The sequence below is a fragment of the Cyrtonyx montezumae genome, unplaced genomic scaffold (genome assembly GCF_038088225.1).
Source record: "Cyrtonyx montezumae isolate F1298 unplaced genomic scaffold, pur_monq_1.0 scaffold_2, whole genome shotgun sequence".
Taxonomy (NCBI): Eukaryota; Metazoa; Chordata; class Aves; order Galliformes; family Odontophoridae; genus Cyrtonyx; species Cyrtonyx montezumae.
The window spans coordinates 52,103,813-52,175,901 of NW_027071936.1; positions in this window are offsets into that span (position 1 = coordinate 52,103,813).

The window sequence follows — 72,089 nt, forward strand, 5'->3', positions numbered from 1 at the left end:
GAATTTCTTGTGCCTCTGCTTGCCAATTGCACAAATCATCAGCCTCCTCTTGAATGTGCATACCAGTCTTAGTGGGTATTACTTGTACGAGGGAGTATCTGAAAGGTCAGGACCTCTGAGTTATTATTTTTACTGCAGTGCCTCAGGACACGAAAAAGGAATTAGAATACAAGGCAATGAACAGGACATTAAGCATGTAGCAAGGAAGTTCAGCAATCTGCAGTTTGCAGTAAGTAGCAGTGAGTGTGCATCAGAAAAACAAGAAGGGCCATGAAACGAGTGTGTAAAAGTGGTCAGAAGGGAGCTATGAGGATTATTTGATGAAGAACTTATTAAAAGCAGTGTCCTTTGGACATCACACATACTGTTTCAAATCTTGTGTGCAAGGCAAAAGATAGGTGCTGATAATTAGTCTGCACTTTAGGTATGGAGGGTGGGTTTCCCTGTGCAGCACAGTGACATTACAGATGTCTTCAAATTGTGTCTTACATCTAAGCTGTTCATAATGCGATCACAAACAGCGAGCGTATTGTTTCAACATGGTTAATGTTTATGAGATTCATTTCAGTTTATAGGTGCACACAGATTGCCTGGAAAAGTACCAGGCCATTGTTTTTAATTTTTTTTTAAGTTAGTGATGAAGAAAGATGAAAGTCTACATACACCCTCCCAGTGTAAAATCGCAAAGGGGAAACAGTCTGCATCTGCTTAAGTCTGAGGTTTCTGTAAATTACTTCATGCCCTCCTCATGGCCATGAGATTATCTGAGACAAAAAGCAAGGCTGTGCCAGGTCAAGAAAGGAAGAAAATTAAGACTGGGAATTCATGAGAAATCAAGACTGCAGTACTGTATATTCTCAGCATGAGCATACAATAAGACTGTTTGCAAAGGCTTTCCTCTGTCCACCACCAGAACCGGCAACAAAGTCCAGCTGGTCCCTGTGCTGCTTTGGGCTCTGTGACCCAAGTAAGCAATCTGTGAAAAGGGGGATCATGTGGTGTAAATGGATTTAATATTGCTTCAAGTCACATTAACTACACTCAGCATTTACAGCGTGCAGCTTCTTGATTTTCCAGTGGAAAATGTCATTTAGACCTGCTTTAGAAAGAGCTCTTTCTTCATTCTCTACTATGTCTTCTACTTCTCTATGACATAAGAGGTACCTGACGGTACAGTAGGAAAAAGATGTGAAAAGAAAGGAGACAGCCACCTTCAAATATTGATTGCTTGGCTTTGTTTCTTTCCCAGTTCATTAGGTAAAGTGAAAAATGAATGTCTTACGTGCTTAGATATCAGACAATAGATTCCTTATGTATTTTACAGTAGAAAAAAGGAAGGAATGCAATTAAGACAGATTCGTAAACATAATAATAATTTCGCTTTTTGTGCATGTGTGTTTTTCCTTGTATTTCTACAAACTGTGTATCTAATAAGTAATTTCAAAAATACAAAAGTAAGCAGTCATTCATAGGCAGATTGGGGATGCATAGTTTAGCACTGTTATCTGTTTTTAGTTTGTAGAAGAAGAGAGCAGTTACTGAATGGACTCTTCACATAAGCCTCCAGCTCCCTCCATCTCCCGCAGCTGTGGTGCACTGTGCAATGTTAGGTATTCTATGTATATCTCTCCCTGAGCAGTGAGAGCTGCATTACTTAAACTGCCAACTAGATTATACATTTTTACCTTTTCAGCTCTAAGAGTGAAGAGCCTGACTTTCTAGGAATGGCACTGAAAGGAGGTGTACTGGGAAGGAGCAGGACACCCCTGTTTAAAGCAGTGCATCTAGTTTCTTATGCAGGGTTGTTTTCACTCATTTTCCTGTTCTTCAGCACTTAATGATTTTTCTGTCATCAATGGAGTTTTAATTGAGTGGGATTAGGGGTGGATTAAAGGCTCTCATTAGAGCTTGTACTCTCTGCATCTACTTCCTGTTGAGTCCTCTCGTCAGAAGAGCTTTTGACATTAGAAAAGTGAAAAATACTTAAGACAGTGACATGGGGAGGGAGAGCTCAATTGAAATGTAACCAAGGAGCTGCAAGTGTAAAGGTAAGCATGTCATAAAATCTTGGAGATCATAGAAGGATGTGATTTATGTCACTTTGCCCATTTCACCTGGCTGTATACAAGAGGGGTTTAAGCTTTAGCAGACACTAAGACATCACCTCAACCCCTTCCTCAACTGCTTATGGATTTTTTAATGAAAGACATTTTTCCAGCATATAGCTGAATCAATATTAAAAATGTTGTAAAATTCACAACATGAAAAGCCAATGGATTTACATTTCATTCTGTATTTACATTGGATTTAGAATCAAAAGTACAGTAGGAGCATAAACCCTTTCTTTCTCCTTTTATGTCAGGGAGAAATAGGATATCAAAATTATGCATTTATTTGGGCTCTCTTTTTTACATATATTTTCTTGAAAATTCTTTATCTTATCTAACCTGAAGAAAAGGGTTAAGGAATAGAATCTCTGAGAATGAATCTTTTGAGTACTCAACCAGACACAGGAGAAAATCCTGACCTAGCAAAGGGAAGAAAATGGTGTCAGTGATTTCAGTGGGCATGAGCTTGTATATTACTTCCCGTATAGCACAGAACTCACTTCTGCTCTTCATATCCTACTTTGATCACCTAGAGTTGCACATGCGAATCCATGGTGGGATTGTAACTACAACATTTAAGACTAATTATATAGCTCTGGGAACAATGTCCAAATCTCAACACAAACAATTCTTTATCTTTTAGACACAGCAACAAAATTTTCCTCTCAGATATGCACAGCAAGTCTCAGCTCTGATGTGCTGCTGACATTAATGAGATATATGTGTACAGTGGAAAGGAGCATTCACAATTCAAAATTTACTATGAGGTTCTGAGACAATAATGTAACTGATATTTTCTCTTCTACACTTGAATTTGAAAGAAGTACTGCATTTTAATCTCCTGAAGGATATTTTAGTTACAGTTCTAGACACCTTAGTTAAGTCCTTGAAAGTTAAGCCTATCCAAAGAAATCCAAAACACTCTGGGCTAAAATTATTTTTAGGATGCACATTCTTGTAAAGTGTGCTATTGTAAGAATTACCTTAAGTGTTGACTTGGTGCATTCCCATTCTGCAGGTCATTGAGTTCCCTAATACCCTGCCTAACTGAAGGCAAATGAATATATCAGTACTTCAGAAGTTATTTATTTTATTTTTTTTCTGCAATTTGTTTTTATCTGTAACTGATCTTCCTGGGATATATCCTCTACCGGAAGAAAATACGCTTGCAATGGATTACAATGTATTTTTCATTTTTTACAGAATTGTTTTTACATCCAATCTATCACATCATTGTGAATATTTGTGATCAAACATATATAAGTAACATGAAAGTGATTAGTGGAAACCTTCATCTCCTTACTGGTCAGCACTTTTGCAGTGAACATTTGGGTTGTGTTGATATCTAGTAGCCTGGCTAGTTCCATGTGTATATCTGATAAATAATGACAGGACGAGAGGGAATGGCCACAAGTTGCGCCGGGGAAGATTTAGATTAGATTTGAGGAAACATTTTTTCTCTGAAAGAGTGGTCAGGCACTGGAATGGCCTGCCTAGGGAGGTGGTTGAGGCACCATCCCTAGCGCTGTTCAAGAAGCGTTTAGATGAGGTGCTAAGGGATTTGATTTAGTAGTTCAGTGGGTAGGGATGGTGATAAGAGGATGGTTGGACTAGATGATCTTGTAGGTCCTTTCCAACCTAATGAACCTATGAACCTATCTAGGAATATTCAACCTTATAGCATTACCACGTATCAGTAAAGTTGCAGAGAGGATTGCAGAGAGACTAATTGTATTTGTACTGGACGTATGCATTATGTGTATTCAATAAAAAAAAGCTAACCAGTCTAGGAAATATCAGAATTATCATATAATGGCCCTGGACTTACTTCGCGGTGCATAGAAAGACAGTTCTCTCTGGGAAATCCAGGCAGAGATTGATAGACTTATATGTAAGACACTGGATTTCAGATGGATGCTTAGGGTTTGACAAACACTGATGCAGTAATGAAATCTGATTGCTAACAGTTCACACAAAAACACATCAGATAAAAAACAGGATTCCAGGTTCTGTCTTATTGACAGCATGAGACAGTCAAGCGCAGAGCATGTTCAACTCAGTCAAGTGGAGCATGTGAAGTGGCTGGGAATTGTTCTTGAAGAAAAGGAGCCCATGAAGATACAGAGATGTATAGACAGATGAAGTAAAAACCAAAAAGAATCCCAACTGAATAGAATTGTGAAAATGATGTTAAAATGTGGAAATGATTATTAGAATAACTCAAGAATCAAATTCAGACACTTATTATATGCTGCTGAATTTCAGGTATAATTGTGTCTGTCTCACGCTGATGCTAAAATTAGGTGTATTGTAAATGAAGTGGAAGAAAACTTATGACAAAGGATCCCATGAGTTAAAGCCTTTGGAGCATAAGCCCAGTGGTCAGACCTAATCTAACATGGCCAATAGATTCTCCTGAAGTACTCCCTGCCAATACAAGTCAATTACTAAAAACAGCAGAAGAGGAGATGTTTGCAGCATCTTCCACAAAACTAAAACTCATGAGATGCTTCAGAGTTTTCTAAAGCGAAGGAGCTCAACTCTAAGAGTGATAGAGAACTGTAAATATCTGTACTATCAATCATTTGATTTCCTTCAAAAAAGAGAGCTCTACAGATGAGCAACCTTTTAAGACTCTGAGAATGAGTTATTATTAAGTTAAACCAACATGCTGGTGAGATCTAAGACAAGGAAAAATGTGAATGTGCACAGATTTTATCTTCTCCTATGTAAGGTTTTTCCTTTAACATTTTCCATTTACTAGTTGTATTGAAGTTTCACAATTGCAAACTTTGTCTTGACCTTCTCACAACTACTATCAAAGGATACTAAATTTACAACTACGTTGCAGGCAGTAAGAAGTCATCACAGAGTACTCCTTGTTTTGTTGTATCTGCTTGTGATTACACTTAGTTTCTTATTTGTGATTGGTGTTCATGTTTTCTGGAAAATATTTTCCTTTAATCAAATGTAGAATTTATGTCTGTTGTGAGGTAACTATTTCAAGGATACTGGCAACTCTTAGATCTTTTATTAACTCAACTGAAATACTTCTAGTTCTTATGTCAGTAAGAGTTCAAGTTAAGCAAGTGGAAATACCACCATGAGCAGGATATTGCCTTCTTCTACTTCCTTATGATGTATAGAACTGCATGATTTAAAACTGTGATAAGATGTTTATGAGTGAATCTGACCAGTGCAAGAGCAGAATAACAAGTCCGAAGGACAAGAAGAGCAGTTTCTATATCCTCAGGTAGATGTAAGGTTTTCATAAAATTTCATGGTTTTCATAACTTGTAGAAATTCTATAAGAGACTGAGAAGCACAGTCAGAACTTTGAATAAATTATATGATATGATTTAGATGTGTTGCAAAAAACCCCATCAGAAATCTGTGTATAAAGAGGCTTTGCGGATCAAGGCTTTGCAATAAGCTGGATTTGTAATAACAAGGTTTTATAAAGCATCCAGTCTAGAGGAATGTACATCAGAAATACTTCAAGTCTAAATTTTTCCATAATAATAGAGTAAATAATCATTTCCTTATTTGAATCATATTTTTTTCTGTGCTGCAGGACATTAAATTGACCAAAACTCTCAATGTACCCAGGGAATTTGACACAATGACCTAATTCTAAGATTTCTGATGAAGTTTACTTTTCTCTGACAAATTACAGGATATATATGCCATCTTTCTTAGGCGCATTAAAGACTTTTTGGCACAGAGCTGGAGGCAATTCTGTTCGCGCTTACCAAATAGAAAGTTCTCTGTATTCAAATCTTGTGAGACTACCACGTCTCGGCATGTAGTATCCTGTTAGTTCTAAAGGATGGGAAATAATATTCCAGAGTACTAGAAAAGCCAGTCAGCCTGCTTACTCCAGTATCATCTTCTGTTTGGTTCACAGGTACATCTTCAACTGAGGAAATACAATGTGGAAGAAGCAACACATCTTACGGAGTCACAGCCTGAATGCACTTTTTTATTAACTTTGAAAAGCTCCCGGAGAATTCACTGAAATCTATGTTAATCTAAAGTAGAAAGAGTTACTATAGTTACTAATACAATAGTTACTAAAAATAATTCTCACTATATAAAGTGCACATTCCGGGATCCTATAAGTTGAAAAGATAAAAGATCTTTAATTACATTTGCCATGGTAATAAATGATTGGCTTCCTTTTATATAGTTCAACTGTAGACAGACTATGTGCATAACGCTCTGAATGTTTTGAACTATTCTGCGTCAGCCAGGAGTATTAGAGTCCTTGCTCCCTCTCCTCCTTTATTTAAAGGTTGTCAGTAATTTTTCACGTCAAGGTCATGATTGATGTGGGTTAACTTTCACTAAAAATCTTTTGAAACATTTTGAGTAATGTTAAAAATTATGGCATGCAATACATCAAAATACTTTTCTAGGCTTCCCGCATAAGTAAATAAACACTAGGGAAATTTGAAAGGCACTCATAATGTTTCGTAAGCAAGTTTCAAGCTGCATGTTGCAGATTTATATGCTTCATAGCTTACGCTGCGATACATGTTGCATTTTATTAAAATAGAGTGTGGGTGTGGAAGAGGTGGTGATCCACTACTGTGTCTTTGCCTGCATCGACTTGCAAAGGACATCAATTCACTAAGAAATGTATCTGAGCATGGATTATGTATCCTGTCCATCAAGTGTCAGTTTCCTGGGGAAATACTAATAGCAAATCCTCAATCTTAGGCCAAATGTCAAGGCTATAACGTCCAGCACTCTGAGCATGGAACATGGGATTACACAAATATCTGCCATTGACAAGCAAACGTAAAAGCTACTGATCTTCAGCAGTCAAGTTCTGAATAGCACAGAAAATCCCTCCAAGACATTATTCCTAAAAGATAAGTAGAATAAAACAAGATGAAGAACAGGTAAAGCAGCAGTGTATTTTCCTAAGAGAAAAAGAAAAATGGATGTCTACTGCCAGCTAGTAATGTAGGTGAAATAGAAAAATGTAGACAGGCCATTGGTATGTGTGCCCTGTGGAGATCTCCCCTTTTTATAGTCAGCATCTTTTTATTCACCTTTTTAATTTTTAGTAGGGCATTACAAAATCCTGGGGTATTACTCTCCTTGTTAACTGATGAACATGTCTGACAGTGCAGTAGAGTGCTGTCAGGAGAAGAAGTGACAACACCTGCCTTTTCTCAACAGGTTGAGGAATCCCACCGAGCTGTTAGACAGAGGTCTAGAGCCACTTCAGTCATCCAGAGCAAGTCTGAGCACCCTTCTTTTCTCTTTCTGTCTATGGAGAACTAAGCCAAAGCTAGGCGCTGAGTTTATAGACTTGTGAATGCAGTCTGTTCTGTACGGACATAGGAAATAGATGTTCATCTTGTTGAGATTCTGAGAAGGCCACAGCATAAATATAAAAATATCACTGACTAGCATCAGGAAATATTCAAACATAACATCAATACAATCTTTACTCCTGATCATACAAAATATTTGCTTGCTATTTTTCTTTCCTCTTCAAACCTCGTATACACTGTCTAAGCAAGTGACTTTTCTCTGAGAGTGCTTATCTTTCTCCTTAGATGATTACTTCAGACAGCTAGCTTAGATTAGACATTATAGATTATATATGATTAAACATAGGTGAGATGAATCCCACATCTAATACAGATAAATAATGAGTAAAATCATAGAATCATAGGACAGAATGTCCTGAGTAGTACAAACTCACAAAGATAATGGAGTTCAACTCCTGGCTAACACAGGACCATCCAAAAATCAACCGTAATAGAATCACAGAGTCACACTGCAGTTAAAAACATTTTAAGATCTTTTCAAATGCAGTTAGGAGGTAGCCATGTTGGGAGAATGTGCTTCTGTATTTCCACATGTTCAAAATTAACTGCGTGAACTTTGTCTTAGAAAGCTGAATGTCCTTGTGAATGTGACAGCAAATGATTGAAAATGTTTGGACTGCTGTATTCAATGTCATATAAGCAACACTCTGCTGATATACACAGTATGGGAACTAGACAATTAGCTGTCATCGTTATTTATTTTTCTTTGCAAAATGTGCAGAATAGCACCTACTACAATTGCTAATGTTCAAACTACATAACATCAGTGTAATTTCTACTTTTCCAAGAAGTCCTAATATATTTCTATGGCATTGTTAAAGCTAATCAGACATACAAATATTTATGTATCTTCCAACCAACTACAAGAAACTTTTCTGTATATTCATGGCTGAAGGCACCAGTGGTCACAGAGAAAGATAGGCCCTTTGAAGCAAGACTTTAATCGTTACCTAAATTGATAGAGGACCAGTATACTGTTGGCAATACATGATCATTCTGTCCTTAGCATAAATCTTGAAAAATTGTATTATTTAGTTTGCTGCAGCTCTGTAAGAGTATGAATAATACAATATGCAATTCTGTTACTTTCACAACAATCACATTGTTTTCTCTATTCCTGCATTTCTTAGCAATAAAGGAAAGTTGCAAGAGTTTTATTCTTAGAACCTAGGATAGAAATTATTTTTATGATCTGCTCCATTTGTATGCTGTCTCACATCTGACAGTCCACTATGAGCAATTGAGAAACTTCTGCATAAATTACAGTAAGCCTTATGGCAATTATTGCTATCTTTACTGATCCATGCAAAATCATTTCTTCTCTCATTCCAGAAAGTGCAAAGCTTCTTCTTTTTAGGGAGTTGTTGACCACATTAAGGTTTTCAGCAGTATAGTAGTGCAAGTAGAAGTTAACCAGGCCCCTGAGAGGCCTCGTTAATTAGAAGTTTTGCTACATGGCAGATGTGAATGAATTATGGGTAGAATAGTACATGAAGATTTTTACCCAGGAAGACCAATTTTAGTTTCTATTAATTGGGGAATAAAATATAAAAACGAGCTTATCTCTTAGATGGGAGCATAAGCAAGCTAAGTCCCAGGGTTGTTCTGGTCTTGGATATTTCGTTAAGACACCTGCAAACTTAGGCTGTTAAAATATAATGAATCATATTAATGATGCTAATACAGAAGTGACACAAATACATAAGATGGGGAAGCACATGTTCAAGTATGTTATAGGAAAATGAAGTGAATGAACTGGGTTGTATAATGACATTTAAAGTCTTTTGGGTGTGCTTTCTGAAAATGGCATCTTCAGTTCTTGTTATTCCTCTTGTCCTGCCAAGTTGAAGACTTTGTGATACAGGCCCATTTAGGAAGCTTTAGTATTTTGTTGTTTCTTTTGTTTCAAAGTGAAAAAGTTAGCTCAGGTCTTGTTTGGCTTCTGATGTTAAGATATACAAAAAAGGAGGAATAAAGTTTTTTTTTTTTTATAGCATCTTCAGAGGCATAAAAGGAATAAAGGAATAGGGAACCTGCGGTTATCAGGTTGTGTCTCTATTTGTTGAAGGAATGCTCCCTCGGGATTGCTGTCATGGTTGTAAGCTATGCTCTGGGCTATAATTCTGTCAATTAAAAATTTATAAATAATGTCTAAATGCTACTTAAGACCATGCTAGCTGCCTGCTCTGTACCTCTGTGGAGCAAACCAGTAGGTACTAGATACTCATATATCCAGCACTCAGACTATGACAGACTATGGCACACAATCAACTTTTGATATGAAATAGCTAACCATGCAGAGTGCTGGTTGCAGTTCTGGAAGCATGTCTCAAAAATTCTTGCATTTCTGTAGTGGCTGATATCATATCTGTACATGGTCCGTAAATTCAGATTTTAGTATTTTGTGGATTTAAATATGCTACCTAACTGTCACCTGAGTTCACATGCAAAATCTGGACTCTCACAAATGCCTCAGCTTCTCAGAACAGATCACCACCACACTGCAGCTAGAGCTCTTCAAGGCTGGACCACAGTCCAAAATCACATGGCATAAAAGCCAGTGTCCTACTGAATGAATGGACAAGGGTTTCTGTTGCAGTGAAAGTAAGCAACATTTTCTCACTGTTGAAAACTTAATTCAGTCTTTGCTATATCCCTACTGTAAATTAAGCAATATCTCTTAAAATAACAGGTAGATAATAACCGGGAGATAAATCAGAGTGACGAGGGATGTTTGCTTGAAATAGGAGACAGAGGATCACCTTAAGTTCTTCTGTTCATCAGATAGAAGTGATGAAGCTTTGTACTTCTGTCTCACCCAAGATTTATACAGTCAACACTGACAGATGTACTGCTTTGATCTGAATGCGTATTTCTGCATTTCTTGGTCACTTCTGTTACTCATTACTCAGCTAATAAGAACTTCATAAGTATAATGGCTTTTTATCAATTTCTGTTCTTATCTGAAATTAATGTGTTCTCTATCTGAAAACAAGAAAAAATGTAAAAGAATAAAACATCTTCAGGCAGTAGCAGATGTATTTAGTACAGAAAATTGTATGGAAATACATAGCAAAGATATGAGAAAAATTATGTGCTTGAGACACTATTTTTAAAGGATTTTAAAATGATTTTTTTAACAAACTTTTAAAGGATTTTAGAAATATTGAGGAAAGATGGAAAATTTTGTTTAGTAAAGTGCAAGATATAACCAAGGGCAATAGAGTGAAGCTGCGCTGACAGAAGCTTAAGCTGGACAATAACAACAGTATGTTAGTGATATTATTTAATAAATTGTTGGAAATTTTCCCTAAGAACATAGTAGAAGTCCCATTACTTCAGAAGAACACTCTGTGAAATATGCTCCCAGTAACTTTGTTAATATATTGTCATATAATTTCTATTTTGTAGTTTTTTAATGAAGAAAATACTAGTAAAAACCTCTGATTTGTCTGTGTTACCTCTGCAGAAAAATTAGGACTATGTTAGAAAGTGAATAATGTGGGTAACACATACATTTTCTGAAACTAGTCTATATTGCTCAGTTCATAGTTTGGGGCTTTCTAAATCCTACAGTGCATTGCTCCAACAAACCTGAGACAGTAACAGGTTGAAGCTGTTGGATCATTATAGAGGATTAGATACAATCTTCAAAACATGGGTCCTAAAATATGGGCTCTAATTAGGGATATATGATCTTTTTCATCAATGAAACATCTTGAATACCTAAAAAGCAGCCTGGTGTACAGGTAATCTGTACTGCTTGGAACTGGACAGCTCTGGAAATAAACTATCAGGACTAAAGGAAGCCATATTCAATTTCTATTCAAGCACTGCCTGTACTTTAAACAATATATATTCCATTTTATGTATTTGCTCTGGTGAATGTGTGTTAGTAGCCAAACTCCTAAGTCTCTCTGATACAAACTACAATTTCTATATAAATGATTAGCAACTATTTCTGAAAGTACTAGATGCACTTCTACCTTTGTCTCTCAGAATACAATGCACATGGCTGTAGTGTAATTCCCTGCACATACTGCGTGAGCTCCATCCCCTCCTCCTGATTTTGAAAAGAGCCGGGACCACAGAGGCAGGGCATGGGCTGCTAAAAGTCCTCGTGGGGCCCAGAAGACCTGGTAAAGGACTTCACAGAGTCAGGATCATATATTATCATAGGAAACATTTACCTAATCTTGGGAAGTGTATTTTTAAAAGCCATAAGGTCCAAAGAACATAAACTTTTCAAATGTATCGATATCAGAAGGATATCAATATTCTAGCAACAGCATCAAAATTAACTGACAGCTAAATTGACTCGTTTTTTGTTTTTTTGTTTTTTTCCCACTTGCCGTGGAACTGCTTAGCAACTGTAAAAATATTTCCTTGTTGAAGACCTATTTCATCTCCTAAAGTGAACTAAAAAAGGCATTTAAAAGGTAAAGTATAATGCACAAGTGTCCAATCATTTGGCTTGCCTAGGCCACCTTGAGAAAAGAGGAATTGTCTAGGGCCACTTCTACGAAGGTTGTTCTGAAAGTAATGCCTCCTATCTACTAACATGGAAATTATGATGGATACAAAGAGTATAACAACACTATTTAATAGGACAAATTTTTCTCTACAAAGCATTTATTTTCCCAACACAGTTACCACCATTAATTATGCATTTTCTCCTGCGATGAACAAGTGCCTGCATGCCATGCTTGTAACAATCTGTATCAGCAGAGGCAACCCACTATCACTGCTGTTGAAATGCACTACCCACAGCCTCACTACACTGAACTCCACTGTTTGATCTCCATTAAGGTTCAGGAAGTGCCAATGAATGGGTGCCATTTTTTCCTCATGGCAGAATTCAGTGACAGAGCTTTTCTCCATATTCACTTCCATGTCAGACTCCATTTTGTCAGATTGTGCTGCCCTCTGTCACAATGCAACAAAATGTAACCAAGTATTAGTGGGAAGTTTTAACATCTACTGCCATACCACCACCATCTGCCTCAGATGCTGTCAGCCAACATAATAAAATAGGAAGCATTACTTTTAGAGCAACCCTCATAACATATGTAATATAATTAACATGTATAAGTGACAAAACTTATTTTATTTTAATTTTATTTTTCAACTGAAACATAGGAAAAAAAGTGGAAGAAAACCATAAAAATAGAGGCATATTTGTTTTTGTGAAACTAACACATTAATCTGGTTCAATGCCAGTAGCTGCAATTCTAGTGAGGTCTCAAGGGGTCTGTGAGTGATTTTTGATGAAATTTTACTCTTTATGTACTTCATCCTTGAAAACAATTGTTCACAAATGTTTGTACTGCCAAAAAGTGTGGACGTGAATGAGGCATGACTGTGAAGGGAGGTATATTTCTTTCTGGGAAGAGAGGGTTTATAAATGCCTGGTAAAAAGTCATGGCTGCTCTCCCATGCAGCTAGCAATAGGACTAGAAGGAGTGGCCTCAAGTTACAGCAGGGGAGATTCAGGCTGTATGTTAGGAAATACTTCTCTGAGAGAATGGTCAGGTGCTGGGACAGGTGGTGGAGTCACCATCCCAGGAGGTGCTCAAGAATCATTAAGATATTGTACTGAGGGACATGGTTTAGTGGGAAATATTGGCAGGTGGACAGTTAGACTGGATATTAGAGGTCCTTGTCAACCTTCGTGATTCTGTGGTTCTGTGATCAGATTTTGGATTGCAACTCTATACATTCCATTTGAAAATTTGCAAGTAATGTATTTATGTCGACTGAAAATGGAGTAAAAAAGAAACAAAAAAACCTGATGTTTTTTTCCAGCAACCTTGCAACCTACTCTCAAATTCCTTTATCAAAACAGAATGCAAGGCTGCATATTTTCCCTGTTCACAGGGCTGTGTTTAGCCAGTGTATCAAAATGCATGACACTGTTTGTCACCCAAAATGCATGACACTGTTTGTTACCATCTCAGTTAGCACTGCACTGCACCCTCCCTTTCCCCTGGTTCCAGCCCAGATGGGGTTCATAGCACACTGCTTTTTGGTTGGTGGTGAGGGGTCAGGCTGGTGTGGCAGAGCCACTGCCATGATGGCATGGGGCAGGGGACAGCTTGCAGCGTGAGCTGTGCTGGGCCATGTAGGGCCTGCAGGCTGTAGTTTGATTGTGCCCAATACAATGTAAGCTAGACTTTTGCTCAGATGTTAAAAAAACAAACAAACAAAAAAACCCCTATTTTTTATAATCATCAAGGTTTAATCAAACACTTTGGCAAGAATGAAGAAAACAAATAGATTGTTCTGCAAGAAGGAATAAGGTGGTAAAATACCGAGCTTGATATAGAATAATAAAGAATACAGTAATATACAGCATATAACTAACAAATGGTTAACAGTAAATTCTATCTAGAATCTTCTATAAAATGTATCCTAAACTGCATGCAGATGTAAGAGCATGTAATGTAAGCTGTGGAGCAGTTACATCGTTTATTAGCATATGAGTTTCCACACAGCTCGCAGCAGCAACGCCATGAGATCAGTAGCAGGTGCCTGCATGTGAGATATGTGATGCCACCATAGATCTGGGCAAGTGATGCTTAGGAAACCACAAAATAGATTAATATAGTTTAGCGTAGGTCTTCAGATTGTGCAAACTGACCTTCCTACATGCAGCATGGAGAGTGAAACCTGGCAGAGGCTGACAACCATTGATACTGTCAGCAAGGAGGTGCCATCAGCCAGCACATCTGTGTTTCAGCTGAGCTGAGCACACAAATAGAAGTGTCTGGGACCCCCTCTGCATGCTTCCCAAAGGGTATTTCAACTCCTCTCTGGAAAGTTTGTAATTCAGATTTCACTGGCTTAAGGAAGGTCCCCCTTCTCATGACTTGTGCCCAATCTGCATGGCTGTTTGGGTTTCCTCCTGAGTCATCAGAGAAAGACCAGAGTGTCTGACACAGTGTCTGTCCAAATCCATTCTGCTCTGTAAACCCAGGATTATTGAATGAAAAGATACTTTCTTTCTGGACACCAGAGGCTGACAGGAACCACGTATATTTTTATTCACAGTGATAACCAGTGTGACCTGAACATCTTTCACTGTCAACAAGAATGAAGCTCACAGCTCACTTGCTAATGCTTTTCCTCAGTGCAATCTCAGTTAAAATCTCTAATTACGATGTATTACTTTACTGAAATGAAACTCTGCAGACATTTAAACAAATGCTTTTGAATTTTGTTGCAGCACCTTTACATTTATATTTAGTGAACTTTTGCACATTGCATTTGGTTATTTGTTACTTGATTCTGAACAATATGTAAATATCCTTTCTTTTATTTCACACAAGTTTTTCTTCACTATTCTGGAAGATCTAAGGAAAGTCTATTTACAACTTTGCAGATGAGAGCACCATTTTCTAAATCAAAGGATAGGATTTGATACTACTTCCCCATCTTGCCTTTTCCATTATCTCTGTCCCAGTGCACAATGCAGATGACAACATTATAAAACCTAAAGTAATTTAAGAAGTGGAATTTTGTCTCTCACACACATTATTTTCATTGTAGTACAAGAAATCTAGGATGACCGACTCAAATCTAGGATAACCAACTCACAGTAAGCCACCTATTTTTAATTAGAAATACAGACACACACTGCAAGTTGTATAAAATATATATTAAATTCACACTTAACTTTTTAATACATGTTTAAATGTTGTGAATATTGTTTTGTTTTGTTATTTATATTTATAGGCGTCTATATAAGTGTATATATGATCTTTTATGTTTGTCTTGCAGTTTTTCAGTATTTTTTCTGCAGATACTACTGTTGCACTATCTTCTAGACCTTAAAATATGCTAGATTGAACCATGAACAAATGGTTCACCATTTGTCAATGATCTGTTGTTCAATAGCTGCACAACTATGGAAGAAAAATTCTTCAGCACAGAAGCAATATGTCTATAGAATTTTGAGCTTTGGAGAGTTTAAATGGTTTTTTTCCTCTTATGTACAGAAATATTAGAAAACAAAATTCAAAAAATATCTACTTTGCTCCTGTTATTTTTCCAGCTCTGCCTGGTGCTGTTAGTGTGAAACAATATTGCTTTCCCAGAGTGAAAACACATTAATATTTGTGAAATGTTTAGAAATTGCGATGAGAGGGATTCTGTTAGTACTTAGACAGATGTATCTGCAACATCTGGTAGTAGATTTCACAGCCCAGTCAGAGGCCTGGCCTTGATAACTCTCTTTAATTATCTCTTGGCTAAGGGATGTGTGTCTTTCCTCCTTATCTCTCATAATCCTACCGAGAATCCGTCTGGGAAAAATATTAGGTAAGTGAAAACTTAGCCCAGGGAGTTGATGAGGTGAGGTAAATCTCAAGCTGCCAAATTCATGAATACTCAAACTTTTAGCACATTTTTACAAGCTTTGGCAGAAGGACATCGTTAATGTTTCAGAAGTTCTCTTGATCCCTCTTTATTACAGATTGACCTGTGTCCCTGTAGTTTTCCAGTGTAGAATTCTTATATTACTGGAAGGAAGACAATACTTTTCACTAGTAGGACACACTTTTTTTTTTTTGCTGTAATGAGTTCCAAAATAAAGCAGAATATAACTAAGTACCTAGCCTTAAACTTGGACATCAAAGTAGTACAATAATCAATTTTGATAGCTGTTCAGCTCTCTTGAGCATTATCTTTATCATATTTCTAAATGTTCTGCTTTGCTAATAGAGCATTTGTTACTATTAACTGTAGGTAGAATATTATACCTTAGCTAAAACTGTCAAGGAGTAACATTTAGTTTCTGACACATGAGAGTCCTGTAGAAAGTTAATTACCATGACTCATTTCTTCCTCATTTCTATTGGTTTGATGATTCTCTCTACAGTGTTATTTTTTTAATCGAGCAAATATCTCTCAAGAAACTCTCACCTAATCTAACCAGTATATTTGATTCTACTGAGAAGCATCTAAACTATGCAAAGATATTTGACAAAATAGAATAGTATTATTTAGAGCATATTTTTAAACCAAAAGAGAAGTAAATTCAGATGCTTGACATATAATTTATCTAAACAAGATTGTATGCCTGTGCTCTTTTTTGAAGTTTCCTTTAAGCACTTGATGTTAGTTTCTAACCATATAAAATTTATAAGGAAAATAGATTTACTGAATTTCTGTGAAAAAATGAACATTGAAATTGACAATTGGTTTTGGCACCTTAATGGAAAGTTGATCCAATGCGACTGTCTTGTCTTTTGTTCCAAGAATACTGTTTTGAGGCATTTTCATGATAAAATATTAATAGCGAAAAACATTTTATTTATTTTTTGCAGTTTTCAAGTACAGAAATCTGAAAAGTTAGAGAAATTTATTTTGTAAAATATTTTTCTCTGAAGAAATAGCATAAAATTTGCACAAATGGAGAAGGGACAATACACTTTTGGATTACAGAAGCAAGATGAGCACACCAATTATTCCCTAAACACTACATTTTTTTGAAGGAAGATAAAATCAATCCATTCCTGTATGAGGACTTGACCATGACAAAAGTCTGTTGAGGACTACATCTCATAAATACTGAGTTGAAGGAAATTAATCTCACTATGACTGAAATCTTGATTTGATTGAATCTGAATTCTGTAGGTGTTTGAGACCAGTCATGCTACCCTTACCATTTAGAGTTCTTACTTTATATTTCACGGGTCATTAGCAGAAGATTTACCCACAAGTGAACCATGCTGAGAGTTCAGTAAGGAGTTGAGGACTGCATTCTTTTATCGTACGAATAAAAACTTGGTCATTTTACATCCTTCTACACCTGCCAGAACTTTTAAAATGTGCAGTGTCATCAGAAGGTGTTGAATGTATAATTCAGGAAGTAAAAACAGGATTCTATTTAGATAGAAAAGACCTCAAGTTAACTTGATATGCAATTCATGCTATTGCACATAGCTTCATGCTGCACATACTACACTTCAAGAACCATCCATTTCAGATGGCTTTCCCATGTGTGGAACACCATTAGTCAGAACACTAGAAAAAAATCAAACGCTTTAAGCCTAATGCCTACAGAACAAAAAACTTCTTAATGATCTGCTAGATCAGTGACTAAAGCGATGACATAATGGCTCTTTTTTCTAAATGGATTCAATGAAGGCACGGGAGATCATATACCACAGTAAATCAAATGAAGAAATATTTAAATACTGTTTGGTTCATAGATGAATGGTCTGGTAAACTGTAATGGAGCTTTCTGAGCCATTATGATTTAATGAAAAAATGCAAGTTCTCTTCATCTATTAGAAAGCAAGAACCACAGCGAAGCTGTAACTGTCTACTGCGTCAAAGCCTGTGTGGAACACTTTTAATTAACTATTCATTTGCTTGTTAGTCAGAATAAATGCAGAAGGATCTATTAGGATCCACTGCATCAAAGAATATGTCAGATCAGGAGTCTGTAAACTCTGAAGAAAGATTACCTAGTCACAGTATCATATTATAGACTTACAGAAAAATTACATCCTTAAAAAATAAAGCTGGATCTGAGAAACGCTTGTGCAAGCAAATATCTTAAATCTTTTTCAAAGTGCTATTTTTCCCAGTTCTGTAATTAATCAGAAGAGCATAATCTTAGATTTGTTTTCCCTAACACAGTCGAGTATGTCAGTTTCTGTAACATCATTTTAGAAATTCTAGTTGTGCTTTCCTGAAATAATACTTCATTATCTTTTGTCCTCATATTCATGAAAGGAAGAGTTCTAAAGTCAAGTTATTCTGGGAGCTGAATTTTTGACACAAACATAGGCAGCTGGGTTTGTTTGGCTTTGAGAAGGCAGAGGGGAGACCTTAATGTTCTCTTCAGCCAGTATGAAAGGGAGTAGAGAAGATGGAGCAACAATCTTGTTCGACTATACTTGGCACAAGAAGTATTAGATGCAAACTGCAAGAAGAAAAATTGTCATTAGGTATAAAGATTTATTTATTTGGAAGAGTAGTCAACTGCTGGAGCAATTTGACCAGAGAATCTAAGGAACTCCATCCTTACTAGTTGCACTGGGTTCTAAATCACTAAAGTCATGTTCCAGTCTCTTATTCTGTGATTCTATGGTTCCAGAAAATATCTACATTCAAATTTTCAAATTTCAGAGTAATGTTAAAAATGCCTAAAATTTTAAAGAATAAATATTTGGAAATATTTATGAGGCTATTTGTCTACCAACTACCTAAAATCTTCTTGCTGAGAAACTGAGCTATCATATCTTAAAATAATCTACATTTTTTCTTTAAATACTGCCAACTTCCTCTTTCTTTTTACCTCAATACTTCACATAGGAAGAGAAGGTACAGAAGTTATACCCAGTTTGTGTACAAATTAGGCAATGAATCTGCTTACGTGATTACTTATTGCTACATAGAATCATAGAAGCATAGAACAGCTTAGGTTGGAAGGGACCAATATCATCTAGTTCAAACTCCTATGCCATGGTCTAGGACACCTTCCACCAGATCAGATGGCCAGGGCACCAGTCAGCCTGGCCTTGAACACCTCTAGGGATGGAGCATCCGCAGATTCTCTTGACAGCTTGTGCTAATTCCTCATCGGTAAAGAATTTCTTGCTAACATGTAAGTTAAATCTCCTCTATTTTAGTTTAAAGCCATTTCCCCTTGTCTTATCACTCTGTGTGTGCATAAAATTTCAGTCTCCTTCATGCTTATAAGCTCCTCTCAAGTACTGGAAAGCCACAGTAGGATCTCCCCCAGTGCTTTGTCTTCTCCAACATGAACAATCCAAGCTCTCTCAGCTTTTCCTTATAGGAGAGTTGCTCCAGCCCACTGGTAATCTTCATGGCCCTCCTCTGGTTGTATTCCAACAGCTCCACATCTTTCTTACACTTTATTGTACAATATTCTGCAATGAAACATGTATCAATGTATAAGTTCTTTGAAGAGTGAATTTCCTCCCCATGCTCTTCCAGAGGTTGTAAAACTATGCCACTTTATGGTCTCAAAAATTCCATAAACGTAGTGCACAACAGTTTTCTTAAGAGGAGGCCTATGCGTGTGTCTAATAGGATTAACTTATTTGATGTTTTTTTCCATAGAAAAAAATAGGCTAGAGTGTTGGAGCAGAAACGCTAAGTCACAGCCTGAAACAGTGACTGAACACCTGGTGGGCAGACAGGACAAATGCAGGGGAGCTCAGGTGCATACAATGAACCTGAATGACCAGAAGGGGTGGATCCTGGCTCCACCCCTTCACAGACCTCATTTAAAAGTTGGCAGAGAAGGCAAGGGGATTTCATTGGGTGTCCCTGACTATTGGATGTATTCTAAAAGTGAGTAGTTTTTCTTTCTTTGTTCACAGCTGCTTTTGGGCTTGTTCTTATTTGCTGTAGCCTAGGACTGTGCTATTATTTCTGTTCTTTCCATCACATTATAGCATTACATGGGATCTCTGCAATAATCTGTGTTGTACCTGAAACACAGGCTGACTAATCAAAAGTTGAATGTTTCATTCAATGTTTTTCTGTGTTTATATTTTAGGACAAAGTTTGAGAAAACTTATTTTGAGCTGCCCAGACTTACATGTTAAGTTATCAAGTTCTGAATAAGCACTAGTAGTGGAGAAAATGCTAATATTTTATCACTTTTTCCATAAGTATAAACTATATTAATTTATTACAAGGGGTGAAAAGCATAGTCGAGATATATACACAGATGAAGTTTCACTACTTGCAAAGCAGTGCTTTTGCTTTCACTCAATTAATAATCGCCTGCATTTGGAGAACTTGATCTGAAACTGCAATGGCCTTTGGAGGTATCAGTAGGTTTTCAATTGAGTCATTCTTAATGGAGGAAAGATGAAGAAGCGTTTAAGCTTACTTATGAACTTCTGAAAGGAAGAAAAACTTAGATGTATGTACAGATCGCAAAAAAAAAAGGAAGTTATCTTATTTTAGCATGTCTATTGTCTAGGCTGACCAGCTTTTACTGATACAGCTGTAGACTTGGAACAGTACTCAACATTTTGCTGAGACATAAAAAAATATCTCTTGCAATGAAGATTTGTTGTTACATCTACATCAACAAATGTTCTAAGTGTATTTAGAAATCATATCTAGGTAAACTGCACTATAAAGCACACTATGAATCAAAGATGTGACAAGTTATCATTGTAGTTTAACCCAGCAAGCAGCTAACCAACACATAGCCTTTTGTTCACTTTCCCTGCTCCCATTGGGATGGGGGAGAGAATTAGAGGGGGAAAAAAGAAGGCAGAACTCGTGGGTTGAGATAAAAACTATTGATTGAGAAAGAGATGTATTTATGTATGTATATACAAAATAAGCGATGTGTGAAGCAGTTGTTCACCCCCCACCATCAAATGCCAAGTCAATGCTTGAAAACATGTAGCTCCCCTGGCTAACTTCCTTTAATAGTTTTTTGGCTATGATGTCATGTGGTATAGAAGACTCCTTTGGTCAGTTTAGATTAGATGTCCTGGTTCTCTCCACTTCCAGCTCTTTGTGCCCTCAGCCCCTTGCTGGCAGGGTAGTAAAAGCAGTTAAAAGACTGTGTGCTTGACTGTACAGCACTGTTCATCAACAACTAAAACATTATGGCTATCACCCTGGCTTTTCTCCTAAAACCGAAACATAGTGTTATACCAAGTACTATGAAGAAAATGAACTCTGTCCCAGATGAAACCAGGACAGTTATCTTGCATCTTTGAACATAATAAAGCATGTTCTACTTATTTTCACCCTTGCGTGGCCTTACTTACCATATTAGGAAGTAGAAAGTGCTTCTGCTCCTTTCTTGGAAGGATGAACATCAGCTTTCTCTTTCAGATCTGACTTTCTAATCCTTCTTAAATCTAATGTTTTCTCACATTTAAATAAAACTCCTATCTGATACTAGTTCAAAGTGAGGAAATCAGCTAAGAATAACTAAAAATAATTACTCAAAGAGCAAGAAAAAAATCGATAACATGAGGAAGCAGATTGAAATTTCTTCTGAAAAGAGCAACTGATCAAACCTTGCAATCAATACTTTGATTTTTTTTTTTCCCCTCATGCTGCAGAAATTTTTATAAAGCTTGGTTATGACACACCTGTGATCTCAGCCTCACCCCCAGGTCTCTGGGTACATATTCCTTCTCATTTCTGTGTGCGCAATGAAGAGTTTTACAGGACAGTTAGGGACTGAATCTTAGTGCAAAAACTGTACCTAGAACTTATTTGCATTGTCCAGCTGAGTGCATGACCAGAAGATCTTTGCACTTTTCTGTTGTCCAGAGAGAGTGCAAAACCTGATTCAGGCAAGATGTTTTCAGTAAGATAAGACAAGCTTTTTTTTTCTTTATATACTGAGAATAACATTTACTGAGGTGGGTCATAGATAGCTGTACTTTACATTTCAGTGGAAGCAGTCATGCATTTTCAGAGTGACTAAGTATACTATACAAAGATCTTTGTTGGCTAAATCATTAGCATCAGGTAAATAAAGTTAAATAAAGTATAATTCTCATATTCAGGTGAACTTTTAATGTATTTTAGACAAATAATAGATGGTCCAGCAGTTGTAACATGGCAAGATAGCTGTGATCCCATTGCTAAATGTTAACCCATTTTTAAATTCAGACTTACTGCCCAGTCTTTGGCAAGTTTCTTCATTACACAGAGGCATTCCTTCTCCACCTTCAAACATGTAGTATGCATGTGCTGTGTGGTAGGATTCTAGTAGTCCATTTTTTCTATTTGTGATCTGCTCTGTTTTGGTTTCGGTTATATTCAGGTAGAAAGGATCTGTCTTTCTCTTATGTTTGTAATAGTGTGAAAGTGTGGATGGAATTTTCTGAGATTTTAATAAGTTGCAGCTTCAGGTTTCTGGGTCACGGTTTGAGAATAAATGATATTGTGGTAAGTAAACAGGCTCAGATACCTTTGGTATCACTTTAATGCCAGGCAATTAGGAGTCACAGGTGCAGTGTGTCAGCTGGGGCCACATGGATGAGCCAGGATGTCCATGGGCTCTTTGCCTTTGCAACTCAGGACAGTTGTTAGATTGGGTAAAGAACCAATCTTATATTCTTGATTGGCTTTGTTCGAATTTGATTGGTGACTGTCAGCTGTCTGTCACTGCTTGTAATAAAGCTTATACCCATCACAAGCCTTAATTCTGTACGGCTTGCTGAATCTCATAGGCCAACACCCTGGTTCTAACTAGTAGACTAACTGTTTACACATTACCTCTACAACCTCACAGCATCCTTTATATACACAAGTGTCAGAATATTTGGCCTTCTTACTCCATTCCTACTGGAATGGAAATGGATTTGGCCACCTCAAAGAGCAATGCCAACATGAGCAAATGAAAAAACAGCGAAGGGAAAGCCAGTGCAAAACTGATGCCTCTACACTAGAGTCAACAATTAAAACAAGCTTTTCTCTTCCCTTTCTCTAATGCATGATAGTAAAGTACTTGCACAGCTCTAAGCTCAGTGAAGAGGAGGAGAGAGTCTAAAAGACAGGCAGAATGTTTCACATGAAACGGTCTCACTACTAAGGAAGTGAAAGGCGAGAGAAATTTTTTTGAAAGGAAAGGAGAAAGCTAGACATTTATTCTGTTCATCAAAGGGAAGGAAGAAGCAAATGAATCAGAAATCAAAGATTGAATACCATTGGTCTTGCTGACAAAGCAATCAGCAATCCTCTCACAGCAAGTACAGGGGTTTGTTGTACAAAGCAAAGGCATTTAAAAGTCTTGAATAAAAATAGAATCTTTCCATTTATAAAATCAGTCATAATTTCAGAGCAGTGTTTTGATTTAGGAACTGTGAAGAATTTCTGCATTAAAAATATATAAATCCCAGTTTTGTGATGTACAATTAATAATGACTTTGTCCAAACCCTCTCCAGCCTCCTTTGCTTTCTTAAGAGAATTACATTAAACGAGGGCATTTTCTCTTTAGTTGAAAATCAATGATGCTTCAATGAAGCATACATTTCCAAAATATTGTGCAACTGAGAGGCATGTAGTTATGCAGCAAGTCAAGAGGCCAGGACTCCTTAAGTAATACTCCTGATTTAGTATCAGAGATGTTGGAAAAAGTTAGAATTGTCAGCTTTAGAATTTATAGGTGCCTTTGCAACTTACCTAGAAGTCCCAGGGCAATCCCCTGGGTTTACTAACTTTAAACTGAATAATACAGTGCTCAATTAATACAAACCAAAGCATATCTAATGTTTCATTTTCTGGCCTTTTTTTTTTTTTGAGGAAATATGATTCCACCTTTTTTGTGTATGTGTATGGGAGGAGCCAGAGCATGAAGGCAACATGAAGAAGAAACAAGAATCTAGAACTTGTGTTTAACCATGGAACTGAGTAACTGCAAAACAAAGACCTAAACTTCCATCTAATGCAAACATCCTGCTCCTGTTTTAAGTTCATCTTCATGAATTGTAAACTATCGATAACTCCTGAATCTGTTCATACTACCCCAAGTGAATGGCTGAAATTATTTTCAGCTGGGTTATAGAAAAAGCTATGTGGTGGTGGTCCTGTACTGGATGAAATAATATCCAAAAAGGGAGAAAATGGTAATGTAAATGTCTGAGTTAGCAACTGCTGAAACTCTCACTTCAGTTATTGCCAGGAAACAGAAACTGCAAAAACATAAACAAGTAATTTGCATCCCAAATGGATATCCAAATAAGTTGCCGCCACTACTTTCCTCTTTCAGCTTTTCCATGCTGCCCAATGACTCTTTACTGTTGTTCTTGTTCTTCTACCCTTCAAATTTTGGCTGTGGTTATGAAAACAAAGCAAAATTAAAAGATGAGAAGTCAGCTCAGACTGCTTCCATGAAGTGACAAATTTTCTAGTGTCTAAGGACAACTTTCTGTTAAACATCTCACTTTATCTTAGGTACTAGCTATACAAAACCTTATCAGCAAAACTTTTGGGGTATGTATGAATGTGTATGTGTTTAATAATAAAGAACTTGTATTCAAAAGGCCAAAAAGGAATTTCTAATGAGAAAGTAAGTGCCTGCTTTTGGAGGAATTAACTGCTCCAGTGAATTGCAGAGATAAAGCAGAAGAAATTATCCAATAATTTGTCTATTGTAATTAGAGATGGGCCTGATCTCCTACATTCTCAGCCAGATCCAAATTATGGGGGCATCTGGAGATGGGGTTATAGTTTTGTCTCACAAACTTTCACTCAGGCTAATGTGAAGATAAGTTAAAAGCAGAGGGAGCTGGTACCCACAGTATGCAAACAACTGTAATGGACTTCAAAGGCAGTTACTCAAATCCTATGGCAAAAGATAGGAGCCAATTATTGTTAGTGCATCTTATTCAGGATATTTTCTCTTTGGTCATAACACTGTCTCATTGTCATAGGATAGTTTTCAATGGCAATTAATTACTTGCCTCCTTCAGCAGTAGACTTGAGACCCATAGGTTTCCAAAACAATTTTTTAAAGCATGTGCCTGAGAAGCAGTCATATTTCAGTAAAATGAAGCTTTTGCTCCCCCAATGCATATTTAAAAACTTTCCTTTGCTTAAGTGGTTGGTGATATTTAGAGGAAGGGAGAGAAGTGATGTAACAACCATGAGCAGGATATAATGCTTTTTGTGAATCTTCTTAACTGGTTGGCCATACATTTTTTTTTTTTCAGTAGCTTCCATTAGTCCTGTTATTTAACTGATAAATGTATGGCATGTAAGTGTAGGGACACCTGTTAAGAGGCTGAACAATGTACTTCAGATCTAGCAGGTATTACTGTCTGTCTCTGTTGTCAAAGGCCAAGTATTGGTCCTGCAGACCAGGGTGAGCATGGGACCATACTATGCATCCTCTCCTGCCTCACATTAGTTCTTTCTTTCAAAGTGCGTTGCTGAAACACACACTCTGATCTTTTATGAACATGCTGTGAAGATGTAGCTGGGGTAAATGGCAGTGTAGTCATGGCTGCTTATGTCTGATCCTGAATTTCTACCTAGCATACCTTAAAATATATCAGTTCTTCTCAGTCACATCTATAACAAAAGCTGACCAGGTATGGTGGTGTGCAGATAGCCCTTTCCTGCTGCTTGTCTTTATTAATAAGGGAGTAGCTTGAAGGTATGAGGAAATGGAAGGTACTGCATGTGGATAACCTGTTAGATGAGCAAAAATGAATAGCAGTGGTGATAATGACTGAGGTTAATGTATGCGTATCAGAAAAGAAGGAGCCTGGGAAGCAAAAAACCTCAATAGTGTTTGTGCAGTGGTTTGAAGTAGCAGCTCAGAGAAGGAAAATCATTCACGAGAGGTTCCTCCTTGCTTTAGCAAGGAATGGAAGTGATGCTGAGAAAGATGCTTTGTGAAAGGGATAGTTACCAAAATATAAGAAATACCTTTCCATGCTAACAAACTGATACTGGCAGTCCAGGAAGGCTGCTGCCACCATCAAAGCATCTGGCCTGAGCCAGCTCCATGCAAGCAACAGAAGGTGTAATTGCATTGCTGCTTCTGGTTACCACAAGTTCAAAAAGAGTGAATAAAGCACACTATAAATGTGAACATATTCCTGCTAATTAAGTAAAAACTAAAACAAAAAACAAAACAATTATCAAGCAAATGAAGGAAGCTAAAATCAACTAAAACCCTATAAAATCTGCAGAAAAAAGCAGATAAAAACATGACTAAAGCAGACCTCAAAGCGCAGCAGCCATCTGTGCCAGCCAGGATCTAGTAATAATGCAACTCCTAATAGCAACATGAATAATAAAAGTAAAACTCTCATGAGTAGCTATGTTTTGTTTCCTTTTTCTTTTTTTCAGCAGAAGTAATAGATTTTTCTCTGTGCTCTCTGCTCTTTATGTATGGATCATTATAACTGTGCTTAACATTTACGAGGAAGATCCTCTTTTTTAGATGTTACTTTAGGGTTTATTTGCATTCATTGGGCTAAATCCAGCTTGGGGGAGCTCAGTACTATGCTACAAGGATTTCCAGACAGAACTTTTCCCTCTGCAGTTGCAGAGCCAAAATTCCTACTGTTGTATGTTCTGTCAGGGATTTGGATTACAGATGTTTCTAGGAAGACATTAAGCAAAGAGACAGTGTGGGTGTGCATGACTTCTTTACTCCATTAAAGGTAAAACATCTCTCCTTCCCTTTCTTTCCTGAATGCTCCAGAGACCCTCTTGCTCTTTGGTGACCTGAAAAGTTCAAGCAACAAGCAATTGCTGTGGAAGCTACAGGAGAGTTATTGCTTGACAAGGGAGTTTCAGTGGCTTCTGGTCTTACTGGTAGTAGTTAGAGCAAGAGTACCAAAATGGAAAGGCTGTCTCAACTGAAGTCTTTGGATAAGTTTGGATTATCAGAAGGACAACAAAAAGTTGGGTCAGAATTCAGAAAAAAGTACCACAGAAAATGCTACATAATGTGAAAATATGTAACATTCTTAGGGAGAATTACAGTACTCATTTAACTCATCTTAACATAGAAAATGCCAAAGGACATGGAGAAGATGTACAAAATAGGAAGAGTGTTTTTTTTTTTTTTTTTTACATTCAGAGATAAAGGTGCAGAAAGAACCAAGTGTCAGGGCATAGAAATGGTCAAGACACATATTTATGTGCTATCAACTTCTTAAGTTTCCAAAAGTGGAAAGAGGAGTTTCTGTAGGACACCTTTGATGTTTATAAAGGCTAATCAAGACCAACCAAGCCTAAATAGCACTTCTATACACCTCATCCATGACTGTAATACTATGAGAGCTTTGTAAAACATGCACAATATTTCTCCTAGGCCCTAATGAGGGAAATGCTGGAAGATAGAAGCTATCTAATCATAATGATCCTTCCTACAACTTTTCTTTCTGTGAAAGTAATCTATTATAGCACTGTTTGTCTTGCCTCTTTGTGAGGAGGAGGGAAGGGGCAACTGAAAATGCCTATTTCTAGGAAAGGAGAAACAAGAGCAATGGGAGTTGAACTCAATCTCTTGAGGCTCCTTCCAATTCCTACACTTCTATGATTCAGTAAGGGCGTAGACGATAGAGGAGAGAAAATATAGTAAAGACCAGGAGTATTTAGGAGAATGAGATTTTGGAGTTTGTTTTTTGTTCTCTTTGTTTCTGTGGGCAGAAACTCCATCAAACAAATCTCGCATACAAATCTCAAGTTAAATTCTACGGTATATTTTGACTTGTCTGTCTTTTGAGAATGCAGATGTCTGGTCTTGCTTGGTTCAGTAGAGAGCTGTTATTCTGCATGCAATTTCTACCTAGATCTCCCTGTGGGTGAAGTACTGTTAATCTGAAGCAACAGCTTCCCAACAGAGATTGCCCAGGAATGAATTCCTTGTGCCCCCATTATGTCTGCTCCCAGCTGGAAAGTCTGTCAGAAGATACACTATGCCTTCACAATTCTCTACTAGGTGAATTTTCTGCTACTACGTTAAGCATTGTGCAATGTCCCCTGTGTAACATTGACTGAAATGTAGAAACGATCAAGTCATCTGAAAGGATACGAGGAGGTTTTAATTTCCTGAAATAGACCTGCTGTTCAGGCAGTATTGCCTTCTCCATAATAGGAAGTTCAGGAATATCAATTTCTAAATATGTCTATTCAAATTAGCCCATTACCATTAATGCCACCTCCATTGAAAAACCATGAGTCAGGCCCCTCCTCAAGCTGTGGGAATCTAATGATGTAGAAACATTGTCCCTTCTTTGTCATCTAATGTTTTAAGCCATTTGGAGTCAGGTTGTTCTTCACAAAGGCAAGATTGGAAATTTACTTTTGATTCTCTACATAAGAAGAAAAATTTTCTTGTCACTGTACAAGTTTGTGAGCTAAGCCAATATTAAACTGCAGGAGCTGACAACACTGCCTGATGGTTTTTTTCAGGTGCTTCTGTCACAAAGAAATGCTGCACACCATTATGACCAAGTTAATTGGTTAGACCAGTCCAAGTGTCTGTGCACAGACGCTCAAATGCACTGTTGTCATCTCTTACAAAAATAGAGCTGAAAAAAAGCTTAATCTGGTCCACCTATTTGGTTACAGATGAGATCTGCTAAATCCGTGTTTTCTTGCTCAGTCTGTTCTTAAGGATCCCCAACAGTGGAAACAACATCATCTCCTCAGTGATTCACTGCCTTATATTTAGAAAATCATTCCTGAATTGTAACTTGAATCTTGTGTGTTGTAATTCAAGATCGTTTCTTCTAAACCTGTGACCTACCATGGAGAATTTATTGTTCCATTCCACTGTGCAACAGCCCAGTCAGGTCTCCTGACAGTTTTTCTTAAGCCAAATAACTCAGTCTCTCAATCTTTTCTGTTAAACTGTATTTTCTAGGGCTCTGTTCATTGTGTTCTGGAAGTCTCTCCAAGAGATTCAATTTTTGCTGAAGCACCATACCCAAATCTAGACATATAATTTTAATTAAACCTTACCAGGGCGAAGTAGACAGTAAAAACTATTCCATTCATCTTGCTGTTAAATTTCTGTTTATGCACTCTAACGTTGTATTAACCTTCTTCATATCAGTTTGATATTACTGCTCAGGTTCAGCTTGAAGATCCCTCTGCCCTCTTGAATTGTTTCTGAGCCAATCAGCTGCTCATTCTTCTATTATGCAGCTGCTCATTCCTACATGTCATTAATACTTCACACTTATTAAACAGCCACTATGTCTTTCAGACTTTTTCTTCAATTTGTGAAAACCATTTTGATTTCTAATTCTGTCTCCAAATGTGTGTGCAGTCTCCCTCTGCTTTGTGTCAGCTGCAAATTTAATCAGCATATTCTCTATTCCATTGTCTGAATTTCAATATCCACAACAACTATCGCAGAACCTCAGCTGGTTCCTTCTGATACCCTTAAAGAGACATGTAGATGTAGCACTTAGAGATATCGTTTAGTGGTGGACTTGGTAGTGTTAGGTGTTGGTTGAACTTGATGATCTTAAAGTTTCTTTCCAACATAAATGATTCTATGATTCTCTGATTCTGGGTAGAATTTTCTGACCCAAATTTTACTCCATGACAAAATAGTTTCATTTAGACTGTTTCCTTAACAAAGCACTAACAAAGGCCTTTTTAAGGCAAAACCTGCTCCTATTTTTTCCATATGAACCGGCAAAGGCACATTTCAAGACTAATGAACAAATCCCATTTTAAGAGTGTTGGTCTCTACCATAATTGTTTTTAGTTTTATAAATATTTATGGCTATCAGTGAATACCTTCGGAAGGCTCCTAAAGATTTCCACAAAAAATGTCTTTGCTACCTCCCAAAATCCTGTGCCTAGCTATTACTTCTTCTAGTCTCTTCTCTGGCACGTAATTTTAAGATAACCCCCAGAAATAACTTCAACTACTTGATTCCTGTGTTTCTTTCTGGATCCTATCAGAATGTCTACAAGTAAGCTAATGTGCATTCACTTCAACATTTCAAGCCCTCCTAAAATAGGTAATACATGAGCAGCAGATTTCAAATAGAAAACAAATAACTGAACATGTTTTACAAAGAATCTGATCAAATAATGAAAAACAATTATACTTGGGAAGATCTGTTCCCTCTGCAGCGTATCTTTGTTAAGCAAATTGTTCTTGAAAATTTTGTTAAGCTTAACTTGTACAATGTTGCATAGAAAGTCTCATGTTTCTTAAGAGACAATACATACACAGAGGTGACTTCTACCCTGTAGTAGTTTTTCATAGGCTTCATGCAGTAGCTTGGAGTCAGTAACATCATGAAGTTTCATGCAAAACTTCAATTTCAGTTTAGATTCAGGGATTCTGTTTGAAACCTTAGGAGAAATTTACTTGTGGATTTGTTCTGGGGAATGATCTTTAGTCTATCACTTCAGTATTCTGTTCATTTTTTGGAACCACATTGAGACAGTCCAACAGAAAATTATGTTAAAGACACTCTGTAGTGAGATCTTGTAATTTGTATACAAGTCTGACGAAGAGCACTGAATCAAGAAAACTTAATTTTGACAGTCCTGATATATAGTCTATTTTGGTTAACCAAAAGGAACACATACATTTTCTACATTAGAGAAATTTCCATTATTTTTCTCTCAGCCATGAAAATCGATTTTGATGTGATTACACTCAGGCTTCTTGATGTGCTTCTGACAGTACAAAATGGATAGAAACGGTGGGTGGTGTTGAATTGAGGATACTGTGGTTTGCTGAACTCTGTCACAAACCAAAAGTGATAAGATTAAAGCACACACCCTTAATGTATTGAGCAAAAGAGTAAGCCTTAAGAAAAATGGTGATTACAATGTTTTGATGTTGAAGATTGCAAAAGATTCAGGGCTTTCATCATCTTCTGTTCACTGTAATCACTGACATTTGTAGGACTAGAAAGAGATCACCAAAATTCAGCAGATAAAAGCGGCCCTTAACAATAAACAGTGGGGTAATGCCTAAACATAGATGCACATATGCAAAAAGAAGAGCCATGGTATTTGGAACTGTGCAAGTCTTACAAAGTTTCCCTATGTTCACCTTGATTACATTGGGCAAACCTGTGGTTTCATGAACGTTATTTCCATTTCCGTGGCCATTTTAATTCCATTTTTCTGTATCCTAAATAAGTTGTCTTTTTTTACATGAAATGTTTACTGTTAACCTACTAGTAAGGAAGGTCCTCTTTTGCCTGGAGGATTTTAATTGCTTCAAAAACAGTTTCAGAATAATTAGAAGGAAAAGAAATGAGCAATAGGTGAATGCTGTAAAGCTTGAAGTTTCAAATTATTTAGGTATTCAATTGTGAGGATCATCTTCTGAAAAATGTTTGATCTTGGCAACAATAGAGCTTGCTAGCTAAGCTATTCAGGCACGGTAGTTCCATTAAATTTTGACTCTGTTTTCCTCTAGCATGACTAAGATTCTGTTGCTTCCCTACCAACTGTTGTAAACTTAAGAGCATAATTTTATTTAGCTAAGTAGAAGAAATAAACATAATGTATTTTGACAAGTTTACAAAAGCAAGTTGCTATCTCAGCTGCATAGGAACCTTCTATGACTGGCAGTTTTTCTGTGATGTTTTGGGGCAAGTGAATCTGGAAAATGATATTCGTGAAGTATTGAGTTTTTGATGTAACAGAAATATGATGACTGTTTGTCCTCAGTTATCCTTTCTGTTCTAAGTGACAACAAGTAGCTAAGGGTATATAAAAACATATTTTTATATACTAGCCTCATATTTTAAAATCATTAAATAATTTATTATTGCGAGGATTTTAAATGTAAGGATAAGCTGATTTGGAGTTCTTTCACTCTAATGGAAGTTAAATAAGGATGCAATCAATAGGGTTATATATATAATAAATCAAGTCCTATGGAAGTGCTATAAAATGTACACGATTAAGTACCAATTTATATCCATCTTAGTTGCTAACTACTTAGAATAACTGAAAACAGAATTACAGACTGGATTGAGCGAAGTTCCAAGCATTTGTGAAGCTTATAGCTGACTGTGAAGACTAGCGCACTAATGAACGCTTTTCTGACATGAGACTCTAATCACTCTGAACTTCAGTTTTCTCCATGTAAATGATAGTTCTTCACCTCAGAATACTGTTGTGAAATATATCCTTTTATTTTGCAAAGACATTCAGACATAGAAGCTAAGGAAGTTACCTATGCACAGGCAAATATTTAATCTCTCTGCCAATAGCAGTTATTTTTCTTTTATATTTCTCTCAGTACTTAAAACAGTTGTTTGGCTTTCTACCTTTCAACATTTGCCTGCTCCAGTTCATAATTTTGCTACATATCTTGTCTTCATGATTTTCATGAGTGAAATAAGCTTTTAAAAATAAGGTCCTGCTGTTAGTAACTCCCACCATTTAAATAGAGATGTGATCAGTCCTTTTTATAACACAGGCTAGGACCTAGAACATAATTTTTCTATAGATTTATAGTATATTCACTATAATTGGTGTAAGTGTGCAAATGTTTTTCTTCTAATGTAGATCAGAGAAAAGTTTTGATCTGATTTCCTTTCCCCTACATGTACTAGTCCTTACAATTGTATAAAAATTTTGATAATCTGTGGAGATTGCATCATGTCAAACAATCAGATATTCTGATATTCTACCTGAATATACTGGCCAAGTGCAGCTTGAGCAGTAGGCCAAGGTGAACCTCTTGAGAGTCAACAAATCCAAGGGAAGGTCTTGCACTTGGGTTGTGGCAACCCCCACTGTCAGTACAAGCTGCATGCTGAAAAGATAGAGCACAGCCATGTCAAAAAGGACACAGAGGTACTGGTGGATGGCAAGCTGGATATGAACCATCAGTGTGCCCAAAAACTCAGAAGTGTCAAAACTGAACTGTATCCTGGGTTGCATCAAAAGAAATTTTTTCCAGAGAGGTGGTAGATGCCCCATCCCTGGAGACATTCAAGGCCAGGCTGGATATGGTGCTGAGCAACCTGATCTAGAGCTGTAAGTGACCCTGTTCCTTATCGGAAAGTTGGACTATGTAATCATTAATGCTCCAACTCAAACAATAGTTTTTTAATACTGAAATAATTAGTATTTTGGAGATTTTGAAAATTCTTCTGTGATATGAAGATCATCTAACTGGACACAACCCACCTACTCTATGCTCCTCTTCTACGATGGATGAACTGTTGGAGGCTTTCCACTGACTGCGGAGGAAACCTAGACAGCTAGTTTGAACCAAATTAAATAACAAGAATAAATTGTTCTTTGAAAAGCTGGGATTAGGAGATAAATGCTACTTCTACACTCTTAAAAACAAACCCAGCTTTGAGAGCTTTATTTGTTTCTGAATATGGAATTTCATTGCTTTTCAAATTGTTATTCTCTCTACGTTTTTAAAGCGTGAATGATGGAAGATTATTAGATAGTAGTTATATCTTAATAAAAAGTGCTTAACAAGCAGGAAGTATTTATATAGTATCCTATTAATCTAAATTAAACTCAGTTAAGTCCTTCTGGGATAGTTACATGGTATATTCTATCCTTAATATGTTCACATTTCTTCCTTTACTGTTAGACTGAAGAATACGTACATATCAAGAGAAAATTATTTCCACTGGGCTTAATTTTTAAAACTGGACATTCAAATTCTATTATTAGGTCAAATTTTTGAAGTCCTTATTACATCTCTTCTCAGTCATCATGTCATCAATATTTTCAATGACCACCTTTTACTCTTCAATGGTTTGATGTGCAGTTACTATAAGTTTCACATCTAATTTTCCTGGTATGCAAATGCATCTCTTAATATAAAGTTTTATTTTATGCAATTTAGACTGCTTAGGGGTATTCTATTTTTATTTTGTTTTGTTTGCTCTCTGCGGTTCTGTAGATACAAGTATATTGGTTTACTGAGCAATTTTTCCCTCTGGCTTCACAATAACTATAATCCAGTGTCTTCCCAGTTACTTTCCTTGAAAAATTCCTCAATCTGTAAGGATGTACTGAACTAATTTTTAGTCATTCTTCATCTTGGAACATGAGATGTTGTATTGTAATATTTTAACATACCCTCTACTGTTACGTTCTTTGTACCTATATCAGGTTGCACACGCTACAAAATGTGGTGGAAAGGGGGGTTTCTTTACCTTCTGGTAATCTTCTACCCTTACACAAGGCAGAGTTGACAATAATTTTCCCTCAGTTCTTATTCCCAGTTACAGCCTCCAGTTCTCTGGAGTTTTGCCCTGGTTACTGTTTTGTGAAGCAAGCAGAAAGCATTATGAGTCTCCTTCTCAGATCTTTACACTTTATTTATATGCTCTTTCTACTTGTCTCACTGCACTGACTTGTTCTTTCATATTGTAATAGAGTTGTAATTAACATGACACTTTCTTTTTGTCCTCCATAGTCTCTCTAGTGACCCTATAACTGAGAAATGAAAAGAGGCTTTCTGTGGAAAAAGATTGAGAGTTTGATTTGATTCCTGCTATGTTTATATTTGTGACAGTGTATTCAAAAGTTTTTCAGAGAGATACTCTCCTTTCTGTTTTGTTGTTGTTGTTTTGGTTGGTTGGTTGGTCTTTTTGTTTTGTTTTCCTCTTACCAGTTAAGTGTATCCTTTCCTTCAGTTCAAAATTATGTTTTGTCTTGTGTCACCATACTACTCAGTCTTCCTCCTATAATGAAGTCAAGATATTTACCTGAACATCCAGCGTTCCTGATAATCTCACCTTATCCTACATCTTCATTGTTACTCTCATTATATTTTTACCTCCTGTCATTCATTTCATATTTTCACTGTAGCGTTCACTTAATCTCCTTTACCTCCCTGATTACCTGTCACGTTTTATTCATTTGTTTTCTTGGTGCTTCTTTAAATCTCTCTTTTATAATACATTTATCTGAGCCATTCTTTTTATCTTCTCCACCAGTTACTAACTCTCATAACTGTGATCTTGTATCCCTGACACTACAGGATTTGATGTGGTAAAAAGCCAACATAGGAACTACTGGCCTTCTCCTCACCTCACTTAGTGAGCCCATGATATGTCCTTCAATGTCATGCTGTGGGTAACAATGACTTATTACTGCTTTGATTTAGATTAGTCCATTGGCTATTCTTATTTATGCTACAGACAGACTGAGGTAGAGAAGTAGTAATGATCGAACTGAGATTGTAAGAACCTGCCAGCAAGGTGCTCAGCCTCCATCCAACTCCCTGCAGTCTCACTGGAGAGCAGACATGACCCAGAAAGAGAATGGATAGAAGTCATGCTAAACAGTTGAAAACCCAATCTGCGTGTTAGCTGCCATGGAGGCTGTACTTGGGATAAGACCTATTTCATTCATTGTTTATAACACTGTTACATAGTTTTTATATGTTTATTTGTGAGTGTAGTTTCTTAGTTGATTTTCACTCGTTTTATTAGAGCTATTGTTTGGGGCCAGATTGAGGAGTCCAGACTTGAAGCCAATGAGAGGTTAATTTGAATACTAACAAAATTAAAATTGAGAAGGTGTTTACTTTTTGGCACAGTCATAGTACCTTGCCTGAAATCCTGACCTTGCAATGTCTGAGATGTACAGCTTTGAAACAGCATCCAAGAGGAGATTTGGTCAGGACACAACTGAAAGCAGATGGTATATATAACAAAAATCATTGAAAACTAAAAGCCCTGCTGAGAGCTATATATGATATTCTGAAGGAAATCTGCCTTTGACACATTGTACTACCCTCTTAAAAATTTAAGATCTCTTTTATGAATTGGAAAAAAAACCAAAAACAAAAACATCACACTCAAGGTCCTGCTGTTCCTGTGGGAACTGTTTGCATTGTAGAGCAATGCAAGAGGCCCACCTTGGTACTGCCCACCCCTGGCAATAACAGCTCTTCATACCCTTACATTCTCTCATTAAGACTTCAGCAAGGGGTAATAGCAGCTCTGTCTTCCTCCTGAGCTGGGGTACTGCTGATCAAAGTGAGGATCCACCACAGAAGGAGATACAAACAGGAAGCATCAAAAGAATGCAGAGTCTCAAAGGTTTATGGTCCCTTCACCTGCTTGCAAGTGTTTGACCAACAGCACAGCCTGACACGTGTTCTACCAACAGAACGTTGTCTGATGTATTCCCTCAATGCCTCTATGAATGGAAGATTTTCCCTTCTGCAGCAGGGTGAACACTAAATACCACTCACTCTAGAATCTACATACAGGAAAGAGAAACCTGGCCTTGCCTTCAACAATCATAAACAAAATCACTCCATAATATTTTTTTTTTGCCTGTTTGTATAGTAATGCAATATTGTAATTAATTTTGATTTGATAACTGTGGCTGAAACCTACATAAACTAACATATTTAGATTAGATTTGAGGAAACATTTTTCCCTGAAAGAGTGGTCAGGCACTGGAATGGCCTGCCTAGGGAGGTGGTTGAGGCACCATCCCTAGCTGCTGTTCAAGAAGCATTTAGATGAGGTGCTATGGGATTTGATTTAGTAGTTCAGTGGGTAGGGATGGTGATAGGAGGATGGTTGGACTAGATGATCTTGTAGGTCCTTTCCAACCTAATGAATCTATGAATCTATATTTGAATGATGTGCAGTATGCTAAGATGTTTTTTGTAAGTCATCATGTTTATTAATACAGTCCTGTTAGCAGAAAAGTTTCAAAGAGCACTTGCAAAAATGTTACTTACTCAAATGTAAATATTAAGCTATGATATCTGCGTGAAGCTAATCGACCCAAGCATTCTGTCAAAGCCCACATGACAGGCTTGCTCATCCTTGACAGCCTAATTGACACTATTAATCTCATGAGGAGAGTAACTTTTACAATAATGTACAGTACATACAAATGCAAAGAATTTATAGACACATTTATATACAGTACATTTAGTGAGATGTTTTGGAAACAACATTTATCCTGCGTAACAATGTTTTTCATGATCTTGAATTTTTTGGGCAAGCAGCAATGATGCATACTGTGTTTCCATCCAGCAAAGTAGTAGTTCTGTGGAAACTAATTAAAATGTCTGTTATAATACATATGCCCAAAAGGACTGAGTTAAAGTTGCAGCCTTAAATGTGACATTTCCTAATTTTGGAAGATCTGCCTTTGCAACTTTAATAACTCTCTTTCCCATTGGTTTAGTTAACTTTCATATTTGGTGGTGCACAAGGGAACAATTGTGGAGAAAGTACAAACAAATTTCTGCAATTCGTTGAGTTCACTTTGAAATAGCAAAAGATGAAAATGTCACTCAAAATCAAGACTAACACTGCCTTGTCTGACTTGTGGTGTATTGGTCCTTAACGGTCTGAGAGTGTATAGGATCTGTATAAGCTCTAATAGAGCATACAGAGTCAAGTACTTCTTTGACCTTATCTGAAGATAACTTTTTGATGGTTAACAGTTCTGTTTTTATATAATTTCTCACATAATTGTTAAGATAGATGCTCTTATGGTATTTCTCATTAGTTCACAAAGAAATTAACATTATTTTGCAGTTGGATTTTGTAACATAGAATCACAGAATATCCTGAGATAGAAAGGACCCACAAAGATTTTTGTGTCCAGATCTTGGCTCCACATAGGACCATCTAAAATTCAAACCCCTTGTCTGAGATCACTGTCCAAGATTTTCTTGATCTCTGGAAGCTTGGGGCTGTTACCACTGCCCTGGGAAGCTTGTTATAGTGCCTAATCACACCCATATATTTCATATGTGATTGTGACTAATTCAGACTTTGGAATGTCTTAGAGGGAGAGAAGATAGTGATTACCTGAGACCATTCCTAACATTCATGTGGTGTTGCCTAGGACTGTTCATACAAATAACATATTATAACCTCTTTTAATATTATGTGCAATGTATGGAGCACCTAAGTATGCTTCTATAGCACTAGAATATTGCATCTCCATGTAAGATATCAGTTCTTTGAGCAGGAATTATTATTTTATTCAGTACAAGAAAAGCATATCTATGCCAACAGTTGTTTTTTTTTTTTTTTTCCGTTTGTTTGTTTTTGCTTAACAAAGAAATTGATCCAAAGTTTTTCTTAAGAAACTACTCATGAAAGATAAAATACTGGCTTGGCTGAAGAGAATGTCAGCAATCATTCAAAACCACCCAGCTGATGCATAGCTATGCAGCAACAGAGCCTGGGGTTGCTGTCTGATGAACAAAAGCTACTAAAAGCTTTCCTCTAGCCTCATATTCCCACCTATAGGGGCACTAGCATTCATCCAGCACCACGGTGAGAATGGGTCAGAAGGTGAAGCTAGCAGAAAACTAATCTGGCAAAAAATAAAAAAATAATACAATTCTGCTAGTTCAGCTCCTTGCACCAGCTCAATACAGTATCAGACAAGCACCAGTGCAGACACAAAGGACCAAGAAATTCTGAGCTGGGAATGAGAGGTGACTGAAGAAGCCTCAGCTTAATTTGGCTTATGTTGCAGTAATGCACTTTGACTTAAAGTGGAGATCAACTTTCTCTTTTCAACAGCAAAGGGTTTTCTGGGGCAAGAGAAGTAGAAAATCAGGATTTTTTCATCTATAGACAGGAGCAAAATATCAGTTATAGGTATGATTTTTTTTCAGGTTGTAAGGGTTTTTTACCATTCTAATTTTTTTTTCCTACGTGCACTCCACACACTGGCAAACAAATCATCCTTGGTTTTGAGGAGGACAGCTGCAACAATGATAACAAGGATTTCCCATGAGCAGAAGCAGTCTCTGCTGGGATACCAACAGGTATAGGCAATCAGTATGAGGGCTTCAGGGGCTTCAGCTTCACCAAGTAGAATATGTCATGAGCATCTCTTCTTTTCTCCACTGCCAGAAAAAGAAGTGGAGACATAACCCTGCTACTCATAGGGAACTAATCGAAAACTACAGAAGGATCTCAGAAGTTATAAACTTGGTCTTCCTAATCAAAAGATTTTGCGCCCAAGCAAGTATGGCAAGTACAAAAATTTTCTTCTACAATGGAGTGTTGCAAGACCATTATATTTCATTTACTTTTCATCTCTCCCACTTAAAATATTTCATAGAATAATCAAATGGCATGGGTTGGAAGGAACCTTAATAATCATCAGGCTCCAGCTCTCCACTGTGGGCAGGATTGCCTTCCACTTGGTCAGGCTGCCCAGGGCCACATCCAGCCTGCCCTTGAACACCTGCAGGGATGGAGTATCCGCAACGTTTTTGGGCAGCCTGTTTCAGCACCTCGCCACAATTTGAGTAAAGAATTCCTTCCTAACACCTAAGTTCCGTCTCTTTTAGTTTACAGCCATTCCCCCTTGTCCTATCTCTTAACAAAAAAAAAAACAACAAAAGTCAGTCCCCCTTCAGCTTGTAAGCTCCCTTCAAATTTCCATTTCTTTTTCCATTGTGATTTTTTTTTACTCTCTCCTTCTCTTTCAATTTCTTCTGCTGTCTCTCAAAAATACAATACTTAGACACTTAGACCAGACGAATAGAATCTACAAAGTTAGGAAAATATAGCCTTCCATCTTGTTAATTTTAATTAGTTGCCACACAAAGAGCTTTGAATTATGAAAAATAAATGAGGATTTTTTAAATTGTAAACAGATCTGTATATATTGTCTTTGTTTTGACATTAGCTATCACTATTATTTTTGTCTAATATTGCGTATTTATTGTTAAGTATTATTTTCTGTACTTCTGAGGTGCTTGTGAATTTTGTGGCTTTTATGTTCATAGAGTCTAGAAAGCTATTTCTATGTTGATTTTAACTGAGCCATTTTTCCCTTTCATATGCTCATACAAGGTGCATAGCAATGGGTATTTTTTTCATTACCAAACAGCTGCATTTGTGTTCATTTGGTTGCAAAGCTGTTTACTTTTGAAATTACTTTATTAATTGAAAAACTTGTAAATATTGGTAATGTCTCCTCCTCCTGTAATTGCTACCACATTTTTATCCACATTCCACTTACATTTGTTGCATATCAAGCCTGTTTAACTACTTCAGTAGGAGGGAATAAGACATGATAAAGCAGTATTAGTTAACCTCACCGAATGCTTGCATCTCAAATACTGTTAGAAATATAAATGAGCTGAGCTTCTGACAGTGTTTTCAAACTGCCTTTCTTACCTGGGGACATCCAGATCTGGGAAAGTTATGAAAGTTGCATCATGACTTCGATTTAAACAGGCTTTATTTGAGAAGTCCAACTTCATCCTATAAGCAGACAAGGCACTTGTTTCCTTAACATGTTCCCTAATTTATAAATCTACAGACTGAATTTTCCACCAGACTTGAATTTAAAAGTCTCTATTTTTCTCTTAATTCCTTCACTTTTTTTTTCTGTTTAGAAAATAAGAGATGTTGCTGATGCATGAGGCATTTTTTCTTACTTTGTTGAAGAAATACATCTGAAATCCTGCATAAAGGATAGATCCCATCCTGCACGCCTCAGTTCTTACTGGGAGCTCTGCTTGGAGGGCATGCAGGATGGGTTTAGAGAATACGTGAAAAAGATAAGAAGGAAAAAAAGAGGAAAGAAAGAGAGAGAGAGATTGAAAAGGATTTTGTGGAGACAGAGATATATTAAACCAGACTATGCTTTCTATTTTCAGTAGTCGGAGAGAAGTTCAACTCTGACTTCAGAACAAGAATTCAAAAGAAAACATGCTGTTGGGATTAGTGTTTGCTAGCACTCCCCACTATTAAATTCAGTTAATGTGATGTTTTAAAAGTCAGCTCAAAGAGAACTTTCCAGATTAAAAGAATATGTCTTGTTTCTTCCTCTTTTCCTTTTGCATGCCTTTCACACCAACACACATACACACACATCCACAGAGCTCAACAGAGGCTTGAGGGGAGACAGTGTTAACCACAAATCCTTTCAGTCAAAATAGAGTCTGTTTTCTCTTAAAAATGACAAAACTGACTAATAACCTGTTAAAAACCAAACTTCTCTGTAAAGCAGAAAAAGAAACAAAACAAACAGTCTTTATAAATAAATTAAAATTCTAACTAAAAAGCTAATTATAAGGGTATTTGTTTTGTTTGAGGTAAGGCACATCTATTATCATAAAGATAATTAACTCAGTCTGACAGATCTAATAAAAGGACAAGTTTAGCATTGGCTTAGCCAGAAGCCCAAGGCAAGCAATTTTTATAATTACTAGTTATTGTAACTGGGCTCAGAGAAAATGGTCTGTGATATTTAAACAGTAATGTTAATTTGCATTTAGACCTTTTTTATTTTTTTCTTCTTTTCCAGGTAATATCTATTTAGCTGGAATGAGTAAAAGAAACTGGAATTACTAAAACAAACAAACCCCACCCCTCCCTCAAAACAACAACAAAACAAACAAACAAAAAAGTCTCTCCTTACATAGAAACTTGGTCTCTTTATGCCTGGTTAATTAATATCCTCACAAGATAAGTGCTCTGGTAATCACAAAACAATTAAACAGCTTAATTCAGTTTTAACACAGAGAGAATGTTGAGTTTTTAAGCTTGAAATATCTGTGGACTGCATTTATTTGGTGCAGCTGTATCTATTAATGCACAGAATGGCTGTGCATACCTCCAGTACCTGTCCCCTCAACATGTCCCTGCTGTTGAGCAAGTGAAGAAAGGGCTGGAATGGGGGGAGGGAGACCCTAGTCAGCTCTAAGGAAGTGGTTCCCATTCACAAAAAGAAAGGGAACAAAATAATGTTCAGGAATATATGCATAAGAAGTATATTGCTCCTGCTGGCATGGTGTAGTAGCCCTTTAACTAATGCTTACCTAGACATTTTGCAGCACATTCTCTGCAAGAAAAATAAATCAACGTTTTAAAAGGAGGAAGTTATTTTTTAACTTCTTATGTAATGAAGGTTTTAGAAATAAGTAATAACTCGATGAGAAAATATATCATTGGTTATTTACTACAAAAAAGCATGCAAAGTACCTACCATTGAAGTATGAATTCCATTATGTACAACATGCAGATTATGGCCAACAGTGTATTTTGCTAAGGTAGGACCAGATCTGGGGAACACTTCAGCGTCATATATGGTCCCCAATTTTCTGTATGCTTCTGGACCAATACATCTGCTGTAAACTCCCCTTCAAGGGCACCCAGGTATCTATGGCACTGCAGGAGTTTCCCATGAAAAGAGAGCAAAGGGATAACAAAGTCTTTGTTCATAAGATGGTGGAGGCAAATCTGTGGAACTTGTGGTTCAAAGGCACCAGGCCATGTTAGAGCACAGACAAAAGAAACCCTCGTTAACTAACCCCATAGGCCAACCTGTAAATTCATGCCCTTTTTCATGGCAGGATATTTTTATCCAAGTTCTCAAGAATTTGTAATATTATTTATTCCCTCTATATTTTATCAGTAATTTTGTCACTTATCGTTTTAATTTTGCTGGGTAGTATTATTTATTTTTATAGGAATGGGTGGAATTAGTAATTTTCCTACTGAATGCTACTCATACAGTGGGAAGGGTAAAGGTGTTGCTTGCCAGGCCTCTTGCTGCCTGACTGTTTGTGATCAATGGCTCTACCCCAGCTTTTTGTGCTTCACTCTTAATAGGATTGATGTGTTTTTAAACAGCTTGGCCAATATTTTTTTTTAATGGGAGGCTAAATTTAGGATCATAAATGCCTATTTGAACTGTGCAATTAGCATATACTCTGTCTTGTGTTTGGCTATTGGCTGCATATTAATAATTCAGTTTTTCTCTTCAATAAAATGTACTTATTCCCTAGATAAGAAAAAATGAGATTTTTATCTATTTTGATTGAAGATTTTGACGATTTTTAAAAAATTTAATTTTTTAGCCTCCTTATGCTTTGAGGCTTTATGAATTTATTTATTTCACAAAGATTCCTTACCATTAAAATCCCAATGTGACTTTGCGTCTGCCTAGTTCTGCTGAAATCATCAGCATTTCTCACTGTCTGAGTAGCTGTATGTGTACTTTGCTGGAGGAGAGCTCAAGGGTCCGATCCTTAAAGGTGACAAGCCCTGGTTTGTTGACCCTCAAATGCCACCACTACATTCACCTCCAGCACAGTGTAAGGAAAGTTCAAGGCTGAGGACTGCCTCTATTGCTACCTAGGATGTCATCTTTCAGCTCCTGAATGCTTATAAACATCAACATTATCTTATTGGTTCTAGAATGATTTTATCATCTCTGTTAGATACAGGCAGACAAGACTCATTTTCAAGCTCTCTATATATGGCCCTTGAAGTCAGTAAAAAGGTAGAACTTCACCTGAGAGATCTAATTTGGACTGGGAAAAATCCTTCCCCTTCTAAACTATTGCCTGTATAAAATTTAGCAACAGGATGCCTTACCGTTCCCTTCTACCTTGAGTTTTGGAAAATTTTCATCTGTTTGCTCTAGAGCCTTAAGATTTTATTGAGTGCTGCGCTGCTAACCTCTGCTGTATTTTTGGGCGCTCTTCACAGTGATAGCTTTCTTGTGGAAGAAAACACTGGTGGCAATTTGACAGCTTACATTTGTTTCTTCAAGCTTGAAAAAGCCATTAAAGCATTTCTCATCATATTTTAAGGACTTAAAGTGGGTCAGCTTTTGGCCTAAAATTGATGGAGCCCTTTAAATATGCTCTAGCTATAGCATGTTATTAATCACTGTGGCAGACATAAAGTACATTGTTTCGTTGCTGAGAATAGTATGTTTTCCTTGCTCCTGAATTGATCCCTGAAAGATTCCTCTTGGGAATACGTTTGTTCTTTCCTTCTTTCGTTCATTCATTCCTTCTTTCTTTCCTTCTAAGGCAAAATGCCTTTTAACTACAGATGTGCTAATCTGTAGGAGACTCCAGAAATCATTGATCTGTGGGCAGTGTAGGTATTAATCTACCTGGGTTTGAAGATTAAAACAATGAACGATTAATTAAATAGCCTTGAGGTTATTTTTCAAAAACAGCAGTGTAAGCAGTGATGGGCAAGTCTCAAAAGCTTTATGTAAAGGTTCAAATCAGATCAAATCCCTAAATTTCATAGGCTGAGCAGCTCACTGGAAACATGCATAAGAGGGAAAAGTGCTTTGAGGTTGTATTTTAAGTTAGACCAATCAGCCCAGTGGGAAAAATAAGAAAATGTTTAGAAAACACCTTTTAATCTTGGGGATGAGAGTCAATGCACATCCTAAATACATTTAAATTGCTCTATCAAGGAAGGCATGATAATTTAGATGACTTTCCAAGTCTTTATTCAGGGACAAATGTAGAATTTATTTATTTATTTTATTGTTCACATAATGACTTAGTGTTTTGTAAAACTGGTAACAAGATTTCCAGCACAGTAGATATTTTATTCTTCTCATAGCTTTTTTTTTTTTTTTTTCTCTTTGCTTCTGCTGAATGAAAAGACTTTCCTACACTGACATGGTAAGGTGATACATTTTGTTACTGCCAAATCCCTCAGGAGCATTTCTTCTGTGACACCAGTGAAATAAAAATGTGGAGAGATGTCCAATCATAGATTTGTGCATCAGGCCTCATGATACCACATAAATTGACCCCCAAACCATATTCATTCTTATATCTCCTCTTCTTGCTTGTTGTTTTGTTTTGTTTTTTCTTATCAAATATTCTGTCAATGCAGTATAGTTCTGGATGGCAACAGACTTAACCTACCATACTTTAAACTGAGAGAAATCCATGTAGTTAGACTACAGGGCAGAAACACATTTAAATTACCTTGCTTCAACCTCAGGTTTGCTCCATGTTAACAGTAACTATGTTTTTTCCCACTATTTTTGATCATCTTAAAGGGAAGGAAGGACCAAGAGGGTACGCAGTAATTTGTCTTTTTTTTTTCCTGGTATGATATAGAGATAGAAACTTAGTTTGGAAGCTTTGGGGAGCTGCATTTAATCATATAGTTGAACAATAGAACTTCTTCCTCAGAAGTGCTTCTGGGTGCGGTAGCACCAGAAATAAAGTGACATTAGTAGAACAAACAGGAAGATAAAACAATTGCAGTGATTTCTATCAGGGCCATTAAAAAGGTCCCATATGCACTTCTGCCATGCAGCTTCTGCTGCAGCTTGGCAATGTTCTAGCTCTAACATTAACAGTTCCCTCTTAGATCTAACAGCCAGATGGTCAGCAGTTGTGAACTACTTACTGAACTGCTCTTGAAGTTATGCCAAGATATCTGTATATGCATATTCCTTCTGCAAGCCAGTGCTGTAAGGTCATAGGAAGAACAAGGTCAGAAGTGACTTGTCTCATGTTTTTGGGGGTGTGCATTGACTTGACTGGCTGCCCACAGTTGCTGAGCTGCGAACAGAAGAGGTGGAGATAATAATTCATAAGTCAGTCATTCACTGAATTTTTGAATCTTTTTATGTTTGCAAATTGTCCATGAACAGACCCTGATTTTCCTGAATGCATTAGTTACTCAGAGTTATTTGCTGACACAGGAAACAGAAACCACAGAAATGCTGGCTGGGGTTACCTTTCTCTGAGGCTGAGCAGAACTGCCATCGGCTAGGCACTTAACATGAGGGCTGGTGAAAGAAATGGAGCGTAAGGCCAAAATGCGGGAAGCTGAGAGACAGACATAGCCATCATTAGAAGGTCTGCAACCTTTTGACCTCAGACGTTACTAGCTACATGCCACAGCTTGATCTATGGCATTAGACACTCTGCTGAGATTATGTTTGCTTTGTTTCAGTCTTCCGGGATGTTTTTTTCCAACCTGGGCTGCTGCCTTTGCTCCTCTTGCCTCACCTTTTTATCTTAGTCTCTTGACACATCTTTTCAACTATTAAAGTTTTGGCTACAAAAAAAATCTGACACAGCTCCTTCTCAGACATTTTATGGGTAATGTGAAGATAAAAATACATTCATAATTTGATTTGTTCAACCATATACAATTTTTTCCCTCTCTGTTGTTTTTATCTAGAAATGTGCATATGTACAGTGGTACTCTGAATCACTTACAGTCTCAAGAGGATGGAAGATGACAGGAAACAGAACTTTCCTGAATTTCAGCATCAGGTTGCCCAGAGAGGTTGAGGATGCCCATCCCTGGAGACAGACAAGGCCAGTTTGAATGGGGCCATGGGCAGTCTGATCAAGTGGGAGGCAACCCTGCCCACAGCAGGAGGCTAGAGCTTGATCATCTTTAATGTCTCTTCCAACCTAAGCCATTCTGTGAGTCTATGATTCTTCTTGGCCTGCCTGAGTTTCAGTGTAGAATACAAGCCTTTGCCTTAAACATGTAACATCCCTGATTGCCTTGGATGTCATCCAGGAGGAAGTAGTGGTGAGGGTAGAATCGCCCTCTTCTCCAGGTAAATAGTGATTGGATGAGAGGTAATGTCTTCAAGCTGCACTAGGGGAGGTTCAGGTTGGATAGCAGAAAAAAATTCTTCTCAGAAACAATGGTAAGGCATTGGAACAGCCTGCCCAGGGAGGTAGTGGGGTCACAGTTCCCAGAGGTGTTTAAAGAAAGGGTAGATGTAATACTTAGATATATGTTTTAGTGGGCAATATTGGTGGCAGGTAGACAGTTGGGCTGGATGATCTTACAGGCTTTTTCCAACCTTAATGATTCTATAATTCCATGATTCTATTTCCAGCATATATTCCTGGCCTAGTGTAAAACTAATGAATAGGCAACTGGGAGAAGTATGGGCAAAAGGAATGTGCTTGCAGGTGAATTTGAATAGGAACCAAAGAAAACATAAGTGGGAAGTATTTTGCAGGGCTCAGTGGCATTGGCTAGCCCTTAATTGTTGGTACTAACCGCCTCTAGTTAAAAACAGTGTCTAAGTAACTGAGCTGTACAATTCATACTGCAATTTTGCACTTTGTATTGCTTCCACTTCTGTGCAGTGGGGCTGCAATGGAAAGCAGCTTCCCAGGTGCAGTGCACAGTGGATGAGCAGATGCAAGTTGAAATGAACCTCCTGCCCCTCTTCAGAAAAAAGTCCTGAGAAAGAAGACATTGTTGCAGGGGTTTCTCATTTGTCTGACTTTTCATAAAGGATTTAGGGATTATAAGATATGACAAGCATTAAATGAGTCAACATTGTTATGTTATGCAAATTAGAGATCACATAGAGGTAACGTGACAAAACGGTGGAATTCTACTCTCAGAAAAGACACTGTCACTATCCACGATCCTTACATTGGAGCTGAGGCCTGCATGGTGGAAGCAAGATCTCCAGAGCCCTTTCTTGAAACACAACGGGGCCGCCTGGAAGTACTGACTGACTCTTTGTTGCTCCTGCTAAACTAGTGGAGTGAGTAAAGAAAGCCAGAAGAACCAAACAGTTGTGTGTAAGCTTTGAAGCTGGCTCTAGTCAGACTTTAGGATCCTTACCATTCTCCCTGTGGGTTCTTTCCATCATAGGTATGTTGCTTTATGATGCTTAATAGTAACTAAGACAAAGCCTGTTTTCTTTCCTTTTGCCCAACAGTGAGTGCACCACAGTGAGGAAATCTGAAAAAGGCCACCAAAGGAATGGAAATGAGTTCCTGCACTCAAGGGAGTGTGTGACAGTAACTATAGGCAGTACTCTGTAGCTATCTGCCTTTTCTTCTTTTATGCTTTAGAAACAAAGCTAGACTCATTCCAGCTGCTAATGTTCTCTGAAGGCAGAGCCAGTGGAGTGAGACATACTGTTCCTGTGCCTCATGTTATCAGCTTCCTTTCCCGATCCCTGGGATGCAAGGGAATTTCTACCATAAACCTTAAGTACTCCCACAAGCCACCAAGTCAGCTTAAATGCAGAAATTATTAAGCTTCTTAATTTAGACATTTTATTTCTTAACCCCGAATCTCTCTCCAGAAAGTAGGGGAGAGAAGTCAGATGTTTATTAGAATAATCACTTCTCTGACTGAGCTCAGCTTCTCTGTAAATAGCTTTTCTCCTTTCTCATGAATGTTTGCTCTTTGTCTTTATAAAACTTTCCTGGAACTAGAAATATTAGGAAAGATGAAACAAGAGTATGTGCAAATGAAGGAAATATGGCTTTTTAGTAAACCATATTTTCACAAACAAAGACAGGATAATCCCAAAGACAACAAACCTTAGTTGCAGGGCTCAAGCGCCCTAACCTGGGCTCATGAAGTTAACTTCAAGTCATTCTACATCACCTCAGCTAACTGGGCAAAACACAATACATGAAATATCAGAAGAATAAAAGAATATGGTACTACTGATACAAACAATACATTGATGGCATACAATGTATTATTACTGTGAATATTAAAAAGTAATATTTTAAACTAGTTAAACTAAAAATCTCCATCACCTTCTGAAATCTTTTCCTTTGGTTTATACTCACATATGTAGTACTGCCTATTAAGCTGCAAGAGACTCTCTGCACGTTTTGCTGCTTCAGCCCAGTACAATCTCTTCTGTTTGCCTTGCTCTTTCACCCTAGCTTTTATGGATTCTTTTCTTTCTTATTTGTTGCTTTTATTGTTCTCTGTTTAATCCTTACCTGCTTAGACCATCATCTGACCTAGTTTTAAGATATGGATTAAAGTAAATCCTGTAATGTAAGTATTCTTGCTTTTCTCTCTTCTGTCCTGTCATCTGCATTCTGCTGAGATTTTGGTTACTGGAGCTGGCTTTGGTTAAGGGGGCTTCTGTGTCTCAGACTCACTCCCTAAGTGACTGGGATCACGCTGTAAGCAGCTTTGTTTTCTGAGTGCTCGAGTACCCATTATCTCATTGCTTCAAAGCAGCCTCAATTCTTCAACCTCTGAAGATAACTTTGTCTCTAATTGTTCAGCTACAAACTCCCGCTGAGGCAAATAGGGAAAGCGTGGTGGCGACTTTATTCTGATCTTATGTCACAATTTCCTGGTTAGTACATAGTTCTTCGTTTTTTACAATGTCAAGTCACCTGGGGTAAATATGTGCTTTGGATGGGCATGTAGTAATCTCTTAACATTTTTGTTAAAAAGCTGGTAGAGATTTGTGCTGGTACTGTAAATTTCTCTGTCAATTTAGCAAGATCAGCAACTTGTAGACCATTAAGAAATTAATAAATGCAAGCAAATGTGAACTTCAAGGAGGAGAACTGAATCTTCCTTCCCTCTTTTATTGTGTCCTAAAGGAAATAACAAAGAACTATGTGAATGTCCCAGCCCTAGACTATACAATGACTGGGAAACAGCCTTTTATCTGTGCTAATTTTTTTTTCCTGAAGTTCACATCTTTTTACTTAACAGTTGATCAAGCACTGTGTGGGATGATGGCTGCTCAGTGCTGATTTTCATGCCCTGTCTTGCCCCAAGACTTGCTCACTGATCCATATGTTCCTTTATAGGAACACACCCGGATTTCTTCTCTCATTTTCACAGTTGCATAGTTTTTCCTTTTGGATGATAATGGTCTTATAATTGCTATGTGACATACAATGTGAAAGTTAATACATGTCACATGCTCAGGTATGAATTTCTATTTCTGCTATGTAATGGCACAGTACTAGAGTATAAATATTTCTCATTATTGTCAGATTTAAACAAAAGTTTCTGAAAGACAGTGAGAAAATTGTTCTTCATTTCACTTGGGGTTAGCAATTCTTCCTGTTTGGGGAATGGCTCTGTAACTTCAGTCATTACTTGTTGCTTCTTTAACTCAGAACTCAGTACCAGTCCATTGCTGTGCCTTCTTGCCAGTTAAAAGGGATATTTGTAGTGTAACATGGGAAATGCGGCTGTATTTTTTCCATATATGAAGCTGAAAATTTTCATCAAATGTTTTCTGTGTACATGTCCTTTCCTCTTGGACTCCCCAGAATTGCATAGTGTGTGCCTGTCTGAGTTGTGATCACTGTGAATACTTGAGTCCCTGGCTACTCCCCTTACCATCCAGCAACCACTTTTCTGCTGTTGCTTTTAATTGTCTGCCTATGGATGTTTGTGAACAGAGTCTGTATACAGATGTGCTATCACACCCAGTGCAGTTCTATAAGACAAAGTATACTATTGTAATATAGGGCATGTGATAAGTACAAAACCTATAAATATAAAATTTATTGACTGTACACATCTGAACACAGAAGAAGAGGGAGACTGGGCAGCAACTTTCACTCAAACAACCTTGTGAAGACAAAAAAACCACTACTAGTTTCTATCTGGAGTCATATGTTTTAATTAAATACACGATAATAAAATAAACAATGCATGTCAAAAATAATCAATTCCAGTGTAAACAACGCAAATGAAAGTCTGTGAAGTGTAAACATCCAACAATCAGTCCAGATCTCTGGACTTTTCTCCTAGTGCTGCACTGCTTCATGGCTGCAAATAGAATACTGTGGGATAAATCCAGGCTGCTCTCTGCCTGGTGATGCCCACAAGTTATCACCTGGCGCAATAGCCACAGCTGAGAGCAGTGGCAGGTAGGCAATTCTAGCTTTTATTGCCAGGTGAGATTTTTCTGCTGCTTGTGGATCTGAGTCCCAAGGGCTCCCAGCCTTTATAGGACTAATAAAGGACAGGTGTATTAGTCCTATTGCTTACAGACTTTTTATTTCCATATGTATTTTAGATGTTCTGGGTCAAAATTAATCCCGTGAATAAGGTACTTAACGGACTTTGAAATAGCTGTATGACCTATCCTGCATCTGTGTTGTCCTCTGATTTTAGACTATTTAGATATTTTATTATAGAGCATACCAGAAAATCTTAAGTTTTGTGGTTGAAAAAGAATACCCTTTCTGGGAAGCCTAATTTCCCTCACTGGGAGCTTGGATATCCAGTATTTTCAACTTACAATATTTTCATCTGAATGCTTTTATTACAAAATAAATTTACTATAATTAGTATGTGTGGTCCCATGGTACTGTAACCACCTTTTCCATTTCAGAAAGGGCATTTTCATTTATGTTTAAAGAAATTTATTGATACCTAACCAGTTCTACTGATGCTAGAAGTGTCCTCCACCTAAATACATGTCTAAATACTCATACAATTTTTGCTTAAGCACATATTTTTTTCACAGTCAGGAAACACTTAATCTAGACAACATTTACTCAGATCAATATATTTTAATTGAAACTAATGGCAGATAGCTTAAACAAACAATTTTTTTTCCACTGAACTCAGTACATAAACTCAATACATTGCTAAAAATTGCTATGTATTGTATAAAAGGTATTTTTATTCTTAGCTGAATTCATTTGATTGAAATACATACATATGAATGATAAACAAAATACTGATATTTAGACACTGATAATGTTGATGGCATCAGTACCTTTAGGAATTACTGGACAAAGTTAATGCAAACAAGGTGAATAACATTAAAAGCTGATTTGCCAAATATGAAGAAAAAGCAGGGTATGATTTTATTCCTTCTTTCTTCTACAAATTATTCATCTGATTGTGGATAGAGTACATAGAGAAGTAATTTAGTTCCAGACTACTTCCAGCTGATGTCAGAAACGTAAGCAAGGTACCTCCATCTTTCCCATGGCAGAACCAATCAGCAGTTGGAGATGACTCTTTACATCAGTCATTCTTGGACTAGCATGGACATTTCAACAGAGTTCTTACATTCATTGAAACCTATCAGTAGTGGCCACTATTGAAAAGTTTCTCAAAGTGAGAAAAATCAAACACTTTGATGTTGGAGGAAGTCAGTACACATCTCATCTATTCAGGGTCTTTCAGGTGGAGTACTTTTTCAAATCTTGCTTTCTTTGATTATAAGATACTGGGCCAGGGACTGTCTCTGGCTACACACACATCACAATAGAGCCTCAGTTAAAGTTATTGGAATGGCAAGGGATTGCAAAGATGATAGGCTTGGAAGAACCAGTGGCTTAGGTGAGTAACATTTACCTACCAGTACTTAAATGTTTTTAGCAGGAGATACACAAGAGCTTACATACCATTATATGGTATATATTATACATATATATAAGCTACAGCACAAAGACCATTGAATGGGGTGAAGGCTGACACACAGTCATCTGTTTCAGTTTTCAGTTACAATTATAGCATAATGAGAATACTAATTGCATGTCCAAGTTTACTTTATGAATTTGTATATTTAATTTTCATTTATTGAAATGCATTGTATTTTTCTTGTTTCACTTTTCTTGTATTAGTTTAACACACAGAAATATGAAAGATGACCATAATCCACACAACCAAGTATGTCACAACTCTGCAAAAGTTGCAAGTAGTCTGTAACCATCAGTTCTACATACAAGCTTCCTGGGCTTGGATGGAGCTCTGATGGCATCAATGAGATTTGTACAGTGTAGAAGCCATTCTCACTTACAAAATGACATCAAGCGATGCCTATCTTCTTCTAGCACATCATCTGTCGGAAGAGGCTTTTGAAAAGGCATTTTTCCAGTTTCAGATGAAGAAACTTCTGCTGCTGTCCCAATAACTTTGCAAAACTCTTCCATAATGTTTTTCACTCGAGTGAAAGCTGAGAGTAAGCAGAGCCACTGGAACAGTGTCAGTTCTTCAGGAAGAGCAACATCTTACTTGAAATCTAAAAAGTTAATAGTTCTTCCTTTGCTTCCATTTAGCTCCTCAGTATCCAACGGAGGGCTGTGAGCTAAGCACTGAGGAAAGGTTTTACCCTTTAAGAAGAAACTCAGTGATGCTTTAGATAACATGAAGTTTTGGTAAAAAAAACCTTCTTGAAAAGTGTTTTTTCAAGTTCGGAAATGGTTGCCAGGACTTTCTGTCCCATGAGAAGTTAAGGTGGCAGCCACATGACATATGGGCAGGATTTTATGCATCCTGCACGAGGTTAGTCTGTCTCACTTTCAAAGAGATGACATTGTATTTATAAGATGGCCTGTACCAAGGGAGAATTGAACAGAAACTTGCAGCATTTACATTCTGTAATAGTTTGCCTTAATTAAAAGTAGACACATTCCTTAGCAGAACTTCAGATCAGAATATCTTGTCTTCAAATTATGGGGAAAATCAGACATTGCTGTATACTTCTTAAAGCAATAAATAAGAATAGAAAAAAAGCACTGAACAATAAGGTGACTGAACAAAAATTTGTGGAGCTATAGACTCGAATTTTCTTGAAAACGAAGTGGAGTATACTATTCAATTCTCTACATACCTATTTCCCATTATGTATGATTCCCATAGATGTACAGCTGAAAATTAAGATCAAATTGATGAAGTCAAGAGCAAAAGAAATAAACAGCATTGACATTTCAGAGGAAAACCCTATCAAAGCGTGGTTGTTCCTGTTGTTCGGGAAACTTCTGGAATGGAAGAACAAAGCCTAACTTTTAGGAACATTATGCTGTTGGTTCTTTTGAGAAGTATGTTTGATATCTCAAATCATTTCTTGGCTTAACAGTGATCTGAAACTTTGTTTACTGGAGAATGAAAGAAAACACCTTTCCCTGATTTCCTAGAACATCATAGTTGCAGATTTCCTTTGGTTGTGGCTGGCTTATTCTATGCATAGCTGTGGCCAACAGTGCTTCAAACCTGAGAAAATATATTTTTTCACTAGGAATGAGACGCTTTGATTCTGTTAGGTGAAAGTATCTGCACCAGGAGAAAGGGCAGGATTTGCAGTCCAGCATTTCCTGGTATAGTGCTTAGATTTCTTCACACTTTGGAGTCCTCATTATTTAACAAGACCTTAAACTGTATCTTTTAAACAAGTAGCAAAATTCATTTAGCAAACACTTTCCTTCACCACTGAGCAGTCAAGTGCTATTACCTATTTAACGAGTAAGTTAATTGTGATGTTGTACACAGCACAATCCCTTTGTATGTTCAATTAATTCCTCACAACTGGCTCAGGCTTGATGCCCTTCAAATACTTGCTCAGAGATTTAGAGAAGGTAGAGTATATTTAACAGAAAGATGTAAGGGAGGAAGAGATGATTAGCCTCTTTCTTGCTAGAGTTTTGTAAACTAGACTTTATCCGGGACAATTTCTTACCTTGGACTGTATAGGACATCCTGTCTGTCTGAGCATGTACATGCATTTTTCAAGTACTTGTAGCAGTTAATTGCAGCTATATCATGTGAATTCTTGTTCAAAGCTTTGAGATATAGAACGCAATTTCAGGGTTTATTAATGTTAATAGATTAGAAGTACTTTGGTTGACTTTGTTTTGTGAAATTGTAGAAAACTTGTAATTTTAAGGCAGTTAATAAGATGCAAACTGAAAACCCTGCATATAACTTACTCTGTCTTGTTATTTAGTCCAAAACAGGAGTTGAAAAGAGAAGCCTTGCCAAAACAGAACATCAGCACTTTTTAATTATGCTCTTTGTGGTAAAAGGTGGGCCGGTGAGATGACCTGCCCAGGAAGTCAGCACTTTTTGAGTGACTACCAGCATATTTTTACATTTGCTTCCTTCAGCCTTCTATTCTCTTTCAAATAGATCAAGTTCCCTTTCTTTGGATCTTTAGCTATGTCCATTAGTACATCCCCGAAGACTATTTTGTCAAACAAAGCAAAACACTTGAAGAAGATTTTAAGTTCTTTTGAGAGTTATAGCCAATGCTTTGTTTATGTATAGTGATTATTTACTAAGTTAGCACTCCCAAAAGGCAAATCTGGGTAGATACCAGAAAAACACTTTAGATAATTGCTACTTGGTTTGTTCTCCTGGTATTTTGTGGTATTTTACACTGTTTTAATGGCATCACCTGAGATTCTTCGGGTACAAAAAATGCTTCAATCCGAGGTCCCTAATAAATTGTAAGCGAAGATTTTCAAATCCCTACTGTAAGGTCTGCTGAAAATATTCTCATGTCCGGGCTGTTATTCTTGCTAACATTATAACAAATGGATATACAATTCTTACAACCATAAGAAAGCTTAGCAAATGAGATCATGATTATAATAAGCTTAAATCCTACTTTCCATTTACTGTCTTTCCCATATACTACAAAAATTAAAAGATATTTTGCCATATGATGCTTAGAAATTGTTTCTGTTCTCAGATGTTTGCTAGAAATTGCTTCTCTCTGTAAATAACATTACCTTTAAGGACACCAAGAAGAACACTTTGTTAATCTCCTATGCTACCTATTTGAAGAACACATTTTAAAATATATTTTTTGGCTAAAATCTTCTCCTTTTTTCATGAGTTTATGTGATGTTGATGAAGATAAATTCACAGCAAAAAAACCTTAGAAGCCCAATATGTAGTAACTAAATCACTTGAATTATGAACTGATAAATATTGAACCAAGAATATGACAACATCCAAAACTTCAGTAATTAAAAACTGTATAATATTCATCTGTCCATGACATGAAAATACTGTCAACTTCTGATGGATTTAGGAAAGCTGATGGGTGTTTTGAAATCTGATGACCAAGAAATAACAACTACTCTTCTGAAGTGTTTTTAGTAAGAAAAATGCTGGGATATCACACTGGACTATTTAGACACTGAACTGATGCTATCAATGGTTTTTCGTTACTCCATACTCTACACGCCTCTTTTGGAAAAAGTACTGACCACACAGCTTGCTGTAATTGAGAAGTTGAGCTCTATTTTCATTTGATATATTTTCCCTGCTGTTTCAATGGTAATATTCATATAAAACAGACAGAGATAATAATACAAAATCTATATTACTCTCAAAAATATCCTTTGATCTATAAATCCATTGTACTGCTTGGGAGGTACTTTGTTAATTATTAAAACAGTAGCTAAAAATTATCGAATTCCAGAAAACTGGCCCAACAAATTCTTCTCTCATTCATCCCCAGACAACACCATAATGTATTGTAATACATGAAGGAGTATTATAGAAAACTATAAAATTATGACTTTGCTGTAGTTGATAATTTGTATGTGGGCTGTAGGAAATAGTCCAAACTTATGTACAAATAGCCATTACATTCCTTACCTTGTATTTATCTTGTCCTTTATTTGCAAGCTTCAAGTACAGCATTTGCAATAGGAACACCCAGGTACCCTTGCAAGTTCTCTTTCATTACTTGTAGATGGGATCTGGCAAAGAAGGAGTACCACATTATTTTTACACAAAGACAACTGTCACATTATTTCCCTAGTGGCCAATCACTCTGCAGGGTACAACTTCATCTATATTGTACCTGCCTTACATACTTCATTAACTGTCAACTACCAGCTACCTCAGCACCTTTTCAGTTGACATCACACCATTTATTGTTTCCAAATTGTTTCCAAGCAGTAGCATCTTAAGACTCATCTTTGTAATATATCCATGTGAGTAGCAGGACTTTTGGTTTAATGTGGAGAGCTTGAGAGAGGAGGATTTCAGGTGGGTGCAATGGCCAGCAGTAGTTGAGACTGAATAAGAAGCTGAAATTTAAAGTTGGAGGCAATGTTCCATTAAGACTGAGACTCAGGTATGATACAGAGAAAGGAGAACTGAGAGTTCCAGGTAAGCAAAGGTATACAGATATTCCAGAGACAGGAGGCATAAAACTGGTAAAGGCATTTGGGTGATCTAGCGCTTATCACTGTACACAATTTTCTGCCTTAACATTAAGTTATGGTTCTACTAATTGGCATGAGTGAATGAACCTATATCACAGGAGAAAGCAAGACGAGGGACAGTGATGGGTAAAAAAGGTCCCATTCAATATCAGAGCACAATTCCCTACCATTATTGTGGGAAAAGAACAGATTTACAGGATTATTCCCTACTTCCCTCCTTGATCCTCTCTTTTTTCTTTTCTTTTTTTTTTTTTTCTGCCTGGAGTATTTCAGGCTCCTTCAAAGGAGACTTTTGAAACTAAGAAAACCAGTATTTTCACAGAAAAAAAAATCAAACAGTAAATGACCTAATGCCTGTTACAAAGACACCTGATTAAAGCAAATTCAACATACAGTTTAGAATAGACTAGCATCAAACGTTTTGAAAAGGAACAGATGAACCAAGAAAATTGAAAGTCAATGGAAATCATAAATACCTCCCGATTACATGGATTTTTCCCAGTCACTTTTCAAAAGTAACAAGGAACATCTGATCTCTTTGCTCCTGCTCTAATTAGGTTGAAAGGTGAATTCTTCAAAAGAAGGAGGCACTGCTTGTGGTTACCTGCTGCAGCTAAAGAGTCTGTTGTGAAGTTACAGGTTTTTGCACACTTCAACTTTCCAAATAAATATTTCTTCCAATTTGAATGTTTCACTGCTTTGGCTTTTCTACTTCATGTCTGTTTCCTTTTCTTTCTTTCCAAATCAGTGTATTTTCTCCAAGTGGAGCTGCTGCATAATTCTGTATCAGGGCAGTTTCTTTCATCAGTCAGAGAGCAAATGGAATTACCTGTAACCTCTAACCATCCTATGGAATTGTAAAATATGTTTTCAGGACATGAATTAACTTTGAAATACCATAGATGCATACAAAAAAAAGCATGTACCTATTGTTTTTACCTTTATTATTATTCAATATGCCCCTGGGGGCATTTACAGCATCCCAAGCTTAGGAATAGTGTGAATATGGGAGGATGAAAGATCTTCATAGCAAGGATTGTCTTCTGCAATAAACATACATTTCTGAGCACATCTTTACTTTAAAATATTGCTGTCTGGACTAAGATTCTTTTTAATATTAGTATGGCAGTAATTTAAAGAAAACTCTATTGCCATAAGAATAAAAGCTTGTGATACTCTGATTTACCTATAAATTGAATTTTTTGAATTAGTCCAAAGAGCTTGGGGAGTTGCAATACACAGTGAACTATCTCCACGTTTGAAAAAGCTGTTTTTTCAATAGTTAGGTGTAGTATTCCTATTTTATTTTTTCCTTAAATAAAAACGAACACTGTGCAAACACTGACTGACTCCTTTTTAATCTGTCAGCACATTCTTTACATCTATGCATAAATATTGTTATCAGAGACTCAGAGTGTTACTGCAAAAATTATCAGAGTCCTCAAAACGTACTCTCTGCAGCTTCCATTGGAATATAACTTCAATGCATTAATGCATTTATGTGAAAACAAGCAAGCTTTAGGAGTTAAAAATAGACTTTTCGTTTTCACAGATGATTACCCAGGGTTTCCTTCTCTGTCATATGTATGCACAGGGTAAATATTTTGTATTCCGTACAGTATTGTTTTCTAACATGTAGTTAGCCTTGATATTATTTCCGATTACACTCATTTAAAATATTAACTATCTTCAGACACAGTCTGCAGGAGAATGATACAGGATATGTCTTATTTTCAGAGATTTTTGAAGAATACCCTGTGAGAATGGAACCTCTAGTTGAGCATTTGTTTGCCTGCTTGTTGGAAAAAAACAGTCATCCTTTCCATGCTTATAGAGATGACCTTTTATGTTATAAAACAATGCTTTGAAGCATAGTTATTTTTAATTGCTTTATATGCCTACTGAGACCGTTCTACACATCAGTTTGCTGTATACAATACCAAGTCACATATATTTAGTCAATGAATCTTCTGGTGCCTTGATGTTTATGTTAAAATCTGATGAAGACCTGAGGAAACATTTTTTTGCTGTTGGTGTTTTTTCCTTTCCTTTTCTTTCCTTCTTTCTTTCCTTCTTTCCCTTTCATTCTTTTCATCTTTCTTTCCTTCCTTCTTCAGGGGTGGTGGATTTGTGATGGAGACTGAGAATCAGTGTGGTGACAATAGCTAGCCTTTGAGTCTGCAAAAATAAATATCTTTACATCCACGTGCTGCATTGCTACTATGTCTCTGGTGGAACAATAAAGCATATCAGAAGAGATTCCTCAGGACAGAATGGTTAATTACAGGTGTTAGTCTGATATAGCCAGTATAATTAAGAAAAAAGATCTGTCATTTCATAGTCTGTGCAGAATAAATTCTAGGTATCTGTGCATAATCTTTCAAAGTGTCTTTATCTCCAGAGCCAGTGAGGGTCTACAGAATTCCCTGAACCCAATTATGCACTTTCTGATTATCATATTTTTATTTCTCGAGACACAGGGCTAATAGGAAAGATCAAAAACTGTTTGAACCAGAGTAATTTCACATGTCAAGAACTAGTTATTCTTACAACGATCTCCCAGGTCTTGACAGTGTAAGCTGCTCTCTGTTTGGTTTGATTCCTCTTGGGGAGTAGAAATGAGGGACTAGGGGATTAAAAGTGACTTTGTAGAGTGTAATCAACATATGCTTTTGAGACCTGCATTTGACACTGGCATTGAGTTCTCTCTTTCTCTCTCTCTCTTTTTCTTTCTTTCTCATCATATTGGAAGAGTTTAATTTCCTCTGCAACAGGAAATAAAACATAACCATCTCCCTTTTAAATGTTTGTTTGAAAAAGATTCAGAGGGTACCTGATTTTGTGCTCTTTACATTTCTTCCAGTCCAAGAAGCAGCATATGTGTGGCTATTGAGGGAAAAAAAAAAAAAGACATTCAGCCTAGAGTTCTCTGGCTTTTGACTACAAGCTATAAATGCTACTGTATTGGTCCATTCGTTAGAGATGCTAAGCAGTCATAAATACAGAGGAAGTCAGGGAAGCCATACTACTAATGGTACTTTTTCAGAAGTGGGAGGTGGTTCAGTTCTTTCTCCAACTGATTCACCCACGGAAGAGTGCTTAGTGCTCCAGTCTCCCAATCAGGGGCCAAGTACTGCAGGTGTCAGCAAGAGGAAGGAGCTAATTAAAAGTAAAAATTCTGTAATGAGAAAGGTAGCCTTACTCCCATTGGGATTTTGGTGAAAAATGCAAGCAAGAATGATTTTGTTTGGATCTTATCCCTAGTCTGACAATTACATTTGCCACATATTTGGGTCTTAGAAAAACTCACAAATTCTGAAAAGTAAAAAAATAAATTAAAAAAAGGTAGAAAAATACTGCAAGTAATCTTACAAAGTAGAATTCTGAGTGTAGTTTCAACAAACAAAACAAAACTGTTTTCACTAAGATCAGTCATGTTTTGGTTTTTTTTAGGTTTTTTTTTAGTTCTAATTATCAGTGCCAAGCAGGAATCACAGATTAGACACTATTGAAGCTATTTTTAAGTTTATCTTTTGAAACCTGTTCTTTTCAATGAAGCTGCTCAGAACAAACTTAGCTTTTAGATTCTTTGGTATATTACTCATAGTACCCTGAAAGGAAAGGAGCAGATGTGGATAATTCCTCCTGGGACCAAGATAGTTGCAAGGAGTTCAGAGACTCGTGTGTACACATTAAATTAGTCAAGCATTTGAAGGCACTGTGGAGGGGATCTGTTTCTTGATTATGCAAAAAATTTGCTGTTCCCCAAACTCGTCAGATTTGTGAGCCTTTTTCCCCGCTATAAGAATATGACAGGCTAAAGACTCATTCTGCTCTAATGTTATTTGAAAATGGATGTGATTTTAACAATCCTGGGCATTTAGATTAAGCTTTCAGCAAGAAAGGTAACTACTGCATCAGAGTGAGGAGGGATTTTGGACTGTACATCCTGGCAGGGTGGCTTCCCAGATGAAATTTTTGATGACAGCTGACAATGCTCTTTCTGTCAAGTAGTTGGTATGAGAGAGAGAAATGGAAGGATCAGAAAAAAAAGGATATATTCTTTGAGGGTTGTTCTAATTTCAGTGAAGCCTACTCTAGGTTTAATAGGAAGGATCTGGGAAGAACGTTAGAAGAGAAGAAAGCAGGTAGAGAGAAATATATGATGATAGAATCATTATGGTTGGAATAGATCTCTAAGGTCATCTAGTTCAACAATCAAACAATCACCACCATGTCCACTTAAAACATGTTCTTCAGTGCTACATCTATACTTTTCTTGAAAATATCCAGGGATGATGACTACACCACTTTCCTGGTCAGCCTCTTCCAATGCCTTTATCAGAGAAGAAATTTTTCCTAATATTCAAAATGAACCTCCTCTGGCACAAATTAAGGCCATTATTTCTCAAACTAATGTTAACTAACTGGGAGAATAGACTGATCACCACCTTGCCACAAACTCTTTTCAAATAGTTGTGGAGAGCACTAAGATCTTCCCTGAACCTCCTTTTCTTCAGACTAAGCAGTCCCAGTTCCCTCAGCTGCTCCTCACAAGGCTTATGTTCCAGACCCTTTAGAGCATCATTACACTTCTTTGGACATCCTCCATGGCCTCAACATCTTTCTTGTAGTGAAGAATACAGCACTCAAAGTGTGACCTTACTAGAGCTGAATGCTGGAGGATGACCACCTCCTTAGTCCTGCTGGCTACACTATTTCTGATACAAGCCAGGATGCCATTGATCTTTTTTGGCCACTTGGGCACACTACTGACCCCTGAGGAGCATTGCTATCAAATTAATTTAGCTCCACTCACCACTACTTTTTGCACCCAGCCATCCAGTCAGTTTTTTTTACCTAGTGAAGAGTACAAGTTTTTAATCCATGAGCTGCCAGGGCCATGTGCCAAGACATATCAGGGAAAAGGAAAAAGAAGTGGATGGCAACTGATTATACTGATTATAAGCAGAAAGCAAGAATAGTAAGTTTTGAAAAATAGGATATAAGGAAACCATATATCATGGTAATTCATTTTTTATATGCTTCTATATATACCAGTTGTATATATATGTTTATTCTCTTCACACCCATAAAAGAATTTATCTCTAAAATGCAAATATATACCTTTAAGAAAATACAGTAAACTAAATACTAACCTTCATCTGTACTTACTGCAAAAAAGACGACTTTGTTTCTTTTAGCAGTTATGATGAACTAATAAAAGGGGGTTCATGTAGTGAACCAGTATTATAGACATTTCAGGCAGTTCTGCCCAGGAAAAGTTGTAGACAAGCCCTGCAGGCTGAATGCCATTTCCAGCTGTAGTTCATGATGTGTGCTTGCTTACAGGATATCTGTAATTTGTTAGAAAGCAAGATGGTTTGTGTGAGACAAACTCATTCCATGTTGTCAGTGAGTAAGGCACAATATGTGGGAATGAAAGGAAGACTCAAATACTAATGCAGACCTTTTAAAAAAAGTTAAACAGCATCCTTTCCATGGAGCAGCTTGCATAGCTGTCAGTAAACCCGTCATGACATATTCATACAAAGTTACTTTATGTACAAACAGGTCACATCTTGAAACTTATTCAAGAGCTACATTATGCTTGTAAAGCAAACTAAGACCCCAAAAGATTCGTACATTATTAAAGAGATGGTGGAAGTGCTCTAGAATCAGCTTTCATCTAAATAAAGGTGACGATGTTTATCTGTACCCTTTGTATTCATTGTTGTCTTGAGTGCACAGTGCTTCCTGTTACCATGTATGTTATTGATTTGCTGACTAATCTTTTTATGTGATCAGTATTGATTGTTACTCTCAGTCTATAACCTTTGGACATAGTGATATTGAGGCTAAATAAAACACATGCAAAAATATAGCAAGTTCCAATACTCGTTATTTCCTTTCCAGTAAATACTTTAAGTAAATTTCTTATTTGACAACTAGAAGCAGTACTTTTAGAGAAAAGTGTAAATAGAGGATGAATATACAATCTTTAGTTCCTTAATATAAATTACTCAAGAAGAAATAGTAAGTTGCCTTGGGGAAATAAACAGCTTCTACAATTGGATTGCTTCTGTCACTGCATGGACACAGTCTTGTTTGATGTCCTCCTACCATTTGTCTTGTATGGAGTCTTTTATCTAAATCCAAAGCAATGCACTCATCACTGCTGCAATTCAATAATGGCTCCACAGGAGCTGTCATCCACAGTTTGCTATTCATCTTGTAAAGCCTTTGAGTTTTCAAAGTACCCACTATGGTTGGTATTTCAATGCTGTGGACAGATCACTTAAGGTTCTTTTGTGTTTTCAAAACAGGTCTAAATTGAGGATGAACAGATATTGAAATACCCTACTTATTGTACCTGGGTGCAGAAAGAGACCATGGAAGTGTCAGAAGGTAATTAGATGATCAGCCCCACCTCCCAGCTGAAAATGTGCGACTTTGCAGGCTTGAATCACACTTTTCACTCAGTACTGGCATTGCCTGTAGGGAATGATCCCATTGAAACAAAGAAAAAAAAAAAAGAAAAAAGAAAAGGGATGGAAAAAATGGCATTAGCCACTAGAGCCTCAGGAAGTGAAAAAATATTGTGTGTTAATATTGTGAAGTCTAAAGCACATAGAGAAGTTATTTCTACTCAAGTAGAAGATGCCATTTATTCCACTTGATATAGATTTAGAAAGCAGGGGCCATTTTGGACTTGTAGGTTAGTGGCAATCCTGAAAGAACTCACATTTATCATGAGTTGAAGAGCCTGGATATAGGCAAGTGTTTCACAAAGAGCTGAGATTTAAAACAAACTGAGAGATTCTCCTCTCCTGTCATTTTTTGGCACTAATCTGGAATAATTTATTATAAAACAAAAGAAGTACATTTGTTGTAAGTGAGTTAGCTTGGATAAGAAATCTATCTTAACTAAAAAGCAAACAAATATTTCATTTTTGAAAATTTCCTAAATCCATCCTTAATAATTTTTGAATTTGCCTTAGATCTAGGATTCTTTGGCACAATTCCCATATATGCCTTCCCCTGTTGCCTTTTTGGATACAAGTAACATAAATAACTGCTTACTTAAGAGTACAACTTTGCAATAAGTGGTCTTTAAGGGTATGGAAACATACTTGACTTGTCCATAGCCTCTGGCAGAAAGAGGCACAGATGGATGACTGGGAGGCAGCATCCTGAACTATTGACCAGTTCCACCCTTGACAGTTTTAGCTCTGCTACAGAAACCATCAACCTGGTGCCAGGGTCCTGTACTGATGTGTGTGGATGATGCTGGGAGTCTCTGCAGGTGCAAGTCCAAATCGGAAGGATTTCTTAATGCTACAGAAAGAAAGCCCTGTTTTGCATCTCTATCTTTTGCTGTCTTCCTTTTCTGAGGTAAACTGTACAAATTTCCCTGACCAGAACTCGTTGCAGTGGCAGAGTTGTGATTCACCTGATATTTTCTGAGACAGCCAGGCATTCCCCTCTAAATCTCTTCATCCCCTTCAGCCTATTTTTAAATGCCTGGCCTCTGTTCTTAAGTGCTGGTATTGAGCAAAATGTAAATATAGTGCAACCTCTGGTTTTAACCTTGGCCTTGATCCTCCTCTTATTCTAGTTAAATGTAATAAAAAAGAAAGGTAACATGAAGATGTATATTATTTTGTAAAATATGTTTGGAATTCTTCAAAATACATGAGTCAGCTAAGCATTTAAAAGTAAAATATAGATATAAAATTATTCAGACAGGGTGATATAATATAGAATTTAAATTGAGCATATTTTAGCAGCACTGGGAAACCTTACCCCAGAGCTAATAATGTAATAGATCTACCTCACCAACAACTTGGAAGTTGCAACAGAGTTTTATCCACAAAGGAGAGTTCTCTGGCCTACTTTATTAAATACCTTAGAGGACTTTGCCCGTAAGATTACATTTGAACAATGTGATTTATTAAAATCTCTGTTCTTATTTTTCCTGCTGAAATTTTAGCCATTTTCTATGAAAAAAATGCATAAACAAATCCAACAGGATAAATAAACATTATTCAACAAATGTTTCATGAAACAGGCATACAGGGAAAGTTTATATTCCAGCATCACTTCTTTGCATCTCCTTCAGACAAACGTTCCTGATCAAAAGTACTTTTTCAAATCGGAAACAGAGCTGGGAAAATAACAGAAAAATGACCTATTAAAAATAATAATTAAACAAATGAAGCAAGTTGAAACACTGTTGCCACTTTATAATTGAAGTAGTTTCAATTTTGTCTAACAAATCTTAATGTGCTGAGTGCAAATTACATATCATTGCAGAAAGACAGCAACAGCAGTTGAAGTTACATCATCTCATACTTCACTTGGGATGGACGTGCATATTTTGGTGACTTTTATTAAGTGATAGTTTACACTAACATATCAGTGTTGTAGGTGCATGTATTTGAATACATTCACTAAATAGGATTTAGCATGATGTGAAATTAACAGACCTATGGTGATGCTAATTAGTAGTTATATCTTGGGTTTCTGCTTAGATTTAGTTATATATTCTACAGTTTACCTTGGAGTTTTTATTTAATTCTGTTTGATCTGAGAATTTAAGTTCATTCAGTTCAGTAGGAAGATGTTAGGTATTCAACAACAATAGTAATTATTTTTAAATCAGGACATTTATGTAAGTGGTAGAGTGACATAACTCTAGTTATATTAGTGTCAGTGGCATGTAACTCTACACAGACTTTTTTGCAGAGGGATGCAAAGGATATCACAAAAACATTTTATTATACATAGATATATGCCCTTCTCAGGTGCCTACCTGCCCACCTGCCAAGTTCCAAAAATGCAGACTGGCACCAGGAAAAGGTGTAGAAGTGTAATTCTGGAGAATGAAAAGCAAACGGTCAAGCACTTATTTGACAATGCCCGAAATCCAGACACAGACAGCTAAATTGTCAAAGCAAAATAATCTGATTAAACTGTAACTTGTTCCCTGTATATGGAGAGGTGCTAATGTGATAAAGGACTCTAACACAAAAAGGAAATGTAACAGAAGAAATTTCCACAAGTGTACTGTCATAGGCAATTTAACACAGAAAAAAAAGTTCACATTCACTTACCAATAGCTTATTGGAAGAACAAACAAAAACAAACCGTAACATCTAGTAACTAAAGATATGAAGGGTGCAAGTAAGGAGTGTGAATGCGTGTGTGAGTGGCTAGTGGTCTTAAAGAGATGGGATTTATAATGGAGAGTAAAGACAGTCAAAAAAGTCAGTGCAGCTTAAAACTCCTTGTATTTTGTTATCCAAACAAATAAACAATTAAACAATGCTGAAATTCCTTATAAATATGAGATGGCAAATATAATTTTAAAGAATATATAAGATTATATAAGATTACAAACTATAGAGAAAACCACCAAATGTGAAACTGAGGGAGAGAATTAAACACAAGATCTGGGCATTCTTTTATTCTAATTGGGAAACTCTTCCCAGTTTGGCCAACATTTAACAACTAAAAAGAAGGTCAACAGGATGGACCAAGGCTGCACATAAATGTTTTAAAGGAACTGAAACCTTGAAGGGAGATGTTTGTGCCACTCCTCTCCTGAACAAGGGCTTTTGGGAGGTACCACGGGTGGAACCTGTCCTCCAGGCTGCAAGGGACTGCCAGGGAGGTGTTATGGGCAGGTGGTTCAACTAAGAGAAGAATGAAGCTGCAGTCTGGAGGCTTTGGAAAGAAAAATGGATTTCCTGGGAGGTAACTCAGAATATTACTCAAGTGTAACCTCAAAAGAAATGGAAGGTATTTAGAAAAAAACGACAGGTTATGTTACTTTTGGATATATATATTTGATATATATTTTTTTATATATTATATATATTTGATATAGCTTTGCAGAGAAAAAGTTATACTTTCAACTTGCTTTATTTCAGCATATGATGACAAATATTTAAAAAATTATGTAATTTACCCTACTGTGAACATGGTTCTTGGAAGCAAGGGAAAGTGACAAAGATGTAAAGAGGCTGGTTAAAAATAATTTGCAGTGGCTACTGTATTTTAATCTTTTACAAAACAAATGGCCAAAATTAAAGGTTGTTTTTGTTCTCTCTTGCAGTTCTGTGTGTGTGTCTGTATGTGCGTGACCTGTTAATGCATTTGGACATTAAAAGATTTGAAATGGATCCTATATTTTCTCACAGGTTACTTTGCACTGGAACAACCCCTGTTTGGGTGTTGTACTAATCTATAGGACTGTTATGATACTAATCACTTTTGTGAACTTGCTGGGGGACTTTTGTAGGAAAAACCCACACAGCTGAGAGACAGCAAAGTTGAAGCAGGAGGTAATGAACTGTGGTGGCATCTCTGAGGTCCAACAGTGTCTTATATGTCTTCTCTCACACAGTAATGGAAAATTTCCACACAAGTAGGACATAGAGAACCCTTAAGGGCAACTTTTCTTTTTTTCATTAAAATAAGAAAAAAAAAGGTTTGTTTGTGTGGGGTAAATAACTCCCAAGGATGGTACTTCACAACAAAATAGTATAGATGATAATATATTTTGAGTAGTTCTATATAGATGGGATACAAATAATACAAAAGAGAAGATGGCTCACCTTCAGGATGTCAAGGCTCGCAGGGGACTCCACATGGAAGGGATCTCCAAGAAGAGATCCTTCCCTGGTGGTGGTCAGCCCTTAAATGGGGTTTGGGAGAGGCGGAGCCAGGCTCCACCCCTTCCAATCATACAGGTATATCACGTTCACCTGTGCCCCCATGGCTGAATTGGTGCTCACCTCAGGTGACCAAACAGTGGTTCAGGCTGTGATTCAGCAGTTCCCATACATGTTTGTTTGTTTGTTCGCTGTCTGTATATTTATTCCCAGACCTATCTTCCTCACGATCTCATATGTCCTGCAAGGAGGAGAATCTGTCTGGAATCCAAGAGGCAGGACTTGGACATTGCTTTCTGAAATGGCACAAATCCAAGAAAAATATTCACAATGTAATATCAAGCTTTGTCATTGGGATATATTGCATTTATCTGAATGTCTGACACTGGTCATTGTCAGAGGGCAGATCTCCAGCCACCTGGTCATGGGCCTGGGAAACCTGCTGTTGGTGGACCTGCCTGAGCAATAGTGGGACCAGATGGACCCAGACTTCCTCAGCCACTCTGTGATTTTGAGAAAACAGATGTGAAATGAAGACAATTTGATTGGGATGTTTAATCATCTTATGCTACATCTCTAAATCTCACTAAGACATGGCTGTGCCCACGCACCTTGTTAATGATACAGCACTCGATTCATATAAATCAAGTATAACGTAGAGATCTCTGCTTTCTTTGTGCTTCTGCACAAAGCTGACAGAGAAGACCAGGATATAAAGTTTGTCCAAGTAATGCCATGGAGGCATGATTTCAGAGCGTTCCTCATGCCCTGAGATGCCCTTGATGTCATTGGTGATATTCATAGTTTCCCACTGCCCTTGTCCAAGGGTTCCACTGCATGTACTGCTGTACACATAGAGCCTGATGCCCTGGGTTTACCATCTTTTACTATACACACACAATCTCTCTCAGTCCCAGACGTAATATTTACACAACAGATTGGATTAGTGCACTTGCAGGGAGCTTGCTATGAATACCCCGTCAGATAATTTTTGTGGAAAAACTTTTGTTTGCTGATTAGTTCAATGCTTGCCTTCAGTCCAGTATTTTGGGGTGAGGTTATTTGGAATCTGAAGAGGAGGAAGGGATATATCCATATACCTGTATGAGATGTCTGCATGCTGAACTGTGGACACATGGTCCTGCCAGTGGTGGGGGAAGGTGATGAAGGCAGGCCTGATCCTTTTGGATTCAAACTACCACTTTTAACATAATACAAGCCAAAGCTGAAAGTGAAAATGATAGACTTTCCCTTCAGCTCTGTTGTAAATTTTGTACATGACTGAACTTGGACCTTTCCTTCCAGTGCCTTCTATTTCTCGCCAATGTTGTTTCTCAGCTCTTAAAAGTCAGCTCCTAGTCTCAGACCCCATATTTAATTGTTTGTAATTATAATTAGGGAGGAAGATTCTCATCGTCCTGTGTGTTCGTGAAGCCAGGAACACCTCTGATCAAACTCCTACAAAATGATAATTATATTTTTATGGAAATGGATTAAGGAAAAGTCCTACTCCCATTTTGAAAACTTGCACAGTCTTGAGTAAATGATATACTGGGGATAAATATCAGGGAGAACAATGTCAGATTTTGACAAGACTGATGAAGCACAAATTGTTTAATCCGGGAAGACTAAGTGGAAAAAAAAAATAAAATTAACAGAATCCTGTGTAGTCCTGGTTTGCTGCCAGAGAGAAATACACCTCTGTGCAGAGGGTCATGCTCAAACCTACGAATCCCTTATTCTGAGAGCTTCAGCAAGATCCAATCAGTGTCCAGACACTGTATTTCCTAAGACATATGTATAGATTTAATTTCTGTGAGAAAACTATGGAGGTTTGCAACTGGCATTGGTGACAGCAGAACTGTGACATCTTTAAAACTCCTTCTTATATTTTTTTCCAACAATATACTGCCTCTGTAGCAATTGGTTCAAACCGTCTTTCTTTTTCTCTCCTCATACAGATTTTGCAGGGGAACTGTCCTGGGAATCATGTTTCCAGCACAAAGAAAATTAAAAAAATACAGGAGGTACTTCCTCAGAATTTATTTTAGTTATCAGGCAGCTTTAGATTATTTGATCAACTACACCTGAATCTTCTCTTGATGTGGAAATTTAAACAAATATTTTTGCCAGCAAAGAAGAATGCCTCCAGTAATAAGAGGCATGTTTGATGAATGCTCGTGACTCTTTTGCTCTGTGCTCCAATTTTTTGTGTCAGATCCACACAGCCAGAAGATCTGGATATACTTCCTTTGGATTTTCAGCTTGCTGCATTGTGTAAAATAATGCCAGCCAAGATTATCTGTGCTGAAGACACTGTGTGATGAAAGCTGGTTCTGCAAAATATTCCTTAAGAAATGGTGCTTCACAAACTTTAACAGATCTCCAGAACAGCCTGTGTCAAACAGACCGTGCTGGGTTCCATGTCCCCCCTCCCACTGAGGCTAATGTTAACTGCCTGAGCATTAATTTTACTTTCTTTTCTTCTCTTTCATCAGTTGAATGTCAAGATGATGTCTATATTTCATGCACATAAAGCAAATGGGCAAAGTTTCTCTGTGGATACCTTTTCTGCTTTTTAATAAATTCTTTCTTTTGCCTGAAGAGAATTAGAAGCTGGCTTTTGACCTCCATTAATTTTTTTAATTTAATAGTTCTCTACATGCATTAATAAATATTATTAACCATGCTTTGTACTGCAGTGTTTCCATTTCCTCTTTCTCCAGTGCTTTCTCATCTGCTACAGTGGGTACCCAGTTGAAGAGCTGATTAGGAAAAGCAGAGGGAATAAGTAAAGGAAATCTGAGCCCATTTTCCACCTCTTCTTGAAGACAAAGACATGTAGTCTTTGCATGCCTGCATCTACCTGGGCTGTTTTATAGCAGACTGCTTCGCAAAGCAAAGCTGTAATTATAAACTCAGGGATATTTAATCACTTTCTGAAGGCAAATAACTGCACTTAAATTCTGTAAGTTAAAAATGATCAGAAGTGTTTTCAGACTGTGACATCCCAGCTAGTCATTACATGTGCATGCTTTCAGCCAGACTAGTGGGCTGACTTCATTTGTCTTGATTTCTGCAGAACTTCTCCTGGAGCCAGATGCATTCCATTTAGAGGGGCAACCTCCAAATCTTGCCTTTACTACCCCAATTCTTTCAGCAGAACTTCTGAGTTACTCCAGTAGTAAAGAATTCAGCTCCAAAGGAGAAAGAGGCTGCAAGTTTATAACATATCCTCAAGTAAAGCTGTAGTTACCACTGAATGGCAGTAGAAGCCATAAGACTTAAAGCATTCTGTCGCATGGTCTTTGTAAGCAGTCAGAGCACACAGAAGTTCAGTAGCTGTCTGTTAATTTGCTATTAAAGCAAATAATTTCTTTGTTTGTTAGAGATTGGGAAGAAATAGCAACCAGCAGGTATTATTGAGAGGCTATTCATTTACCAGTCTTCTGGCTAAGCGTTTATCATACAGGAACAATTGACCCCTCTAGTGGAATCAACAATGTACTGCAATCATCTGTTTATGGGTACTTGAAATTAGCAATGCAAATAGAGCAAAGGTTTTTGCACTACCTGTAAAGCGGTGACCTGCTTGCACAGTGTCACAACATGGATCCATCTTTTTGAAAATGCCCTATTATAAATCTTTAAAATGAAGGCCTCCTTTTCTTGACGATGTCCAGGAAAGATAAAAGATGAGAAGAATGTCAACCCTCCTACTTATAACTTCCTTTGTGCTTCACAGGGCATAGTGTCTATTCTGTAACTGTCTCCTTTTCAATGCGTGCTTTTTTCTCTGGAGGCTGTATGAATATTGTACAATGCCAAGTGCAGCTATTGGCACTTTTCAAGGAACCTGGTATAATAAGTAAAAAGGATATGCCCTAACCATACAAAATTGCTAATGCTTGTTGTATCATTTACATCGGTTTTCACCTTTTCTTCTGCAGATTCCTAAATATTTTCAAGTGGAAGTTGCCATATGACAAATTTGGAACCTTTGCCAACAAGCTTGCCCTTTTCAGTTAGCTTTTTCTGAGCCCACTAGAAGAGGTCTGTGAGTTGAATATCTCCTATTTATATTTTACCTCATAATTTATTGAGATTCAAATAGTTAATGATTGGGAAATAATTTAAAAGTATTTAATAAAATTCAACAACAATAAAGGATAATCTTGCATGAAAGTTTTATAAAGCTTATTGTCTGAGGCAATATTTGGAGTATTTTTCCATGGAAGTGGAAAATACAGAAATGAGTAGAATGATGTAAGGAAGTGCAAATCACATCCAGAGAACACACACGCCTTTGTCCTTTTCAAAAAAGCTCTTTCATTCTGTTCCTTCCTGGAACTCCTCCTTTGTTTATCTGTCACCATTGGCTTTGTCCACATCCTTCAACATGTGAACTGCTGTATCATGCTTTTCATTTTGCATTTGTGTAACAACATCTTCCGTGTTCTGTAGGGTTAAAAGCAGGAGCAACTCTGGCTTAAATGGGATCCAGTAAAAAAAGTGGAGATAACTTTGCCAAACACACACAGACATCTCCAAAGCACAAATCAGTGATTGATCAGTAGAATAGTCCATGGATTTCCAAGTTGGTTTTGTTGGCTAACCAAAAAGTATATCTAGGCTGTTCACCTGTGCCTACCGTTGCTCCTTAAGACTGCATTTATAAAATTTATAAAATTAATTATAAAATTTATGTCCAAAAGGTGCAGTGAACTGCCATACACTCTTATGACTAAGCTTGGGTGTAACAGTCAGTGATCATTAAGGAGGCTTCCTCAGTCTTGTAACAAGCAGCTTGTGAACAAGTATGTGTTGACAGGGAGCGGAAGAAGTTCAGCGATCAGTAGGTCTGGTTCATCGCAGGTATCCGTGTTCCATCTTTCTCTCTACCACAGATGTGTGAGAACATACTAATACATGTACACAAAAGAGTTCTGACATGGCATCTTATCAGAAGACTATTACAAAAAAAATCAATTGAGAATGCATATTGATATATCTGAGTCCACTTAACCAATTCTATTTCCCCATCTAAAT